Here is a 60,948-nt window from a genome sequence, read left to right as displayed (position 1 = left end):
GGATGTGGCAAGTGGGGGCAGGATGCAGGGACCCTGAAGAACCCGGTGCAAAGCCTAGGTTCAGTATTTTTGTAGGGTCAATAGTCTTGGTCGATTGGAGCTTTAACTGGACTTCCGGTGCCCAACAGCACCAGACTTTGATGCTGCCAACAATGTCCTCCCTTTTCGGTGGGCATCACCTCCAGGAGGTAGCCAGGGTTTTTGCTCTAAAGCAGGGAGAAGAGTCATTCCTGTACATCCCAGATCTCTGAGAGCAGCGGGGGAAGCTTTTTGTCCTGCAGACGCAGTGCAAACACTTGTTCGGAGTGGACGCTGCTCAGGGTTCGGAGGCTCACCAGCTTCATTAGCATTCGTGGGAACATCAGTGGGTCCTGGGGAAAAGAGAGGGGGTGATCCAGCCTTTGTCTCTCCCCCCAGGGAAGGTGGGGACAGGGCAGAGGACTTGTAGAAGAGAGCCTTGTCGATGCATCTTGTGGATGTCTGGAAGACAGGTGTGGACAGGAAGGAGCTTGTGAAGAGGAGGCAAGGGATGGTGTTGGGGAGACTCACATGGGGGTGGTGGATGGAGACGTAGGCATGCAGGGCCTCCACGTATGTGTGTTGTAGTCTCTCTACCTGGAGCTGGTTCTGCACGTTGGGTCGGTCTGTGGGTTACCAACAGAGTTGAGCACCCAACAGAGCTCCGAGGTTACTCCTGGCTCTGCATTCAGAAATCACTCCTGGCAGGCTCGGGGGATCATATCAGATGCTGGGAATCGAACCCAGATCTGTCCTGGGTAGGCCACCCCGTGCAAGGCAAACACCCTACTGCAGTGCTATCTCTCTGACCCTAGCCAGGGTCTTAGTTCCATCCCCAAGATCACCACCCACCTCTTTGGGTCTCAGCCAGCAAGGACCCCACCATGTTCCTGGCCAACCCCAAGGACCTGCAGCCCACTTTGGTGCAAATCTCTTGTTCCAATTCCCACAGGCCCCCTCCTTCGCACCTGCAGAGAAGATGCTGATGGCAATGAGCAAAGCAAACTCAGCATCATTGAGCTGCAGTTCATTCATGGCTCTGGAAAACTCGAAGATGGGGTTGATGAACTCCACCTGCAGCCCTGGGGAGGCAGAAGGGAGGTTGGGGCATGTGGACTGAGCAGGCAGGAATTGTCTTCTCCAGTCCCTAAACTTAGGGGGAATTTTGAGGCATTCTAAACATATCTGCAGCTCTTCTGTTAACCCTGAGCAAGTTTATTTATTTTTCTCTGTTTTTTTGTTTGTTGCATTGGGGCCACACCCAGCCATGGTCAGAGGCTACTCCTAGCTTGGTGCTTAGCGGACCATGTAGTCCCAGAGATCAAAATCAGGTTTCCCAAATGTAAAACGTGCACTCTAGCCCTATGAGTTATCTCCTAGATCCCCCCTTGGACGTATTTCTTAATCTTCTCATCCATCCGTGAGATAGCTCATAGGTAAACATGTAAGTCTATTGCGAGGCAGGGCATTTGGTTCAGTAATAGAGCAAAAGCACAGCAGGTGTAGGACTAATGAGTTCAATCCTAAGTCCCACCAAAGGAGCTGGACATACAGTACAGGAGTTAAATAACTTACTATGCATGTATCTGACCCCTGTGTAATCCCTGCACTGCATATAGTTCCCTGGATACTGCCAGGAGTGGCAAATCACCCCTGAAGGCAAAATAAACAAAAAACCTTTGATGTTTAAATGATAGAGCATGTAGTATTATTAACAGTATAGATTCATAGATATGTATAACACTCATAGATCAACAATTCTGTTGGCCTTTTAAATAGGAGTGGCATCCAGTGATGCTTAAGTAGCCTTGGAGTATCCAACTCAGGGTCTCACATATGCTAGCTATAAGTTCTACCATTTGAGCTCTCTCCCTGACCCCTAATTCTGTTTTTCTTGTGAGAGTTCTTGGACACTGGTTATCACTAGAAATAGAGGCAATCTGGTTTTGTTTATAAAAAAAAAATATGCCTTTCCTGGCAAGTCCTCTTATGGATTTGAATACTGGAGAGAGAACGCAAGTTTCACATCCCGACGTGGTTGAGGGGGTGGACTTTGGTGCCAGACAGCCTGAATATGAATCTTAGCTCTACCTTTCACTGTTGACTTGGGCTAAATTATCTGAACTAAATTATTTTAGCTCTCTAAACTTGGTTTCTCCATCTCAAAAATGGAGATCTTTAATAGGATCTACCAGGAGAAGGGAAAAATAATAGGACTTACCTCAGAAAGAGTCCCTAGAATAACAGGATAGCACAGATAGTACCTGCTTTAGAAGCATTTTTGAAATGCACAAATTAAAATAAAGCAAGAATATGTCTTCTTAGGGAGCAGCTGCTGGCCTAGGGTAGGGCTACCAAAAGCACACTTCTAAAGAATGCTGGCCAAGCCTCCCCAGCCCACACTGTCCCCTAGGCTTTCTCGATTTCTTTTTAGCAACCATCTGCTATCTTTTCCATTCGAGGTTTCTTCATTAGTCACTTCCTGTACTTTCACCCTGATGTTTATCAAGCATTTAATGACCCAGTGAATGCATGGGGCCCTGCTTTAAGATCATTTCTTGGTGTTCCTCTTCATACAGAGGATGAGCTGGTTTCAGAGTTGGGGTCCAGCCCCTGCTCGGGAGGTTAGCTTCTGCTCCCTGAATGATGACACCTCCCCACCCACCTCGAAGTCAGCAGTCAACCACCCAGGAGCAGTGGGTGGCAGGCCCTGGCACAGAGAAAGGGCTCCCAACAGAAGAGAGCCCTGTCCTCCTCCCCAAAACCTCACTGGCACCATGAGAAATTAGAGGCAGACATGATGATGTTGAAGTACTTCTAGAAATACAATAAATCAATAAAGAAGGGCAGACTAAGGACAGGAGAGATAGCACAGCACTAGGGCATTTGCCTGGCAAGCGACCAACCCAGGACCAATGGTGGTTCAAATCCCGTCATCCCATATGGTTTCTCGTGCTTGCCAGGAGTGATTTCTGAGCAGAGAGCCAAGAATAACCCCTGAGCACCACAAGGTGTGCCCCCCCTCAAAAAAAAAAAACAAAGAAAAAAATAATTAAAAATAGAAGGGCAGACTAGAACTCTGTAAAGACTCAGGGCAAACTAGGATGCAGGGAACAGAGAGATGGTATAAGGAGAAAGCCACAGTGAAAATAGACGGGGTCATGCTGCCAGGGAAGGTGTTCTGGTGGATAGAGCAGGCAGAGATAGCTCTTTATTTTTATATATTTGGGTCGGGGAGCTTCCCAAGCAGTGCTAAGGGGTCCCCAGAGGTCCCCTAACATGACACTGTATGGGACTGAAAGTTTGAGGATCAGCCCCTCAATGCAGCACTATTCAGGCTAATGGAGCTGGGAGGTACCAGAAGTTATTTCTTTTTTTGTTTTGTTTTGTTTTGTTTTGGGGTCACACCCAGCGGTCTCAGGGGTTACTCCTGGCTGTCTGCTCAGAAATAGCTCCTGGCAGGCACGGGGAACCATGTGGGACACCGGGATTTGAACCAACCACCTTTGGTCCTGGATCGCTGCTTGCAAGGCAAACGCCACTGTGCTATCTCTCCGGGCCCACCAGAAGTTATTTCTGAGTGTAGAGCCAGTACTAGGGCCACTCTTGGAAGTGCTAGGACACTTATAGTTTTTGTTGTTGTTGTTGTTTTGGTTTTTGGGTCACACCCAGCAGCGCTCAGGGGTTACTCCTGGCTCTACGCTCAGAAATCACTCCTGGCAGACTCGGGGACCATATGGGATGCCAGGATTCAAACCACTGTCCTTCTGCATGCAAGGCAAACACCCTACCTCTATGTTATCTCTCCGGCCCCAGGACACCTATAGTTTTGAGACTGAACTTGAAGCCTCCACATGTAAATTATATGCTCCCCCACTTTGAGCTGTAGCCCTGGTTCCCAGAACTGGGCTTTTTGTTTTGTTTTTGGGCTATACCTGGTGATGCTCAGATATTACTCCTGGCTATGAGCTCAGAAATCGCTTCTGGCTTGGGAGAACCATATGAGATAATGAGAGACTGAATCATGGTCTGTCCTAGGTTAGTGCGGGCAGGGCAGACGCCCTACCGCTTTGCGCCACTGCTTCGCCCTGGAAATGGGCTTTTTGTTTTTTTGGTTATTTTGGTTATTTTTGGGTGGGCCACACCTGGTGACACTCAGGGGTTACTCCTGGCTATGAGTTCAGAAATCTCTCCTGGCTTGGGGGACCATATGGGATGCGGGGGGATCGAACCTCGGTCCGCCCTAGGCTAGCATGGGCAAGGCAGATGCCTTACAGTTTTTCACCACCACTCCGGCCCCTGGAACTGGGCTTCTAAAGCTGAAAAAAGGGGTCTAGAGTGATAGTACAACAGTTAGGACACTTGCTTACATGTGGCCAGTCCAGGTTTGATCCTCACCATCCCATATGGTTCCCTGAGCCCACCAGGAATAAATCCTCTCACAGTCAGGAGTAGCCCCTGAGCACAGCCAGGTGTGGCCCATGAACAAAAAAAGAAAAAAGGAAGATAGAAAAAAAAGTCATGAAAAAAATAAGTCATCAAATTGACCTTTATAGGAGCTTCTACTTTTAGGCAGAAAGCAAGAGAGGCCAGCTCAATCCTGTCAGGTCCTTTAATTTAAAAAATTATTTCGGGACCAGAGAGATAGCATGGAGGTAGGGCATTTGCCTTACATCCAGAAAGACAGTAGTTCAAATCCCGGCATCCCATATGGTCCCCTGTGCCTGCCAGCGGCGATTTCTGAGCCCAGAGCCAGGAGTAACCCCTGAGCGCACTGCCGGGTGTGACCCAAAAAAACAAAACAAAACAAAACAAAACAAAAAACTTATTTATTGGAGGGTGAAAATTATTTCTTGGAATATTTCATTCTGGAGAACTCACATGCCAGCTTTTGAGTGCATAAATTTTTTTTTATTTTATAAATCCTTCTCTCAAGGGGTAAGGTGTCTGCTTTGCCCTAGCTAGCCTAGGCAGGACCATGGTTTGATCCCCCGGCGTCCTATATGGTCCCCCAAGCCAGGAGCGATTTCTGAACTCATAGCCTGAGCATCACCAGGTGTGGCCCAATAACAAAAACAAAACAAAACAAAACAAAAAAAACCTGTAAGATTAAGGGGCTGGAGGGGTGATGCAAGCAGTAGGGCATTTGCTTTGCACATGCTAATCTAGGACAAACCGAGGCTTGATACGCCGGCATCCCATATGGTCCCCCAGGCCAGGAGCGATTTCTGAATGCATAGTTAGGTGCGTCACCGGTGTGGCCCCAAAAATAAATAAATGAATAAATAAATAAGAAAGAAAACCGTAAGATTAAAAATAAAAGGGTCTGGGGCCAGAGCAGTCGCACAAGTGGTAAAGCATCTGCCTTGCCCACGCTAGCCTAGGAAGTACCACGGTTCGATCCCCTGGTGTCCCATATGGTCCCTAGGCCAGGAGCAATTTCTGAGTACATAGCCAAGAGTAACCCCTGAGTGTCACCGGGTGTGACCCAAAAAAAACAAAAATAAATAAATAAATGATAAATAAATAAAAGGGCCTGAGAGCTAGCTCAAAAGGCTAGTGCATATGATTTGCATGTGGGAGGGCTAGGTTCCATTTTGGCACCAGAATAATCCCGAATATGTACAGGAGAAAAAAAGCCCAAACCTTGGGGCCGGCGAGGTGGTGCTAGAGGTAAGGTGTCTGCCTTGCAAGTGCTAGCCAAGGAAGGACCACGGTTCGATCCCCGGGCTTCCCATATAGTCCCCCCAAGCCAGGGGCAATTTCTGAGCCCTTAGCCAGGAGTAACCCCTGAGCATCAAACGGGTGTGACCCGAAAAACAAAACAAAAAAGCCCAAGCCTTGAGCCATGAGTAACACATGAGCAACACTGGGTATGGCCCAGAAGCCAAATATAAAAAGTTAAATTAAAAATGCTTTCCTGGGGGCCGGGCGGTGGCGCTAAAGGTAAGGTGCCTGCCTTGCCTGCGCTAGCCTTGGACGGACCGCGGTTCGATCCCCCGGTGTCCCATATGGTCCCCCAAGCCAGGAGCAACTTCTGAGCACATAGCCAGGAGTAACCCCTGAGCGTTACCGGGTGTGGCCCAAAAACCAAAAACCAAAAAAAAAAAAAAAAAAAAAAATGCTTTCCTGGGGGGCTGGAGAGATAGCATGGAGTAGGTTGTTTGCCTTGTATGCAGAAGTGGTTTGAATCCCGGCATCCGATATGGTCCCCTGAGCCTGCCAGGAGTATTTCTGAGAGTAGAGTCAGGAGTAACCACTGAGCACTGCCAGGTGTGACCCCCCCAAAAAAAATGCTTTTCTGGGGCCAGAGTGATAGTACAGTGGTTAGGGTATTTGCCTTACACTCAGCCGACCTGGGTTTGATCCCTGGCATCTTTTTTTTTTTTTTTTTGGTTTTTCGGGGCACACCCTCAAGGACGAAGCCAAAGCATCTGCTCTATCTCACAGGCCTGCTCCTGAAGGCGACAAACTTCTTGATTTCCCATGGAGCCTCTGTTCCCGTCTTTCCAGCCCTCTTAGTATGCTGTCATCTCCCAACCCCACTCCCATGTCACAAACCTGAACAGTAACTGCCTATAAAGAAACCAGCACCACTGAGCCTGCCAGCAAGCATTGTCCGACAGGCCAACAGGATATGTTTGCCATGTTCCAGTTCTGGGTCAGGGCTCATCAGAAAACACAATTGAACAAGTTTAGGAGAAGGGCCAGGGAAATAACTCCAAAGGTTAGAACATAAACTTTGTATGTGGGGGGCGGCTAGGCTCCCTGCCTGGCACTTCATGGTCCTCTGAGCACCACCTGGAGTGACCTCTGACCACTGAGATGGGTAGCCTTTGAGCATCACTGGGGTATGGCACAAAATCGAATGGGAATGGGGGAACCAGTTCTTGTGATCCTTAAAAAAGCACATATTTAATGTGGTAGTATATAAAAGCTTGACACAAGCTTTATTTCCTAGCTATAAAATCTTTTCCCTCAGGGATAGGGATGAATGAATCTCAGCAATAGATTGCTTGCCTTGGATTTCATCCCTGGCACCACAAGAAATTAAATAAATAAAATTAAATCATAATTCCTTCTCCAGCCAAAGAACTGTCTATAACACAGAACCTGTGCCCTCTTGTTTGTCCTTGAAGGTAACCCTTCAAGGGAACTCCCTCAGGTTCCTTGGAATGTGGTTTGCAAACCACTAGTCTAATGCACCAGAGGAGACGGACTGAAGGGGAACCCCTTCTTTCCTGTCATGTTAACCTTGCCCCTGCAGCTCTGAAACCACCATGGCCCCATGAAGAGTGTCAACCTTGTTCCTTTACCACGCCAGTTCTCACCTGCTTTGGCAAAATCTTCCCGGTTATAGCTGAAATCCTTGAGGAATGTGATGCTCTCACTGCCAGGGTTGTAGCGCCGAGATGTCTCCAGGAGCATCACCTGCACACCACCAGCAGCAGCACTCAGTCAGAGCCGCGGGGAGTGGTTCGTGCAGAGAAGGTCAAGCCCCTCATCCCTACTTCCCAGTGCCTTGGGCTCCCCAGCTAGTAGACTGGGCCCACCACCTCCCTCCACAATCCACCTGGGGTCTCCCTTCCCCGGAGGCCTCTGCTACCACCTCGATCGCTGAAGTCTTCAGCAGAGCAATCTGGTCCTCCCGACTCAGCTGCAGGAAGCCAGGCAACTGTTTGGCAAAATCCACAATCTCCTGCACCGAGACGATGGCCAGCTCGGTGAAGTGGGCAAAGCGCTGCTGCCGGGCCTCCCGGCTTTGGGGGTCGGGTGCCATGGGCCAAGGCTACCATGAAGGGCAGGGGGTGGAGGGAAACAAGATGAATCTGAGTCAGACACAGAGCAGGCTCTCTGGGCACAGCCTCAGGTCCCTGGGGCCCCGCAGCTACCGTGACACGAAGCTGATCAGAGAATGAGCGGCGGTTGCACAGCTGTTGGGCAGCCACCAGCTTCTCAATCATGCCCAGCTGCTCCGGGGTGAGCTGGTGCAACACTTGGGATGGGGAGGAGGAATGGAGGGGTGCGGATGTGGCCTGAGCCTGCTCCTCTTCTTGACGCTTCATTTTTTTCCGGCGGATCTGTTCCTCCGACAAGACACCTGCCATGAGGCCAGAAATGAGGCGGGGAGGCTGGAGCTCCAGCAGAGCAGAGCATGCGAGGTCAAGGAAGATAGAGAAGTAGCCTGATTGATTTATAAATGTTCTTTTGTTGTTGGTTCTTTTCAGGCCATACCTGATGGTGCTTAGGGATTACTCTTGGCTCTACACTTAGGAATCACTCCTGTCTAAATTGGGGACCATATAATCAAAGCTAGGTTGACTGTGTGCATAGCACATACTGTCCACTATATCATCACTCTGGCCACATGGATTTTCTTGATTTGGGGCCACATTTAGAGGTGCTTAGGAATGAGGTGGTGGCAGGTTAAATCCGGGGTTCCTACATGCAAAATATATGCTTGAGCTCTTTAAGCCATTTCCTCATCTTTTTTCCCCAAGCAGAGATATTTTGTTGATTTTTTTTCTTTTGAGTGGGGCATATCTAACTGTTCTCAGGAATTACTCTGCTCTGTAATCGGGGATAATTTCTTCTTCTTCTTTTTTTTTTTTTTTTTTTTTTTTTTTTTGGCTTTTGGGTCACACCGGCAGCGCTCAGGGGTTACTCCTGGCTCCATGCTCAGAAATTGCCCCTGGCAGGCACAGGGATGCCGGGATTTGAACCGCCATCCTTCTGCATGAAAGGCAAACGCCTTACCTCCATGCTATATCTCCGGCCCCGGGGATAATTTCTTGACGGTGTTCATGGCTACTACTCATGATGCCTGGGGGGTCACTCAGAGATACTCAGGGGTCCATGCAGTACTGGACTAATCTCAGGGCTCCTGCCCGCAAAGTGTCAACTCAAGCTCTTAATATTATCTACCTGACAACACATCCATCTCAGACAGAGATGATTGGGGGCAGAGGGGAGTCACACCTGGTGGCACTCGGGTTACTCCTGGCTCTGCACTCAGAAATCACTCCTGGCAGGCATGGAGAACCATTCGGAATGCTAGGATTTGAACCACTGTTCGTCCTGAATCTGCTGCATGAAAGGCAAATGCCTATCACTATGCTAGCCCTCAGACAGAGATTTTTTTGCTTTGTTTTGGTTTTGGTTTTTGGGACACACCCAGTGACACTCAGGGATGACTCCTGGCTATGTGCTCAGAAATCGCTCCTGGCTTGGGGGATCATATGGGATGCCCGGGGATTGAACAGCGGTCCATCCTAGGCTAGCGCACACTAGTGCCTAACGGCTTGTGCCACCACTCCGGCCCCTCAGAGATTTTTAACCCATATGCAGTGTCTGGACAGGAAGACCGGCGGTTTGGCTAGCTGTGTCCCCTGACATACGAATTCCTCCTCGACCTCTATCCCAGCAGCCTTCCCCCAGACTCTGTTGCCCGACACTCACATTCTTTCCGCATGCCAGCCTGGCGGCACTTGCGTAGGCGACACTCCTGGCACTTGCGCCGCATGTAGGTGTCCATGGGACAGTGGCCCCCACTGTGGCACAGGTAGCGAGCCCCCTTGATGACGCTGCGGCGGAAGAAGCCCTTGCAGCCCTCGCAGCTCAGCACGTTGTAGTGAAAGCCGGAGGCCTTGTCCCCACACACGCTGCACAGCTCGTTGCCCAGCATTTTGGGGGCTGGCCCCTTTTTCCGCTTCTGGGGTCGAAACTCTAGATAAAGAAAAGAACCAAATTCTAAGGAACAGGCCTAGTGTCTGGTAAGCCCATGTCCTGGACCCTCCCAGTGACTTCCACTGCTTTGACACACAGGCTGGCCCGTGTGGTGGCCCTCATGGCTAAGGACCACCGTGTCCCAAGGACAGTCTGTCCTCGGGGTTCCTCAGCCCAGTGAGAAGACCTGCTGTCTCCAAACTACAAAAGGGAGAAAGGCTTCATAGCCTCTGGCTCCCTCCCCCAACTTCTCAGATGAAAGCACCCCATACCTTACATCCAGAAGCTACTCACCTGTGGAATCTGGAGGGGTTTCCATCCTGGGGAATGGGGCTGTGGGCCTCAGGGCCTCCAGGCCTACCAGCACGGGGGCCCCCATGGAGGGGTATGCGTTGGCCTCCCTGGGCACACAGCTGCTGCCTCCTCTCACCGGCACACAGTAATCCGGGGTTTCCGATTCCCACAGCGCTGCAGTCGAGTCTGGACCCCCAAAGAAAGGCTTCAGGGTGTCTCAGGGCTCCTCCCGGAAAATTGCAAACTCCTCTCTACCCGCAGAGGGCAGCAGAACCCCAGCTCAGGTCTCAGGCCCTCGGGGGCTGTAGTGGCTCTGGGCTACTTAGTCCTGAGAACCTGGACACCTTGGAAGAAGATGCTGATCTTTGTCCCCCAAGGGTTTGGGGCACAGATCAAGTGACTGTTTCAGAGCCCAGACGGGACTTTCTCCAAGCTGCTGTCTGCCCGTTCTCCCAGCAGCAAGGCAGGAACCAAGGCCCAGGTGGACTGGGTGAAAAACGGAGGTCTGGCCTGAAACCTTGCAAGGGCAGGTAGGGAAGGGGCTGGCTTCGGAGGGAGGAGATGAGCTGGGGCCTAGGCTCAGGGTATGGTGAGGGGGAGCTTACCAGGAGAAAAGGCGGGCACGGGGGCCTGCAGCCACAAGGACATCGCTCCCTCAAACTCTGGACATTCCCCAGGGACTGTCCTGTAGAAACAACCCAGGTCACCCACTCTCAGAACAGGTCTCCTTCCTTCTCCTAACCCTGCCTTCCTCAGCACCCTGATACCCACTAATGTTCACTTGCCAACTGGGCAGTTTCTGTGATGACTGCGTGCCTCCCTCACCGTCACCCTATGGACTGGGGAAACTGAGGCTTAGAGAGTCTTGCCTCCAGCCACACACTTAAGCCATGTCAAGCCAGGCCCCCGACGACTGGTATCAGTGACTTCAGAGTCTCTGCTGAGCTCCCCCTCCCTTCCTATAACCCCTCTCTCTCACGCACATCTGCCCCCCTAGCAGCAGCCCTTCTCTATTTTGGTCCATGTAGACAGGCACAGCTGGTAAGACTGGACACCCCACCCAGAGAGACACTCACGCTGCTTCGTCCCAAGTCCGGCAAAAACCTCCCAAATTGGGTAGGTCCAGGGCACACACCTCCTCCCCAGATCCCAGAGTAGTCTCTCAATCACTGCCTCCCCCATCATTGTCCCTCCCTTCTCCCCAGGGGACCCCTGTCCCCAACAGTGCTGAGGATGGACCCACCCTGGCTGGGCCTGTCAGCAGCCACTGGAGCCCCCTGGCTGGGAGAGAAGAAGGGTGCAGAGCAGGGCCAGCGAGCTGGAGCAGAGCTGAGAGGGGCCCTGGGGAAGGAAGGTGGGGAAGGGATGAGGGGAGGGACTGTCTGTGAAGGGGTCGGGCCACCTCCCCTTCCTGCCTTAGCAGATGGATGGAGCCCTGGCCTCCCGGCCCCCGCCCCCGGAAAGTTTCCCTAGCATGCTGGCTCCTCCCAACTGGTCCCCCTCAGTCTGGCGCCAGCCGGGTTTGGGGGGCCTCCCCCCCCATGGCAGTCATGGTTTCCTGCCTCACCCCTTCCTCTCCTCACCCCTGCTGCTCTTAGCTGGTCTTCCAGAAGGACAGGCTCTGGGGCACCCCCACCTCGATCCCAGCAGCCTCCAGAGGCGGTTCCCTCCCCTCCATAGACACCTCGTAGAGCAAAGGTCCCAGCTCGGCCCATGATTGCGACATTGGCCCTAGCCTGCCTTCCCAGCCTGCCGCCGCCTCCTTCCTGGCCCTGGGCATGGGCCAAGCAGCTCTCCTCGCTAGCTCACCCCAGAGAAGACCCGGGGTGGAGAGGCAGGTGTAGAGCCTTCAGGGGAGTTTCTGAGTGTGGTGTCCTGTAGGAGTGAGGCTGGAGAGGAGCCATGGCAAGCCTTGGATGGGGGTGGGCATAGCCTGGCACCTAGGCTGGGCTGCAGGGGATGGTTCAAGGTGGACTGCCAGTTCAAGTTCAAGGAGCTGGGGTGATCAACAGGTCCCTGCACCAAGGAACCAGGTTCCATCTGAAGCTATGGTCAGGCACAGTCTAGCCAGCACCAGCTGCACCTTTCTCTCAGCTGTGGCCCTATTGCCAAGCACACAAGCTCCACTCCTGAAAGTGGAGACCTTCCTTTTACTCTTTGGTGTTTGGGTCATAATTGGCTGTCCTTGGTGCTTACTCCTGGCTCTGTGCTCAGGGATCACTCCTGGCAGAGCTTGGAGGACCCCATGCAATGCTAGGGGTCGAACCAAAAGTCAGTCACTTGCAAAGCAAGCACTCAGGTTCAATCTCAGGCCCACCAGAGACCTGTTTTCTTGGTTTTCTCTCCCTCCGCTAGAGTCTCTGGAACAAGGCCTGCTAGGAGCCAGCTAAAGGGCTGTGTTCCTGTCTGAGTCAATAAAGAAACAAGGACCCACTGTCAGTTTTGTCACTGTTCTGTCCTACCCACCTGCCGCCCATCAGTTTCAGCTCTGCAGGTAGATTTGGCAACTGGCTTGGGGCTCTCATATTCGGTTCCAATTCTGATCTCACCTCTTATCTGTTGTGATCTTGATTAAAGAAGGTATTTTAAATGTTTCTAAACCTCTGCTTCTCTACTTGAAAACTAGGAATAGGCAGAAGAATGAAACACCTCAGTGCACTTGAAAACCAGGAATAGTCAGAAGAATGAAACACCTCAGTGCTCGGTATGTGGCACCCTGAAGTGTTCTGGGAACAGGAGTTATTACATCTGGACTCTACCTCTATTAGCACACTGGGGCTCAGTTTCCATACACACTCGCCTTGCTCTCTAGTTCCTACCAGAGAACCCCAGAGGGAAGGTTGAGAACACCACCTCCATCATACCAGGAACACAGAGCTCAAGGGAGCTTCCAAGACCACACAGGCAGCCCAAGGGTCCAAGCCCCTTGTGCTTGCTTGTCTCAGTGTCTGAGGGCCTGGTGATGTGCCGAGATGGAAGGTACTGGGGCTGGGCAGCGGGGGACAAGCAGCAACCCGGAGAGGATGCAGGGGTCCAGATGTGAGCAGTGAGGAGCTGAGGTTACTGCTGGTTGTTCACCCCCTGCCCCACTCCCAGCTTCCTGCTCCTCAGCTCTTCCTGTTTTGCTGTGAACTCCAGTTCCCATGGGACCTACATGAAAGCAAGGGGGCCAGGGCAGGCCACCAGAGGGACCAAAACAGATGACCAGTGCACCAGGGAAGAGGAGGGAGGGCGGGAACGGAAAGGAAGGGGGAAGGAGAGGGTGGGGGCATGGTGGGGGGCAAGAAGATCCAGAAAAGAATCTCGGTGAAAGATGGAGGAAGCACAGGGCAGGGCAGGGGAACAGGCGGGGGTGGGAAGTGGGGCTAAAGCAGCAGGCTGAGCTGGATTGCAAAATCGGCTGGCGAAGAGTCCTTGGCACATTTCAGAAAAAAGCCCCTTGCAAGGCACATCCTTCCCACCCTGTCTCAAAGTTCTGCCTCCAGTTTCTGCTCTTGTTCCGTCTCATCACAAGGTCATCTGCACTCAGGGACCCAGCCCGCCTGGACCGCTGAGTCACACACATGTGGCCCCATGTGTTCTTCTTCCGACTTTCACAAGGCCCCCGCTATCCTGGGAAAGTCGAAACTGGAAACACCACGGCCCCAGGAATTCAGTACTGTTCTGTCCCCCCAGAATGTCTCCCCCACCAGGGCCCTCCTCAGATCACCCACACCTCCACTGACAATAGAGGTTGGATGTGAACATGATCCATGGTCCCATTGACTAACTGCAGTTCTGATTCTGAGAATTGGGAGAGCCCTTATTTACCTGGACCCTGACTCCCTCCTCTCCCCACATAAATCTTCCCCGGCCTTAGGGTTCCCATAGAATTTTTCTCTGCAGGGCTGGAGAGATAGCATGGAGGTAGGGCGTTTGACTTACATGCAGAAGAACGATGGTTCGAATCCCGGCAATCTATATGGTCCCCGAGCCTGCCAGGAGTCACCCCTGAGCGCTGCCGAGTGTGACCCAAAATCCAAAAAAAAAAAAAAAAAAAAGAATTTTTCTCTGCAGTCCTAGGTCCCTGAAGAGAAAGCAGATCAGAGGTCTCTCTCTCAGGGACTCAGCCTCATTTTCAGCAGCAGACGATTATCGGTGCTCACTGCCAGAGCAACTCTGCTAGGCTTCAGGGGATCTGCATCCCCTCACAAAGAAGGATGAGAGTGGGGAAAGGGATCTACACTGGAGTAACAGTTCCAGTGTCTAGAGCTAGAGCACAGGGACTTTTTCCTGAGCCCAAGAATGAAGCAGGTGGTCAGCAGCATGACCCTCTCAGCCTATGAGAAGCAAAGCTGCCTGGCCCTTGGCCTTTTCTAGACTCTTGATTCTGAGGCATCAGGTCTTAAGACACCTCCAGAGACCTTAAAGTCACCTTTCTGATCTACAGATTCCAGAAGCTTCTCACTGCATTAAGGGACACCTTGAAACCATTCAAGAAGCATGCCCCAGCCTGCTACCAGGAACTCTCCAGAAAGCATGCACATTCTCAGACTACAAGGCACGGTTTGCAGGAATGCTTGAAATCAGCTGTTTCCTATCTGACAATTTCACAAAGGTCCAAATATATGGTAGGTGGGGTTGGAGAGATAGCATGAAGGTAGGGCGTTTGCCTTGCATGCAGAAGGACAATGGTTGGAATCCCAGCATCCCATCTGGTCCCCCGAGACTGCCAAGAGCAATTTCTGAGCATAGAGCCAGGAGTAACCCCTGAGCGCTGCCAGGTGTGACCCAAAAACAAAAACAAAAATCAAAACAAAATATATGGTAGGTGACCCATAGGCCACTCAAATAACTTGTACTAGCCTTCCCAACCACAAAAAGTGAAGCCGGAATGTTGGCTTCCCAAACCTACAAGCTTAACACTACAGAAAGAAAAGTAGGACCCAGAGAGATAGCACAGCGGCGTTTGCCTTGTAAGCAGCCGATCCAGGACCAAAGGTGGTTGGTTCGAATCCCGGTGTCCCATATGGTCCCCCGTGCCTGCCAGGAACTATTTCTGAGCAGACATCCAGGAGTAACCCCTGAGCACCGCCAGGTGTGCCCCCCCCCAAAAAAAGTAACATTTACTTAGGCATGGGCCTGAGCAACAGTACTGTAGGTAGAGTTCGATCCTTGAGCACTTTCCGGAGTGATTCCTGCCTGCAGAGTCAGGAGCAATCTCTGAGCATTTCGAAGTGTGGCCAAAAAACAAATAAAGAACTATTTACTTAGGCCCAATATATAATTTCCCAATGTATTCCTTTATTTATACTCATATAGGATCCCAGAAGTTCTAAAGGTAACAGCACAGGCCAGATATTAAATGTGAATACAGGGGCCAAAGTGATAGCACAGAGGTTAGGGCATATGCCTTGCACGTGGTTGACCTGGGTTCAATCCCTGATACTCTATACAGTCCCCTGAGCCTGCCAGGAGTAATTTCTAAGCACAGAGCCAGGAGTAACCTCTGAACTCAACTGGGTATGCGAAAAACAGCAACAAAACAAAAGAAAAGAAAGTAAATACAACTATAGTTGACTCAGAAACTCAAAAGAACAAGAAAACCCTACCTATGAAGACCAAACTGCCTCCCCAGATGAAATGAAAAAATAAACTCACCTAAATTCAGGCTTGCTTCTGCTACGAGGGGCGGAATGCCCGGGGTTTACAAACCTGGCCTCAAGTTCAGAAAGTATAATTTATTCCTGTTCCAGGATAATCTCTCTGTCATTTCAATTTGAAGGAGGAAGGCACTAGATGGTATTAGGACAGTGTTTGAGGGACCATGTGGGGGCCCAAGATCAAACTGGGGCTGGTTGTATGCAAGGCAAATACCTTAATTTCTATAACATCTCTCCAGACCCTCTTATTTTTTTTATGATAAATACTGCAATCATATTGCTAGAGTAAGAGGAGAGAGAGTAGAAAGAGTAGGGTGTTTGCCTTGCATAATGACAGTCTAGGTTTGATCCCTAGTACTGCAAATGGCTCCACCTCCAAAAAAGATAAAAAGAGAAGAAATCCTATCTGCTTCTTCTACCTAGGATGCAAGCAGATACCTAGCATAACAGACATACTTATGCAAGTGGGAAGAAAGCATAAGTTAAATTTGATGGGCTTCTTTAGTCTACATGCCAAAATTTAGTAAAACCAAGATTTACATTCTGAAATAATGTGGTCTGGTTGCAAGGTGAGTAAAAACAAAACTAGGTTTGAGAAAATAGCCCAAAAGGCTGGATAGAACACACACTGCTTGCTGGAGCCCCATATGAGATCGCCAGCACCACATGATTCTCTGAGCATTGTACCAAGACTGTGACAGCGATTTCTGAGTGCATAGCCAGGAGTAACTCCTGAGCATCACCGGTGTGATCCAAAAACCAAAAACCAAAGCAAAAATAAAATCGCTCCTGGCTTGGAGGACCATATGGGACACTGGAGATCGGTCCGAGGTCTGTTCTGGGGCAGCAGCCTGCAAGGCTGTGCTATCAATCCAGCCCCTGAAAGATTTTATTTTTTTACAGTCATTGAATAGTTTAGTGATGTAGTTAGTATAGCTTTTGAAAAATATATACCATATTTCCCCATGTATAAGACTCGTGGGTGTATAAGATGACCCCCCCTACTTTTCCTGCTAAAATATAGGGTTTGGGCTATATTCGCAGTATAAGACTACCTCTCTTTTAATGCCCACCAGATGGAAATTAAAAAACGTAGGAGAAAAGGAGTAGAAACCTCAAAGGTTAACAGCATATGTTCAATAAAGCTAGACTTTGGAGTGCCAACAATCATTTTACATTTGTTATTGTACTGAGTGACTGTGATTTTTTTTAATTGTGATCTACATTGAGAGCAGGGAGAGGAGGCTCCTCCAAGAGCAGCTGGCTGGGGTGCAGCGATTAGTATGTCAACTAGAGGGAGACAGAGCACCTCCTCCCCATAAAAGCTGAACAGAGGACTGAGCACTGGAAAGCTGCATACTCGGTGGCTGGATGAGATGCGGCGCTCCAAAATTCAGCTCCTCTGTGTGCCCTGAAAGATTAATCAGGACAAGCAGAGGACTGAGTGATGACGCATGGCAGCTGGATGGGTTGCGGCAGTAAGAGGGGGATGGATCACTCATCCCTGAAGCTCGAGTAAGTTTCAGCATGTTGTATACCAGCCTATAAGACAACCTCCGACTTTTAAAAAGCTTTTTTAAAAAAGTTTTTTTTTTTTTGGGCCACACCCGTTTGACGCTCAGGGGTTACTCCTGGCTATGTGCTCAGAAATCGCCCCTGGCTTGGGGGGACCATATGGGACGCCGGGGGATCGAACCGCGGTCCTGATCCTTGGCTAGCGCTTGCAAGGCAGACACCTTACCTCCAGCGCCACCTCCCCGGCCCCTAAAAAAGTTTTTTTTTAAAGTTTTTTAAAAAGAAGTAGTCTTATATGCTGGAAAATACAGTGTGTGTGTGTGTGTGTGTGTGTGTGTGTGTGTGTGTGTGTGTGTTTGAGACCACACCCATCGATGCACAGGTCTTACTCCTGGCTGTGTTCAGAGATCATTCCTGGTAGACTCATTGGACTATATCGGGTGCCTGGGATTGAACTCAGATTGGTCATGAGGGCCAGAGAGATAGCATGGAGGTAGGGCATTTGCCTTGCATGCAGAAGGACGGTGGTTCGAATCCCAGCATCCCATATGGTCCCCTGAGCCTGCCAGGAGCGATTTCTGAGCATAGAGCCAGGAGTAGCCCCTGAGCGCTGCTGGGTGTGACCCAAACAAAACAAAACAAAACAAAACAAAACAAAAACCAGATTGGTCATGAGCAAGGCAAACACCCTATCTACTATCTAGCCCCATCACTTCCTCTCATCTGCAAATTAAGAGGACTGGGTTATATCTGGGACTCAGAACTGCTTGTTTTTTTTCTTTCGTGGGGACTTAAATATTTGGGGGATGGGGTGGGGTGGAGGACATCCGTGGCACTCAGGGATTCCTCCTGGCTCTGTGCTCAGAAATCACTCTTAGCAGACTCAGGGGACCAGATGAGATGATGGGGATCAAAGCAGGGTTGGCCAAGTGCAAGGCATGCTCTGTACTGTCACTCTAGACTCCACTTGAATCTTTCATTTTTTTTTTATTTGCTTGTTTTTTGGGCCACACCCAGTGACGTTCAGGGATTATTCCTGGCTATGTGCTCAGAAATCACTCCTGGTTTGAGGGACCATATGGGATTGAACCCAGATACAGGGTTGCATATGTCCTGGGTCAGCTGTGTGCAAGGCAAATGCCCTACCACTGGCCCCTATTTTTTTTTTGTTTTTGTTTTTTTGTTTTTTGGGCCACACCCAGCATTGTTCAGGGGTTACTCCTGGCTGTCTGCTCAGAAATAGCTCCTGGCAGGCACGGGGGACCATATGGGACACCGGGATTCGAACCAACCACCTTAGGTCCTGGATTGGCTGCTTGCAAGGCGAACAATGCTGTGCTATCTCTCCGGGTCCATGGCCCCTATTTTTATTTTTATTTTGTGTGTGTGTGTGTGTGTGTGTGTGTGGTTTTTGGGTCACACCCGGCAGTGCTCAGGGGTTACTCCTGGCTCCATGCTCAGAAATTGCTCCTGGCAGGCACGGGGGACCATATGGGACGCCGAGATTCGAACCGATGACCTTCTGCATGAAAGGCAAACGCCTTACCTCCATGCTATCTCTCCGGCCCCATTTTAATTTTTTAATTAAATTCTTTTTTTTTGGGGGGGGTGTTGGCTTTTGGGCCACACCCGGTGACGCTCAGGGGTTATTTCTGGCTATGCACTCAGAAACTGCTCCTGGCTCTGGGGACCATATGGGATGCCAGGGATCAAACCGAGGTCTGTCCTGGGTCAGCCGCATGCATGGCAAACACCCTACTGCTGTGCTATTGCTCCAGCCCAATTACATTCTTTAATGGAATCACAATGAGATACAGGGTTGCACATGTTTTTCAGAATTGGTTCCCAATTCACCAGTGCACGTTTCCCACCACCAATGTATTTCCCTCCTGCCCTCCCTCCTGCCTGTCTCTTTTGACAATATTTTTCTTATATTTCTTCCTTTTAGATATTATGGTTTGCAATATTGTTACTGAAGGGGTATCATGCATATCACTCAGTTCTTGTTCAAAGTTATCATTTTCAACTACCATATTATAGTGGTCCCTTTTCTGCCTGAGAACAGAAAAGTGGATAAACAAACTATGGTACGTCTACACAATGGAAAAATGAAGTCATGAAATTTGTTTATACATGGATGAATATGGAGAGTATTATTCTGAGTGAAATGAGTCATAGGGAGAGAGCTAGAAATAGGATGCTTACGATAATAATTCCTTAAGATAAGAGAGACAGGGTGAGGAGGATCAGTCCATGGTAGTCCATGGTATTTACCACAAATAGGGGGTGAAAACTGTTTATTGAAATTTTGGGGGGCCGGAGAGATAGCATGGAGGTAAGGCATTTGCCTTTCATGCAGGACGTCATCGGTTTGAATCCCGGCGTCCCATATGGTACCCCGTGCGTGCCAGGAGCAACTTCTGAGCCTGGAGCCAGGAGTAACCCCTGAGCACTGCCGGGTGTGATCCCTCCCCCCCCAAAAAAAGTAATTTTTGGTTTTTGAGCCATACCCGGTGGTGTTCAGGGGTTACTCCTGGCTCTACTTTTTAAAATGGCTCTTGGTAGATTTGAGGGACCATATGAAATGCTAGGGATCAAACCTGGGACCGTCAAGGGTCAGCTGCATGCAAGGTAAGTGCCCTACTGATGAGAAAGTACTAACTTTCTGATTCATAAATGGATTTGTGTTAAAGGGGTAAGTTCTAAACTATCGGACTTCAGTTTTCTTTTTATTTATTTATTTATTTATTTATTTATTTATTTATTGGTTTTTGGGCCACACCCGGTGGTGCTCAGGGGTTACTCCTGGCTGTCTGCTCAGAAATAGCTCCTGGCTGGCACAGGGGACCATATGGGACACCGGGATTCGAACCAACCACCTTTGGTCCTGGATTGGCTGCTTGCAAGGCAAACGCCGCTGTGCTATCTCTCCGGGCCCAAGGACTTCAGTTTTCATATGTGAAGTCACTCATCACATTTCTGGAAGCAAGGATCCCAAAAAACCTGCAAATAAATGAATTTGGTCTGCTGGATAAGATAATGGTCCTGAGATTTTTTTTTTTTTTTTTGGCTTACATTCACCATTACTCAGGGGTTACTACTGGTGGGCTCAGGGGACCATGTGGGATGCTGGAGATCGAACTCGGGTTGGCTATGTGCAAAGCAAACTTCCTACCCACTACTATCACTCTGGCCCCTAAATTCTAATCTGCTTTTTTCCCCCATGAAGCTCTCATATCACCTGCTTCAAAAGGGCAGATGAGAATCAAAGCATCCTAAAAACCAGGGATCTAACTTCTGGGAGTTGTCACTCTAAACTCAGAATCACAAAATCCTAGGTCAAACTGGCTGCACTTGAGTCCAGTTGACCAATGCTAGATGATCCTCTGGTTCTGTGATTACCACCCATTCCCTCAGACTCCCCTTTTAGGAAATACTCCTTTTTCTTACTCCTGTCTTCCCCCATGGTCCCTATTCACTCTTCTGGGGAGTCAGTCACTGCTGTGCACTTGCCAAGTCCCAACAGCTTGTGCAATGCAACTCTTGCTGGGAAGAAGGCAGGCAGGTAGTCTTGATACTCATCAAAGTGACACAAAACTTGAACGTGGGCGAGCAGGTAAAGGGCCGGAAGAGGTTGGGGCCTGAGCAAGCGGTAGGTTAGGCTGGGATCCACCTCAAGGACACAGGGAGTCCAAAGGCCTGTTTGCACGCTGTGTGCTCCCTAAACAAGGTAAGGACAGAGCTTGTTTAGGTAGCTAGGGCTCAAATTCCATGCAAAGACAGGGGGACCAGAAAGTAGAGAGGGGGGGGCGCGATCCCCTAATTTTGCACCCGCCCAGGCTCTGGGATCAGAAGATCTGGTCCTGCCACTGAAGAAAACCTTTTGTTTGTTTGTTTTGGTTTTTTTTGGGTCACATCTAGTGCCACTCAGGAGTGACTCCTGGCTCTGTGCTCAGAAGTTGTTCCTGGCAGGCTCAGGGGACCTTATGGGATGCAGGGATTAGAACCCGGCTCTGTCCTGTTCTTGTAACAGACGAGTGGCACCATCAGGAGAAAAGACCTTCCTCCTTCTCCTTCTCTCCCAGGTCCCTCCTGGTCCCACCAGTCCGACCTTGCCACTACCAAGATGGCCGCCAGCGCACTTTGCCTCTACCAAGATGGCCGCCGCAGCACTTCCGGTGTGTGTCGCGCAGGACGCGTCCGGGCGGCTGCTGCAGGTGCTGCCCCGCGAGTTCCGGCCTCCTTGCTGCCAAGAGTCCAGCGGCGATGGCGGGCAAGCAGCCTGGCTGGAGCCGAGTGGCTCTTCTCCAGCTCCTCCTTAGCATGAACCTGATGCTGCTCCAGCACACCCAGGCCCGGAATCTACGCTTTGTCACCTTGGTAATGAGAGATCCGGCTACCTAAAGGAGTGTTCGGGCTGGAAGGCCACAGACAGGCCTGCTTGGTGGATGGAAGGAAGGATCAGGCTTGTGCTGGGGGTCGCAGTGCAGGAGCAGCAGGTTTAAGCAATAGGGGACGACATGCATGGTTGGAGGAGTTGGGGGGGATCCAGGATCAGAACTTGATGTGCAGGCGTGGGCAATTATTTTGTGGAGTAAGGAGGTGTAAAAGGGTCAAGATGAGTTTTGCATCAGCTAAAAAGGGGTTACAGGGTAATTGTATGGTGGTGGGCTGGGTAAAGGGACTGGCCTTTTAGTGATCATTTATTTCTAACCTCTCCACCATCATGCACTCTCCCCCCACATACCTGCACTGCTTTTTCTTCTCTCCCCCCCTCCATGCCCTAGAATAGATCCTTGGCTTTGCCTGTGGTCTGTAATTGCATTGCCTTGCCATGTTAGATAGAATCTTTGGAGCCTGAGAGAAAAGATTGCCAGAATTCTAAGTTTTGCTCTCTTGCATTGCCCACTCGAGGAGGAAAAACACTTCACCCCCCCACCCCACAATAGGCACTTGTTTCCTTTCCTCAGCTCTATAGACATGGAGACCGCTCTCCTGTGAAGACTTATCCCAAGGATCCCTATCAGGAAGACGAATGGCCACAGGGGTTTGGTCAGCTAACTAAGGTGGGTCGGTAGTCAGCCCTTCCCTAACTAAGGTCAGCTCCCTGAGCTAACTACAGAACTGCTCCCCCTCTTCATATCCAAACTGAAATTTGCTCTGGGGTTGCTTCTGTTGAAAGCCAGGTGGGGTTGGACTTTGAACCTGGGCTTTCTGCCTCCAAAAGTACATCCAAAAGTACTCTTCAGCCCTTTCAGCTATCCTCCAGTCCCTGACAAGTTTTCTTAATCTTCTTTTTCTCTGTGTCCCAGCTGGTGCCATGCACAATTTGCAGCTTACTAAATGACTTCTGGGATCAGAGGCTGCTGATTTCCTATTTCCCTGTGGGAGCAAACATTTCTCTCTTTCCCTGTGGGAGTAAAATTGAGTAGCAACGGTGCTTAGATCCTGTTGGGGCCTAAAGGCTGTCCACACCCCCTTGAACTTTCCTAACCCTCAGCTTTGCCCATAGGAGGGGATGCTCCAGCACTGGGAGCTGGGCCAGGCTCTGCGGCAGCGCTACCAAGGTTTTCTCAACTCTTCTTACCAACGGCAGGAGGTAAGGTGGGCAATTCAAGAGGCAAAGGGACCAGGCTTTGAATGTACTCACTGCCCCAATCTTTAGCCTAGTTGTGAAGTAGGAAAACTGAACCAGGAACTAAACTGAAACTTCAGGAAGGTTCTGGTAGAGAAATTTCTTCCAACCATAGTTCTCTGGACCTTAGACTGTTGTGAGAGGCCCAGAGTCCAGCAATAAAGGGAGCTGGGACCTGCCAGTGAAGATTAGCTGTGTCCCCAGGCCTTCCCTGCAGCCTGGAAGGCTGAGCTGTTGTTTGCTTATTGTCTGCACCACTATCTCTGAAGCCTCCCCCAGCTGCTCTTGTGCCCCAAGGGTAGCAGTTTAGAGCCTCTGTCACCTCCCTTGTTTACTTTGCGGCCACCCCCAGCTCTGGGGCTCCTCCCTGCTCCTAGTTATTTTCTCTCTTAGAAGGCTTTGGGGGTAATCATGTGAGACTTCAGCTTTATTTGAGCTCACTCAGGCCCTTTCACACAAGCAGTTGTTTCTGTCTTTGATTTCCTCTTTCTAGTTTTTCAATTCCTTTAAAAATGAGGGTGAACACCAAATCCAAAGTTAATGACAACAGAATCAATACCCAATCTACATCAAGCTAGACACAGAGGGAACCACTTACTTATTCTAGCAGCCCAGGGGGTAAAGGAGGGAGATATGGGATGCATGCTGGGAACAAGGATGGAGGGAGGACAATACTGGTGGTGGGAATGCCCCTGATTCAATATCACTATGTACCTAAAATATTACTGTGTAAGATTTGTAATTCATTTTGGTCAAAATAAAAATTATTTTAAGGTGGCTCTGTGGCGCAATGGATAGCGCATTGGACTTCTAGAGACAAGAGAGCGATTCAAAGGTTGTGGGTTCAGGGCCCGGAGAGATAGCACAGCGGCGTTTGCCTTGCAAGCAGCTGATCCAGGACCAAAGGTGGTTGGTTCGAATCCCGGTGTCCCATATGGTCCCCCGTGCCTGCCAGGAGCTATTTCTGAGCAGACAGCCTGAAGTAACCCCTGAGCACTGCTGGGTGTGGCCCAAAAACAAAAAAAATAAACAAACAAACAAAAAAATTATTTAAAAAAAAATGAGGGTGACGAGGCCAGAGATACTGTAAGAGTGTTTGTTTGTTTTATACACAGCTGACCTAGGTAGGTTTGATCTCACCTAGATCTCACCCCAAATAAGGATTATAGGGAGTCTGGAGTACAGTGTGTATGGTACTTTCCTTTGCATGCACAGACCTGGGTTCCATCCTTGGCACACTGTTGGTCCTCTAAGCATGGAGTTAAGAAAACCCTGATGGGGCCAGAGAGATAGCACAGTAGTAGGGGAGTGGTTTGAATCCTGGCACTCCATATGGTCCTCCTAGCTTGCCAGGGGCAATTTCTGAGCACAGAGCCAGGAATAACCCCTCAGCACCTCGGGGTGTGACCCAAAACAAAAAACCAAAAGAGTAAGTCCTGAGCACAGCCAGATATGGCTCCAAGAAACAAACCCAAAAATATGGGTGACAATTTTTTCTGCCCTGAGGATCCTTGCTTAACCTGGGTGTTAGGTGTGTCTAAACCAGCCAAATGACACTGTGGACTGGGCGGGCCATTCCAGTTAGTGCCTTTCCCACCCCTCCCAGCTGAGTGCTTACTTATGCCTTGGCTGGAGGGAAGGTTGGGGCAGGCCAGAGAGGTCCAAAGGCTAGATTTGCCAGGTAGCCCTGAAGATTCCGTTGTTCCTCTAGGGGTTCTACAGATGGGTGGATGTGTATCTGAGCCCTGTATCCCATACCCCCAGGTTAGATGTATGTACTTTTTTTTTGGGGGGGGGGCACACCCAGTGTTACTCAGGAGTTACTCCTGGCTCTGTGCTCAGAAATTGCTCCTGGCTCTGGGGACCATATGGTACTCAGGGGATGGGGTGGGAGGAGATATGAATAGCTGTTTGTCCTAGATCAGCTGTGTGCAAGGTAAATGCCCACTGTTGTTCCACTGCTCTGGCCCCATAGATGTGTGTTCTACCTCTGCAGGTTTACGTGCGCAGCACTGACTTTGACCGCACACTCATGAGTGCGGAGGCCAACCTGGCTGGGCTCTTTCCTCCACTCGGGATGCAGCGCTTCAACCCCAATATCTCCTGGCAGCCCATCCCCGTGCACACCGTGCCCATTGCTGAGGACAGGGTGAGCCTGACCGGCCTGACCCGGATGGGAGGGTCTGTTCACCCACACATCTGCTTACCCTTTATGTCCTTCTCGTTGTCTGCAGCTGCTCAAGTTCCCCTTGGGCCCCTGTCCCCGCTATGAGCAGCTGCAGAACGAGACCCGGCAGACTCCCGAGTACCAGAACCTGAGTCTCCAGAACACCGTGAGTGGGGCCGAGGTTGAAGGGATCACTCAGGGGTTCCTTCAGCCACCCTGGTGCAGGGCCCATCCCCTGATCCCTCTCCCCTAGCAATTTCTGGAGATGGTGGCCAACGAGACCGGTCTCATGGACCTGACCCTCGAGACCATCTGGAATGTCTATGACACGCTCTTCTGTGAGGTGAGCCCGAGGCCCGGGGGGTGGGGGGGGTGATCTGTGCATAGGAACCCGGATGCTAGGCCTGCAGGAATGGTCTGGGATGCTGTTACTGGTGTAATTTGGGGACTTCCCTCACAGGGAAGAGCAGCCCAAGTGGGAACTGGTCTGCCCAAGGTCAGCAGTTGTGCTCCACTTCCCCAGAGGCGCCCATTGGGGTGGATTCTATGTATCGTGCTGAGTCATACTTTACTTTCCCCTGGGGTGGGGTGGGCCTCCCCAGCAGCACTTGGAGGAACTTAAGGGCTGCTCCACCTGATGCCTAGCCAGATGGTTCAATGCTTAGGGGCTTGGCGGTTCTCTGAGGACCACAGAATATTCAGGAGTCGAACACTCTGAGCTTGCACACTCTAGCCCTTTGAGCTCTTTCCTGCTCTGAATTATGTTTCTGTGCCTGTGGGCAGTGCACTGGGCCTAATCCCTCGGCCTGGGCCCTCGGCCTTGCCACTCACTCCTTCATCGCACGCACACAGGGAAGGGGTTGTGGTGTCGAGGCCCCAGACCTAACCTGCCTGCTGCCACATGCAGCAAACACACGGGCTGGTCCTGCCACCCTGGGCCTCGCCCCAAACCATGCAGCGTCTGAGTCAGCTCAAGGACTTCAGTTTCCGCTTCCTCTTCGGCATCTATGAGCAGACAGAGAAGGCTCGGCTTCAGGGGGGTGAGTGACAGGGCGTCATGGCACCCCTGCTCCCCGGCTTCCCTAGGAGGGTGCTCTCTGTACTTTCAGAGCCAGATCCCCATCACCCTGTGTAGGTAGTAGAGTCTCTAAATACATCACCATAGGATGGCCACAGTCATGTTTGCATGCTGCCAACGGCCATGCAGACCCCTGAGTTTTTCCCGCCTCCAAAGACCCTCTTGTGTCTAGAAGGGGACACCCACTTCTTAGGGCCACCTTTGGGAAGAAAGGTGCAGGGTTATGTGCCAGCCCTGACCTGAGCACCCCAGGAATATCAGGATCTCTGATGCCTGTGTAACTAGGGCAGCACTGTCCTTGTCCTGGACACCTGTGGACTCAGGGGTGTCCCAAGTTGTGGTGCTTCCTCAGACTGGCTGGGTCCTGGGGCTAGTTTTACTGCGGGCATATTTCCTACAGCACCTAGCTAACACGTTCAAGGTCCTGGGTTGGATCCCCAGCATAGCACTCTAGAAGGGGTGTGCCTGGTTGTCATCTTGCTTCCCTCCAAAAATCTTCATGTTCCGAGGACAGGGTGGTACTGGGGTGGTCCTGCTGTGTCCCTAGGCCACACTAGAGTTGCCCGTAGTACTGGGTGATCAGAGGAGCAGGATGTAGGGACCACAGAGGGGCTGATGCGGCGATAGTGCTCCTGGGCTCTCTGGCACTGAGGCCTTTTGCACTGCAGGAGTCCTCCTGGCTCAGATCCGCAAGAACCTGACGCTGATGGCCACCTCCTCCCAGCTCCCGAAGCTGTTGGCTTACTCCGCAGTAAGTGCCCACGGGCTCCCGCCTACTGGCATTGGGTTCATGGCCGCCCTCATGGCTCCCCTTCAGTGGAGAGCAGTGCTGACAGGGGGTGGATCCTCTTCCCCTCACAGCACGATACCACCCTGGTTGCCTTACACATGGCCCTGAACATCTATAACGGCCGACAGGCTCCCTATGCCTCCTGCCACATATTCGAACTCTACCAGGAAGATGACGGGTGAGTGGGGACTCCATTTGGCTCGCTGGATATGGGGAGTGCTCTTATGGATAGCCAGCAAACAGCCCACCCTGTCTTGCGGCCCTCAGGAACTTCTCTGTAGAAATGTACTTCCGGAATGAGAGTGCCAAGGCCCCGTGGCCGGTGCCACTGCCCGACTGCCCTCACCGCTGCCCGCTGCAGGACTTCCTGCGTCTCACTGAGCCTGTGGTGCCCAAGGACTGGCAGCAAGAGTGCCAGCTGGCAAGTGGACCTACAGACACGGGTGAGCCACCCCCAGCCTGAGCCACACTCCTCCCCTCCCAGTGTCTTGGCAGGGTAGGCCCCAGGGCATCCTCTCTCACCTGGAGACCAGCATATGTTTTCCCTACTGTGAACCCCAAGGCCCTCTCCAAGAAAATCAGAGCTTCTGGGGATATCTGCTGAGTGAAGCTAGCCTCTCCACTTGCTGTCTGGACTTGCTCTCTACACTTCCACCTGCACCCTCAAAGTTTATCCCAAAGCTGAGAAAAAGCCTTCCAGACTACTCTTACCTTTCTCAACCTCCCACTCCATGGCTTTGAGCTTTTCAAAGAACTGTCTTAGGCTTTGCATCCTCACTGGCCATTGGCCTCCCGTTCATCCTAGATGGGTCGGTCACGTCTCACCAAAGCCAGTGACCGGGTCCCCACTGCACTGCCGTCACTCCCTCCTTCAGCACTTGCTTGGTTTCTTGGCTTGTCTCCAGCAGGGACAGGGCAGCTTCTTTCCTGGCTCCTCTGCTCACTAAACAGTCAGCAGCACCCAAGGTCATCTTGACATTTCCCAATTCCATGTCTGCTCCCAAAATCTAACATCCATCCTCCTGGCTTCTGGACCCTCTGGTTCGGTTGATAACTCATGAGCTCTTCTCTGAGCTCTGTGTAGACATGCCTGAGACCTAGAGTCCATCCTACTACCATAGCTAAAAAGTAAAAACAAACTGATGGGACTGGAGAGATGGTATAGCGTATAGGACACTTGCCTTCATGTGGCTAACTTGGGTTCAATCACTTATATACCATATGGTCCCCTGAACCCTCAGGAGTGATCCCTGAGTACAGAGCCAGGAGTAAGCCTGGAGCACAACTGGGTATGCTCCCCCCCACCAAACCAAAGTTGCTATACATCTAAAGCCAAACCCTCTCCCCCTGCTAGTCTGCTCTTCCATATGGCAACATTCCTATCACTGTAGGAGGTACTTTGAATACTCAAGTTTTTTTCAGACCCCACAGTCAATCTACTAGTAGATCCCATCAATCTTTAAAATAGATGATTCCAGTTGGAAAGGTGCATGAGAGCTGGAGTTTGTACCATGCTCAGCATTGCAGGCCCAAGCACTAATCTCCAAACTCAGGCAACTCTGCGGGGGTGCAGGGAGAGTTAGGGTAAGTGATGACAGGTCCCATGAGCAATGAGCACTGCTTGGGTGGGGGTGGGGTCTCTCCCCACAAATAAAACAACATTCTTACCTGCCAAGTTTAGTGATACCTTGCTGGAATTACTCAAGTTTTCCGCCATCCTGATTCTTTTTTGTTTGTTTTTGGGCCATACCTGGTGCCGCTCAGTGTTACTCCTGGCTCTGCGCTCAGAAATCACTCCTAGAAGGCTCAGGGGACCATATGGGGCTCCAAAAGTGGGGCTCCCAAGCTGTGTTGTGTGGGGCAGGCACCTGGGACCAGTCCCAGCTGTAGTAGCCAGCCAGACCGAATGAATGGATCAATGCTTCAGTCTGACAGTGTGATGCCTCAGGCCTATCCCTGGTGGGGTTTAAACAATTAGAGGGGTACATTGCTTGCATGCAGCCAAGTCAGGTTCCTTAGCATCCCATCTGGTCTCCCGAGCCTGCCAGGAGTTTATTCTGAGCTGGGTGTGGCCCAATAAGTAAATAAATCATAAATGATCATGATTTAAAAAAAAAACTAGAGAAGCATTATTAGATATTTACCTTTATATTTTATTAAATAAAGTATTAATTTTTGGTCTGGAGACACAGTACAGCGGAGTGGATAGGGCACTTGACTTGAATACAGCTAACATGGGTTTGATCCCCAGTATCCAATCTGGTTCCCTGAGCAACACTAGGACTGGATGCAGAGCCAAGAGTAACTCCTGAGCATCACGAGGTGTGGTCCTCAAGCAAATATGTTTTAATTTTCTACTTTTGTGGGGGCACCACACTAGACAATACTCAGGACTTACCTGGCCCCTCGAGCTAATTTTCAAAAAAAGCACATGTCAAACTTTTTTCCCTCTGGAGAAGCCTAGTTCTATCTTCAACACTTGGCTCTTTCCTCCCCTCCCATTTCTCAATGTGAGATTTCTTTAAACCATCATTTCACTGAAAAATCAAAAGCTTGAGTGAGTTTATGCCATGAACCCTGGCAGAATCTTGCAATGGCTTCCCCTCCCCTCTGGGATCAAACCCAAGTTCTAGACCCTCCTCTGCACACCCCACACTCTGCTCTTATTCCTACAAGTCCCCTCGCTCACCTGCTAGAGGAGATCTTTATTTTGCTTCCTACTCCCCACACCCATCCAACCTCCCCAGGACCCATCAATCTTCGTTCTGTTCTTTGCTCCAGCTTCTGTTCCTACTGTCACTTCCTCAGAGTGGCTGCCCTTCTTTGCCATCATTTCCCTTGCTGGCTTTCACTTTGTCACACTGGTCATTGACCTTTCGTTCCTGTCCCTGGCTTGTTTGGCACATTTTTTCCCTGCAGTGCTAGATCTGCAAGGAGGAAACTGGTCTGTCACCTGTCACAATCCCCATTTGTAACACACATGCACGAACCCTACCTAACCTGTCCTTTTTCTCTCTGGGGCCAGAGGTGATCGTGGCCTTGGCGGTGTGTGGCTCCATCCTCTTCCTCCTCATCGTGCTGCTCCTCACTGTCCTCTTCCGGATGCAGGCCCAGCCTCCTGGCTACCGATATGTGGCAGATGGGGAAGACCATGCCTGAAAACCACTCAGCCCTCTTTCCTCGCCTCCTAAGGGAGGTGGGCCAGGCTCACGTCCCTGACCTGGCTGTTTCATGGCCCATGGACAGAAGACCCCTAGGAGGGCCTCCCTTTGACTACCTACATGGATAAGTGGCACCTGTCATTCTGCATCCACCTGCTGGATGTGCACTAAGTACAGTGTGGCACCTGGCCTTTCTCCAGATAGGCTTGACCCCTTCAGGCTCTAAAGACTGGCAAGTGTGGACAAGGACTCCCAGGACCTGGGATCAAGAACAGAAGGGACTGGTGCTTCGTCTGTCTTGTATTTCCTGTGAGCCCTATTCCCTTCACTTGCCACCCAGATTCTGGCAAACAGCTCCGAGGATACATATTTTACTTAGGGCTGATGTTAATAGGGAAAAAGTCGCATGTATCAGTACAGACATCCAACAAACTGGATTATCCAGCCGCCAGCCAGCTGAGTTCTCTGTACACTGGAGCTTGTTTCAGTTGGACTAGAAGCTTCAGGCATTGGTTCACCCCCCCTGCAGTCTGGACAGGTGGGGAGGGAATCTACGTGGGAGGGGCAGCAGGCAGGGGCTGGACCAGAATATGGCACAGGATCATGAAATTGCCCTTTCAGCTGGGCTGGGTTCCCCAGTGGAAGGGTGTAGCCAGACAGTTCTAGCCAGAAGGCTGGGCTGCATCCAGATAATGAAAGCTTTGGACTCTTGGATGTGGTTTCTGTGCGTTCTTTTGAAGACCTCAAGGAGTCCTTTGGCAGTCTGTGCTGGAGACCACTCAGAAGCCTAGCTAGGGATGGTTTTATTGGCCTTCCCTGCCATGTGCCCACACCATAATCCACTGCCCCATGCATCCAGGGGAAAGCATTTGGCTCCAGGAAAGTTGGGTGCCAGGCTAGACAGCAGGGCCCTCGAGGATGTAGGTGGCCAAGTGCAGAAGTTCTTGGAGCTGAGTCCAGGCTGTCATGTGCCACCATAACTGTTGCAATCCTAGATGTTTATACCTTTGGCCTATTAAGTTTTCTGTCTTGGGGATAGAGATATGGTACCATGGTTAAGATGTTTCCCTAGTATACAGATGACCCTAGCTTGATCTCCATCTCCAATATGGTCCCCAAGTATCACCCAGTGTGGCTATTGGAGGCTCCCAAGTTCCACTAGGGTGGCTTGGGCGATCCTTTGCACAGGGCTCAAGCAGTACTGTTTCCTAAGGCCCTGGCATTGACCTGCGTACCCATTTGGCCAAGAATTACAGGAAGATTCCCAGTGGCCTCTTGAACACTTCCTGGAAGATTTTCCACCCTGAAAACAGACAGAGAAGCCAACAGATAGCTGTGTCTTCATGCATGACTGGTTTTCATGTGGCTCCAAAGACATTGGTCCTCTCCAACAGTGTCTCATTTTTGTGTCCCAGTTTTCTTCTGGTTCCAGACGAGAACATGATAACCTAGAACGAGTGAGACCAGTTTGACTTCTATTTCCCATGGTCAATTGAGAGTATGTGATTGGCCTAGGGCACCTAGGACATGCTAAGGACACACCAGGAAACTGGACAACAGCCAGACACGGCCATCAACAAGACAAAGCGAGAGGAATGGAGAGCCCAGCCCAGGTAGACCACTGTGTCCTACAGCTCTTGGGTGGACATCTGAGGCTAAGCCAAGGTCAGCTACATGGGACCCTGGAGAAGCAGACTTGAGTTTAGCCTGTCTGGAATACAACCAACTTCACTCACCCATCACAGAGGCCAGCGTGTCACCCATGGGGTTGAATTCATTGAGCTGCAAGGAAAAGGGAGAAAATGAGCCTGAGAAGGGCTGAAGATATTGGCAGAGAGGAACACATGCGCAGACTGACTTAATTTTCAGCTCCCAAGATTGATTTGAGCCCATTTCCTCCCATCATTTATTAAAGAGCCCTTTGCCTCACCGAGATGATACCCGAAGATTGTGGGTCACAGATTTGATACATCATCTTCCCTGAGTTTCCATCAAACACATCGATAGTCCTTAACTCGTAAGGGTCAGAGCCTTCAAAATTAGGATCCGGGTATCGGCCCACAACAATGAGGTCATGCCGAGGATGCCAGGTGGCCTAGGAGATGGAGAGGCAGGTCACGGAAGGAGACACAGAACGCTCGAGAAGAACACAGGCATTCTCTTTGCCACTGACAATTAATGTAATTGTCAACAACTTAATGGAGCTAGAACTGTGGAACTGTGAGAATGGTTTTTAGTGTGCAGCACTGACCATTGCAAATGTTTTAAGTTATTTATGCTTTTACTTGTTCCACCCCAACCCAGCCCAGGTGAGTGCTCAACAACTGTGCTCAACAAATAAACCCCAAGTTTATTTTCAATCCCTGGCTGGCCTCCTTGGCTCTCAGGACACCTGCAGGCTTTCTTGTATTTCCTGTGATCACAGCAACAGATACACTTTGACTTATACATTTTTGGGGCCATGCCTAGTAGTGCTCAGGGCTTACTCCTGGCTCTACTACATTCAGGGATCACTTCTGGTAGGACTCTCAGAGGATCATATGCCATGCTGGTGGATTCAACCTGGGCTGGCCACATGCAAAGCAAGAGTCTTGCCTGCTGTATTATTGCTCCAGACCAATCCTTGATTTATTGAGAGCTGGTGGAGAACAGTGGAGACTCTGCAGGCAGGATGTCCAGATTCTATTCCTGTACTGGGGAAGCAGCCACTGAACATGTGTGCATTAAGCATGATGTGCCCTACCCCACCCACTCCCAACCCAGCTAGAAAGGGGCTGCAGAAGTGGCACTGAGAGCAGAGCCCTTGGGGATAAAACCATGCAGTGCTGGGCCATTGGATATGATCCAAAATCCAAAATAAAACATAACAACAAACTGCTGTGTTGGGGCAAGATAAGGGTTTTCAGTTTCTGTTTCTGCCTGCTTCCCTTCCTGCCTCGGCAAGCCCCACCAGCCCCCAGCTCCCTGTTGTTTCCCTTACCTTAATGGGAGTAAGATGTTGGAACTGGCGGTGAGGGTGTGGGATCAGGAGTGGGGGACAGTCCCATTGGGAGGCTGAGTAGACCCGGATCTCATTCTTCTGATCTGTGGTCAGGAGCTGGGCACCACTGGGACTGAAAGAAGCTGAAATATTTGGGGTGAGGGAACACTGAGCTGAAGGTACTTGGTGATCCCTGCCATCTGGTCTCTGCAGCCCTTACCTCCCAGCCTCTCCACTGCAAGGGCCGAGGATAGGCTGGGCTGGGAGTGGAACTGCATTCTAGAGACTCAGCAGCTGCTGGAGGTTGGGCTGTTGTCAGAAAAGTCTAAGCAATGGTTCAACTAGTTGAGGTGAAAGGTGGTTTGTTGATTGGCTTTGGATCACACTCAGTGATGCTCAGGGGTTATTCCTGGCTCTGCAGTTAGGAATCACTTCTGTGGGGCTGGAGTGGTGGCGCAAGCGATAGGGTGTCTGCCTCATCGCGATTACCTAGGACGGACCGCAGTTCAATCCCCCGGCATCCCATATGGTTCCCCAAGCCAGGAGTGATTTCTGAGCACAGAGCCAGGAGTAACCCCTGAGTATCAACGAGTGTGGCCCAAAACCCCCACCTCCAAAAAAAAAAAAAAAAGGAATCACTTCTGGAGGGTTCAGGTGACCCTATGGGATGCCAGGGATTGAACTCAACTCAGCTGTATACAAGGCACTTTACTTGCTGTACCATCTCTCAAGCCTTGGGGTGAAGGTTTGAGCTGGGGAAACAGCCACAGAGAAAGGGGTGGGCAGGGCTGCAGAAGTGAGTGCCCACCTGCATTAACGCCCTGGCAGTGAGGCAGGGAGCAGAGGAAGCTGGAGCTCCCTTTCATCTGGCGCAGGTCCCAGATTTTCACTGTCTGGTCTACGGAGGCTGTGGCGAGGACCCAGTCACAGCAGGGATTCAGGGCCAGGTGGGTCACTTTCTTTTTGTGCATTTTCAGATTCCAAATCTGCAGAGAAAAATGTGGTTCGGCCTGGCAGCAGAGTGGGGTTGTAGGGGAAAACAGGTGGACATGGGCTCAGGGGAGGTAACACACCTCTTTGCCGTCCATGGTTAGCAGGCTCACTTGCCCCCTGTTGTCTCCTGTGACCACCATACGACTTTGGGCGGAAACGTCCAAGCTGCAGAACCAGACGCTGGAGGGAGAGACTATGCTGTGAGGGAGCAGGGCAGTTTGGGGGAACAGCAGCCCATCCCCACCCTCCACTGCCACAGTCCCAGGACCTGAGGTCCGGGAAAGATATATGAACTGTGTGCCCTGCCTTGAGGCACAGATTTAGCGGCCATTCAAAGAGAAGACAGGGCTGATGGGGCGCCTACGTTTTCCCAGTAGCTGTTGGTCTACAATCCTCTCTTGTTCCTGACAAACAGCCAAATCTCCATGAGGCAGATCCACGGGTGCTCCTAAAACCTGGGGTTCTATGGGAGACTACCTCAGAGCTTTCCCTGGTTTTGGTACCCTTAGGGCCAAGGGAAATGACAAAGGAGGTCCATGGCCCAGTGTGGTGACTCAGGGCCACGACAAAGCCTGCGAGAAAGGAGTGTCTGCCCTCTTCTGAGCATTTGGGTAAAAGCACCTCACAGGGAAGCTCCAGACTACTTGAGGTCAGAGGGATTTAAGGGATTAGCTGGGAGTGCTTCACCCTGCACCCAACCGAAAAGAGCTCGGAATTCCAGTTTTCTCTCAGAATCCCAGATCCAGCTGCCACTGTGGTTGGGTCAGGGAGGAAGGGCTCCTGGAGGCACCAGCAGCTAAGTCCTTTCTCTGTGTTTCTCACCCATTGGACAGTCCTGCTCACAGGGGACAGTCAGATCACCTGGCCTCCACCCCCACCTGTTCCTCAGGACACCCAGGAGAAAAATCAGAGTGACAAGCTATTTTTTTTGTTTGTTTGTTTGTGGGGTTGTTTTGTTTCTTGGGCAACACCCAGTGATGATCAGGACTTACTTGTGGCTCTGCGCTCAGAATTCACTCTTGGAGATGCTGGGGACCAGGGTCAGTCACCTGTGGGTTAAGTTCCCTCCCTGCTATATTACCACTCTGGGCCTGTGGCAAGCTTTTATGTACTTTCTCTAGCCTCTTGGTCTTGGGGCACACGAAGTGCGTTATGGGCCTTGTTTTACCCCTTTCAGCTTTCATCAAGGTCACTGCATCCCAATGAACATAGGGAACAAGACTATAACTTTTTTTTGTTTGTTTGTTTTTTGTTTTTGGGCCACACCTGGTGATACTCAGGGGTTACTCCTGGCTATGTGCTCAGAAATCACTCCTGGTTAGGGGGACCAAATGGGATGCTGGGGATCAAACTGAGATCGTCCTGGGTCAGCCGCGTGCAAGGCAAGTGCCCTACTGTTCTGGCCCCAAGACCAAGACCATACTTTCAAACTACACTCATGGGGATGCCATGTTGGCCTGTCCAGTGAGAATGGGGGTTGGATCTGCGGGAGGAAAGGGGTCACAAAAGAGCTGAAACTCTTCCTTCATGGGGCCCGGATAAGGCTCTACAACACCTACTGAGACCATAACCTTATATTTAGACCAGAATAACAGAATAGGAAAGGTGGAAGGAACTGAGAGATAAGACTATGGCTAAAAAGTTTGCATGTGGCAGAACCTGGCTTAACCTGGCACCCCATGATCCCCCAAGCAGTGCAGCCAGGATCAAATATGGAGCACAGAGCTCTGAGCACCACTTGTACGGCCCAGACTTTCCACAATCCACAGAAAAACAGGAAAGGTAGCCATCTTCACAGCAGAAAAACAGCCCAGCCCAGCCCACTACTAAGATCCAAAAGAAAATACTGGCTGCTGGGGCCGGAGATATAGCATGGAGGCATTTGCCTTTCCTGCAGATTGGTTCGAATCCCGGCATCCCATATGGTCCCCTGAGCCTGCCAGGAGCGATTTCTGAGTATAAAGCCAGGAGTAACCCCTGAGCACTGCCGGTGTGACCCAAAAACCAAAAACTTAAAAAAAAAAAAAAAAAGAAAGAAAATATTGTCTATTTCCTAGGTAGTCTAGTCTGGGCTGCTAATCTGTGGAATTCTTAGGGTGGGTAGGGGCAGATTTCCTTTTCTTGCCCTTTTTTTTTTTTTTTTTTTTGGTTTTTGGGTCATACCGGCAGCGCTCAGGGATTACTCCTGGCTCTACACTCAGAAATTGCCCCTGGCAGGCACAGGAGACCATACGGGATGCCGGATTTGAACCGCCGTCCTTCTGCAATGAAAGGCAAACGCCTTACCTCCATGCTATCTCTTTGGCCCCCAGATTCCCTTTTCAGCATGAACTACAGTAGCCCAGTACCACACCCTACACTTTCCAACAGAAACAGCTCAGCTCTGCAACTTAACCTTATCAAATGACCAAGCCACTAAATGTGTTTCAAATTTATAAATCCTGGACTGTGCAGCTGCAAGTAGCCACACGGCACTTCAAAATTTCAAAGTTGTCAGGGCTGGACTGATAGCACAGTGGTAAGGTGTTTGCCTTGCATGTGGCCGAACCAGGACGGACCCAGGTTCGATTCCTGGCATCCCATATGGTCCCCTGAGCCTGCCAGGAGTGATTTATAAGCACAGAGCCAGGAGTAATCCCTAAAAAAAAAAATTTTTCATAGTTGTGTTAGCCTAGTAGTATTATAGGAAATCTGATGGGAAAAATTACATAGTAATCATCAAGCTCAGTGAGCCTAACCAGTAACAGAAGACTTAACTAACACCAACCACAGACCAGTAAGTCTTTAGATACTGATGTTAGTAATAGTAATACCATGAAGAGATAATAATTATTTCAAATTGACCCTTCCTTTGCATTGTAACAAACAATACAAAATAAATCTGTGCCTGTGAGGGGGGAGACTAGGGTGGTGGTGGGAAAACTGGGGACATTGGTGGAGGGATTGATATATGAATATTTAATGCCTAAAACAAATGTATTATGAACAACTAAGTAAAATACGGTGTTATAATAAAAATTAATAATAATGAACAACAAACACAGGAAGGGTAAAAAAATAAATTTTAAAAGTATTAAAATGACAAAAGAAAAAAAAAACAGGAATGGTAGACAGTGACTGAAACCTTTCCTAGTTTCCCCTTGAGAGGTCTGGGGAAAAAAATAAGAAAAAATAAGAGGTCTGGCTTCAATGTCTGCTTGGCATGCGGGAACCCTTTCTTTAACCACATGGAACTCAGAGCAATACAAGGTGACAACCTCTTGCACAGAGCTAGGAATAGGCCTTGATTACCACCAAGTAAGAAAAAGAGAAGGGGGAAAATGGGAAGGGGAGAGGGGAGAGAGGAGGGAAGGGAAGAATAGAGAATAGAACGGAAGGGAACTGTATACCCCAAGGATTAGAAGTCCTTTCCCTTCCAAACTACTCACTTGCAGGAGTTTGAGCTGGTATAAACTCGGATAGTGTTGCCTTTAAAGTCTTGCAGTCTAGTTGTTCCCTCCATTGAGGAGGTGAATAGCTGGTTGGTGTTGAGAGGGTTAAACTTCATGCCAGTAATGCTCCCTCCAGCGCCAATCTAACAGAAGAAGGCAGAGAGAGGTGAGAGGTTGCCAGGAAGAGCACACAGCTTAGTGGCAACATCAGTTAGAGAGAAAGGCCAGATAGACTGGGCCAGGCCAGCTGAGGAACCTACATTCTATGTAGGTTCTATGTAGTGCCTTCCACAGCACTTTTTTTTTTTTTTTTGGGCAACACCCGGCATTGCTCAGGGGTTACTCCTGGCTGCTCAGAAATAGCTCCTGGCAGGCATGGGGGAACCATATGGGACACCGGGATTCGAACCAACCACCTTTGGTCCTGGATCGGCTGCTTGCAAGGCAAACACCGCTGTGGTATCTCTCCGGGCCCTTTTTTTTTTTTTTGGCAACGCGGGGATGACATGGCTCCATGCGGTACGTTTGGTTTTTGGTTTTTTTTTGTTTTTTTTTTTTAGCAATTTATTTCTTAAGACTTTAACTTATTTAATTTAAAATATTCATGTAAGGCACTCAACTTGTATATAGATTACCTGGTTCAATCCCCAGTGGCACTCATGGTGCCCTGAGCACATTCAGGAAGATCCCTTGAGCACAGAGTAAGGAGTAGTTCAAGTACTGCCAATGTGACCCAATTACCTCTACAGCCCCAATTTTTTGTTTTGTTTTGTTTTGGGACCACACCTGGTGGTGTTCAGGAGTTACCACTGGTTTTGCACTCAGGGATCAATCCTGGTACACTGAGGACTATATGTAATGCTGGGGATTGAACCTCGGTCAGCTGCATACAAGGCAAGTCCCCTATCTACTCTACTTCTGCTCCAGCACCTGAGTTTGAGTTTTCATTTTCTTTTTGTTTTTGTTTTTCGGGCCACACTCATTTGATGCTCAGGGGTTACTCCTGGCTAAGCGCTCAGAAATTGCCCCTGGCTTGGGGGGATCATATGGGACGCCGGGGGATCCAACCTCGGTCCTTCCTTGGCTAGCGCTTGCAAGGCAGACACCTTACCTCTAGCGCCACCTCGCCGGCCCCGGGATTTCATTTTCATTTATTTGGTTTTGGAGCCACACCTGGTGGTACTCATGGGTCACTCCTGGTGGTGTGCCATATGGGATACCAGGAATCAAATGCAGGTAGGCATGCAAAGCAAGCACCCTATCTGCTGTACTATCACTCCAGCCCCTGGGATATTGTATTTTGAAGTTATTTTTGTTTGTTTCGGTTTTGTGCTATCCCTCCTGGTTTTCTGGGGTCACTCCCAGCAATGCTTGGTAGACTATGCAGTGAAAGGAATGGAACTTCTGCGGTCTCTGCCTACCAGATATATATACTCTAGCCCTTGAGCTATCTTCCCAACCCTAGATACTGATTTTAAAATAATTATGATTGCCAGGGATGTGGCTGAATTATTGAGTACATGGCTCATATGTGAGAGGCCCTGGGTTCAATTTAAAAAACAAAACAGAGGGGCCGGAGAGACAGTACAGTGGTAAGGTATTTTCCTTGCATGCGGAAGGATGTTGGTTCGAATCCTGGCATCCCAAATGATCCCCCGAGCCTGCCAGGAGTGATTTCTGAGTGTAGAGCAAGGAGTAATCTGAGTGCCACTGGGTGTGACCCAAAATCCAAAAACCAAAAACCAAAAACCCAAAAAAAAAACAAACACAACAGAAACAGAAACAAAAAGACCACCCCCAAGAAATTGTGATTAATATACAATAAAACTAGATCTAATTTGTTTATTTGTGGGGCGCAGTGGCAGCCACACATAGCAGCGCTCAGGGGCTGCTCCTGGCTCTGGGCTCAGAATTTGCTTCTGGCAGGCTTGGAGACCATATGAGACACCATGGGATATCGGGACTCAAATCCAAGTCTGCTGGCTGCATGAAAGGCAAACACCTTATGGCTGTGCTATTGCTCTGGCTCCTAGTAAATTTTGTTGGCTTGTTTTGGTTTTGAGGGGCCACACCCAAGGGTGCTCAGGGGTTACTCCTGGCTCTGCGCTCAGAAAAATCACTCCTGGCAGGCTCAGGGGACCATGTGGGATGCCAGGGATCAAACCTGGTTCTGTCCTGGGCTGGCCACATGCAAGGCAAACATCCTACTGCTGTGCTATCGCACTGGCCCCTCCACCTAATTTTTAAAAAGGGATTGGAGAAGTAGTACAGTAGATAAGGCCTTGCATAGACCTGAGCCGAATTTGATTCCCAGCATGGCATGTGGTCCCCCATCAGGAGTGGCCCCTGAGTACAGAGCTAGGAGTAAATCCTGAGCATCATTGACTATGGCCCAAAAATAAAAACAATAAAAATAGACAAAAGATTAGAATAGACAGTTCTCTATAGAAGATAAATGAACACATGAAAAGGTGCTTAATATCATTACTCATTAGAGAAATGCAAATCAAAACAGTGAGAGATGGATTGATAGTTCAACATGCCAGAGCACATGTTTGCATGCAGGAGGCTGGGATCAAGCCCTGGCACTGCATATTCCCCAAGTGAGCACCAAGTACTGCCTGGAAGGATCCCAGGACCTAGCTGAGAGGAAGCCTGGGGCACCCCTGGGTGTGGCCCAGAAATATTTTCTTTGTTCATTTTTTTGGGCCACACCCATTAATGCTGAGGGCTTACTCCTGGTTCTGCAGTCAGTAATCACTGCTAGAGAGTAGTGGGAGTTTGGGATCAAACCAGGGTTAGTCACACATGAATGGCAAATGCCCCATTGGTGTATTGTACACATACCTGTGTATAGGTATTTTTCCAGCCACAGAAACGCAAACATTTGGGGCTGGAGCTATAGTACAACAGTAAGGCGTTTGCTTTGCTCATGGCGAACACAGGACGGTCCCCAGTTTGAATCCCTGCATCCCATATGGTCCCTCAAGCCTATCAGGAGCGACTTCTGAATGCAGAGCTAGGAGTAAATCCCTTAGCAATACTAGGTATGACCCCCCCCCCCCAAAAAAAAAAGCAAACATTTTTTGGGGGCCATATCTGGTGATACTCAGAGGTTACTCCTGGCTATGCACTCAGAAATCGCTCTTGGCTTGGGGGACCATATGGGATGCCGGGGGATTGAACTGCGGTCTGTCTTAAGTTAGTGCGTGCAAGGCAAACGTCCTACCACCTGTGCCACCGCTCCAGCCCCAAGAAAAGCAAACATTTAAGCCCACAGTGAGATATGCCGTATTTTTCTGGCGTATAAGACGACTTTTTTTTTTTTTTTGCTATCCACCCTCTCCCTTATAAGACGACTTTTTAGCCCATGAAAAACTTCTTAAAAGTCAGAGGTCGTCTTATACGCTGGTAAATGGCATGCTGACACAACAGCTTCAGGGATGAATAATCTGGCCCCCTCTTACCGCAGCATTCCATCTAGCAGCTAGGTGTCATCACTCAATCCTCTGCTTGCCCTGATTAATCTTTCAGGGAGAGAAGCTGAGTTACTGAGAACCGCATCTCATCCAGCCAACGGGTATGCAGCTTTCCAAAGTTCAGTCCTCACTTCAGCTTTTATGGGACACAGAGAAGGTGCTCTGTCTCTTTCTAGCTGTCGTATTAATCACTGCACCCCAGCCAGCTGCTCTTGGAGGAGCCCCCTCTCCCTGCTTTCAATGTAGATCACAATTAAAAAATCACAGTCACTCACTACAAATGACAAATGTAAAATGATTGTTGCACTCCAAAGTCTAGTTTTATTAAACATATACTGTTAACTTTGAGGGTTCCACTCTTTCTCTCTTAACGTTTTTCAATTTCCATTTGGTGTGCATTAAAAGAGAGGTAGTCTTATACTGCGAATATAGCCCAAATCCTGTATTTTAACAGGAAAAGTAGGGGTCATCTTATATGCCCAGTCATCTTATACACCGGAATATGCAGTAAATTCCTACCCATTAGGATGACTATATAAAAGAGGGAAAACAAATGTTGACGAGCACAAAACTCTTGTGTCGCTGGTGGGATCAAAAAATGTGAGAGAGTTTTGGGTCACCTCCAGCAGTACTCAGGAGTTGCTTACCCCTGGCCCTGTGTTGAGAGAGAGAGTCGGGGGTATCTGTCTTCCTGGAACCAGGATTGGCTGAATGCAAGACAGATGCTTTTACCTTTGTGAACTCTCCCTAGCCCCTAGAATTGCATCCTTCACAGTGAGAAATAGGACCCAATCTTTCTTCATTGTGGCATACATGCTACAATGCAGCTCCAGCATGCTGTCTATACCACTGCCACCTCCACCCCCCAGCAGATGTACCCTCTTATCCACTGCCAGCAGACTGCTGCTGACACCTCCCCATGCAGAAGTCACCAGGAGGTTCCAGGACATGACCCCAGGGTTGCTCCTCCTCCTCATCTCCCTTCAGGCTTTCTAATCAACTTAGCCTTTATTTCTCTCCTGGGGCTTGTCTACAAGGATATCCTCTTCACTAGGCCTAGACTGACTATACTAATACTAATCTGTCCCCCACCATCGCTCCAGCCTCTTCGCATCCCTTGTGGAGCCACTGACTCCTTCCTCTGACCTAGTTTCACCCTCTCCAGTGACTTTCAGTGTGAACTGTGGAGGATGGAGGGAAAGATGAACATGAGGGAGAAAAATGAGGATCAATCGGGACTGGAGGGATAGCACAGCGGCAGGGCATTTGCCTTGCATGTGGATGACCCAGGATGGACCTAGGTTTGATCTCCTGTGCCCCATATGGTCCCCCCCAGCCAGGAGTGATTTCTGTGGGCATAGCCAGGACGGTCACTGGGTTTGGCCCAAAACCCAAAACCGTAGACTAGACAAAGAGAATAAATTCAAGGATATGAGATGAATACAGTTATGTACACACACATGTATTATATGTATTTGGCTTTGGGGCCACATCTGAAATGGTTCAACCCCCAGTAATGCTCAGGGTTCACTCTGAACTCAATGCTCATCACATGCAGGCCTATGTTCCAGCCCTCTGAGCCTTCTCTCTGGCCCCTCAAGTAATACATTTTATTGTATAAGCTTTTATCATATTTTTTGTATGTGTGGTTTTGTTTTGTTTTGTTTTGTTTTTGCCACACTCACAGTGCTCAGGGGTTATTCCTGTCTCTGCACTCAGGAATCACTCCTGGCAGGCTCAGGGAAATGGGGATCGAACCAGTGTCTGCAGTATACAAGACAAATGCCCTAGTCCAGGGGTGGCAAACACGAGCCGCATGCAGCTCCCGGCCAAAATGAATGCGGCTTTTGGCCTCTTATCATTATTTTGTATTCTGTGGCTCTTTGCCAAGTTTGGATTTTGTTCTGCAGCTTCTGAGGAGGGACCTCTGAGGAGAGATCTCCGAGCGCTTAGTCCCGCCCCCAGGCTGCGTCCTTCCGTCTCCCATCCCTCAGAAACAACTGCACGGGCCAGCGAGCGGGGGACCCATGTGTCACATGTTGTGTCACAAAATTGTTAAGATGATATGCTTTTGTGTGAGTGTTTGTCTGTTTTGGCAGGACCTCATGGTGTGGCTCTCTGACTCTCACAGTTTAAATTTGGTTCTTTGTGTAGAACTTGTTCGCCACCCCTGCCCTAGTCAAATGGCTATCTCATCAGCCCCTCTCATCACAGATTTTTTTGTTTGTTTTTGGGCCACACCCAGTGATGCTGATTTTACTCCTGACTACACTAAGGAATCACTCAGGGAATCATATGGAGTACTGAGGATTGAACCTGAGTTGCCACATGCAAAGAAAGTGTGCTACCCCACTGTACTATCTCTCTAGCCCCATCTTATCACAATTTGTTGTTTTGAGGTCAACCTGGAACATGGCAGTGACTAAGGCTACTCCTAGGTGTGGCCCACAAACAAAAGTCATATGCTTAATGCATAACAGTTATATTCATACTAGTACAAGGTAGAAACAACATAAATACACATCAATAGATAATATGTGGCATATACATGCAATGGCAATTTTGTTCATTATACAAAGAAATGAGCTACTGATATATGCCCTAAGATGGATGGACCTTGAAATCATCAGCTAAGTGAAAGCAGACAGACACATAAAAGACAAAGATTACATTATTCCATCCACATAATGCACACCCAATAGCAAATGCAGAGAGACAGAAAACAGATTAGTGCCTACCAGGGACTAGAGAAGGTGATCAGAGAGTTGTTGTAGAATGGTTCTAGTTTTCTCTGGAATAATAAAAAGATAGCAGCTATGGTTGCACAACAATGTAAATATACTGTATGGCATAGAGCCAGACACACCAAAAAATAGTTGAAATGGCAAATTTTGTTATGTACATTTTATTTTAAAAAATCATACTTTAGGATAAAACAAAAAATTTCCCATGGGAGCCGAGAGACAGTACAGTGAGTAAGGCATGTAGCCAACACAGGCTGACTCCCTGGCACTACCACATATTATCCCCCAAGCCATGCCACAAGTGGTCCCTGAGCACAGAGCCAGGAGAAGTAGGAGTCCTGAGCATTGCTGGGTAGCACCCCCAAAAAGAAATAAAAATTAAAAAAAATTTCCTATGGACAAGTCAAGGATATGTGCAACAGCCAATATTCAATTGTCAATGAACTGACATCAAAAGAAGAGCAAGATTGGTGAAAGAATCAAACTTCCATGATTTGAACATGATCAAATGTTGTAGGAAAAAACTCAAGTCCTCAAACACACTTGGATATAAGTAAATGCTGGGCTGGGATATGGCCAGAGAGACAGAACAGAAGGTGAAGATACCATTCTAGCACATTGCTGAGCCCAGTTCAATCCCTGACACCAAATCGTGCCTGAAGCACTCACTGCCAGGACTGAGCACAGAACTAGGAGCAATCCTCAAGCAAGTAAGAGATACTTTTTTGTTTGTTTTTGGGTCACACCCAGTGGTGCTTCAGGGGTTACTCCTGACTCTGAGCTCAGAAATCATCCTTAGCAGGCTCAGGGAACCATATGGGATGCCGGGATTCGAACCACCATCTGTTCTGGATCGGCTGCATGCAAGGCAAACGTCCTACCACTATGCTATATCTCCAGCCCCAAGAAATCTTTATGTTTAGAGATATACAGTTCAGCACAGAATGCTTGCCTTGCACTTATGAGACCTTGGGTTTAATCTGTGGCATCACAAAAAGGAAAAAAAGAGGGGGGCAGAAAAGATGGTCCAGGAGTAAAAGCACTTGTCTTGTATACTGGAATTTATTTATGGCTGGACCCTGCCTGGTTTGATCTCTGGCACTGCCTATGATTGCCAGAGCACCACCAGGAATGATCCCTGAGCACAAAGTCGAAAGTAATCTCTGAGCATAGCTGGGTATAGCCTCAAGCCTACTCTTTTCCCCCTCCCACCCCCCAAAAATAAAAAGATCTTTTTTGGGGGTAAGAAAGGGCCCGTACCCAGCAGTACTCAAGGATCATTCTTGGCTCTGTGCTCAAGGATCATTCCTGATGGTACTTGGAGTGCCCTGTGCAGTGCCAGATCAGACCTAGGTTGGCTGCATGCAAAGCAAACACCTTTCCCGCTATGCTATCTCGCTAGACCCAAGAAATCATCTTTCAAGTAGTGAAAGAAAAATAAAATTAGGTCTTCCAACACCAAGTGCATCCTTGCCAGTCTCCAGCCTCCCTGTACTGTCAAAAGGACCCCAAGTGTTCCTGCAGCATTGGCAGTTCCTCTACCTGAACGGGTACCTGAAAGTGCAAAGACAGCAAATGTGCTTCCTCCAAGAATAGGTGCTACACCTTCTGCCCTCTGGATTGTGCCAAATGAGCCCAAGGCTGTATTGAATAACTGTAGCTAATGTATCTGAAGCTGGGAAACCAGAGTTTGAACATCTTCTCAAGTCTAAATACATTCATTTGCAGACAACTACTATCCCTGTGGGGTCGTGCTCAGCTGTTCCCATCTCTGTTCTATGAAATAGGAATGGAAGTCAAAGTTACTGGTTTAATTAAAAAAGAAGAGGTCAGACTGATAGCACAGCAGTAGGGCGTTTGCCTTGAACAAAGCAGACCCAGGATGGACCTGGGTTCAATCCCTGACATCTCATATGGTCCCCTGAGCCAGGAGTGATTTCTGAGTGCATAGCCAGGAGTAACCCCTGAGCATCACTGAGAAAGAAAGGAAAGAAAAAGAAAGAGAAAGAAAGAAAGAAAGAAAGAAAGAAAGAAAGAAAGAAAGAAAGAAAGAAAGAAAGAAAGAAAGAAAGAAAGAAAGAAAGAAAGAAAGAAAGAAAGAAAGAAAGAAAGAAAGAAAGAAGAAAGAAAGAAAGAAAGAAAGAGAGAGAGAGAGAGAGAAAGAAAGAAAGAAAGAAAGAAAGAGAAAAAGAGAAAGAAAGAGAGAAAAAGAAAGAGAAAGAGAAAGAGAGAGAGAAAGAAAAAGAAAACTAACATTGTGAGCCCAGAATTTTATGTGTAGCAAAAGTATGCCCAATTAATAACAGTAAAATAAAGACCTTTTTAAAGTGTAAAAAATAGATTATTGGGGCCATAGCACAGCAGTAGGGCATTTGCCAACCTGGGTTCAATCTCTGGCATCCCATATTAATTTCTGAGCAAAAAGCCAGGAGTGGGCTGGAGAGATAGCATGGAGATACAGCGTTTGCCTTGCATGCAGAAGGACAGTGGTTTGAATCTCGGCATCCCATATGGTCTCCCAGAGCCTGCCAGGAGCGATTTCTGAGCACAGAGCCAGGAGTAACCCGAGTGCTGCCAGGTGTGACCCCCCCCCCCCACAAAGAAAAAGTAACTCCTGAGCACTACTGAGTATGGCCCAAAGTCACACACACTGCCCCCTTTCCCCACCGCCAAAAAAATCGAGCATCACCAACCAACCTCCATTATAAGAAATGTTAGGGCTGGAGAGATAGTACACCATAGGGTGCTTGCCTTGCATGTGGGAGATCTGGGTTCAATCCCCAGAATCTCATATGGTCCCCCAAGAGCTGCCAGGAATGATTCCTGAGTGCAGAGCACGGAGTAACCACTGAGCATTGCTGTGTGCCCCCCCCTCAATATTAAAAAATTTCTTCAGGCAGAAGAAAAATGTTACCAAAAGAAGCCTAGATCAATGTAATGAAAAGCATGTTAAATATATAAATATGACATACATTAGACTTCTATTCAGCCTCACGAAGAGGAAATTCTGATGTTTTCTACGATATAGATGAGCACTGAGGATACCAAGTAAAAGAAGGCAGTCACAGAAGCCAATCACAAGTCAAAGAAGAAATGCTTTAAGATTCCACTAACCCAAAAGACTTGAGAAACAAAGTAGAATGGTTGTTGCCAGGAGTTGGGAGAGAGGGAGCAAAAGGAATAGTTCACTTTTGCAAGATGAAAAAGTTTTGAAGAGGGGCCAGAGAGTTAGTCCAGTGTGTAGGACATTTGTCTTGCATTTGGCCGACCTGAGTTTGATCCCTGACTCCTCAGAAAGTCACCTATCTCCCTCAGCCCCTGGACTGATCCCTGAGCACAGAGCAGGAGTAAGCCCTGCACATAGCTAGTTGTGGCCCAACCTCCACGAGCCACCCTGAAAAAAAAATCCGAAGACTGATTATACTTAAGGCCACTGAACTGTAAACTTAAAAATTATCAGGATGCTAACTTTTATGTGTTTCCCCATAATTTAAAAGAAAAATCAGTTCACAGAGCCAGAGACTGAATGATTTCTCTCTACCTGTAGGAGGCACTGCCTATGGCCCTTGCACTACTTGCTTCTCCAAACACACAGCCTGGAACAACCCCTGATCAAACACACAGCCAGGAGAAGCCCGAGCACACCCTCACAGCCTAAATTAATAGTTCATGGGCTGGAGTACAATGGATAAGACACTTGCCTTGCGTGTGGTTGACTCCAATTTAATCCACAGCACCCTATATGGTCCCCAGAGCACCATCACAAATGATTCCTGAGCATGGAATTAGGGGTTAAGTCCTGAGCACCACTGAGTCTACTCCACAAAAATAAAATGGCTTCTTGTAGAAAAAAATATACTGCATGTTTCTTCTGGGGAGAAGTATTCAGATCCAAGGGCCAGAGAGATAGCCCAATGGTCTGAGTGCAGGCTTTGTGTGTGGGAGGCCCAGTTCTATCCCTGGAACCCCAATATCCCCGAGTACAACTGAGGATGCCCCTGAGCACCACCCAATCCATCACTCCCAAATTAGTTCTGATATCAACCATCTCCATTTTCCAGACCTTACCATATCACATACGTGGCCTCTCTAGCCACCTACACTATTCTTTACTGTTATCTGTTTGGTTTCTTCTGTGATTCCACTTCAAATACAGTGTCCTTCTTTACAATACTTTCATCATCAAGCCCAACTGGGCTGCCAATAACACCCCCCCCCCCCCAATCCAACAAGTATGATAAGCTGGAGCGCAATTAAGATGCCCGCTAAGGGGCCGGAGCAATAGTGCAGCGGTAGGGCATTTGCTTTCACGTGGCTGATCTAGGACAAACCTGGGGTCAATCCTCAGTGTCCCATATGCTCCCCCAAAGCCAGGAGTGATTTCTGAGCACATAGTTAGGAGTAACCTCTGAGCGTCACTGGGTGTGAGCCCCCCAAAAATCATGCCTGCTAAGAAGAGTAATGTCACATTGAGGTTTTCTTTCCTCTCCATTTATCTAGTCACTCCTTCCTCATAAAGCCTTCTCCGTCAATTTTGGGGGGAGGCAAGTGACCAACCACTAAGCCACACTGTGGCCACTCCATCAACTCTAACTCATAAGAGATTCTTTCTCCTCTTGTGTTCTTTTGCACTTAGCATCTGTATTTCTAGTTGTTTGCAAACATACCCTCTATTTATACTCCAATTCCCCCTCATTCATTAAACTAATGGAAATCAGCTATTATTCTAGGCCAAATATTATTCTAAGTCCTAGGACTAAATGATGAAGCAGAAAGACAAAGCCACTGAAATAATTATGGGTAAAGAGACATGAATAATTTTTTTAAGGTAAGAGAGGTAGTATCGGGGCCGGGCGGTGGCGCTCGAGGTAAGGTGCCTGCCTTACCTGCGCTAGCCTAGGAGACGGACCACGGTTCGATCCCCCGGCGTCCCATATGGTCCCCCAAGCCAGGAGCGACTTCTGAGCACATAGCCAGGAGTAACCCCTGAGCGTCACCGGGTGTGGCCCAAAAACCAAAAAAAAAAAAAAAAAAAAAGAGAGGTAGTATCGGGGTTAAGGTGCTTGCCTGCCTTGCAAATGGTTAACACCAGTTTGAGTCTCAGCACAGCAAAGAATGACTCTGGGTGCCACAGATGAGAGCTCAGAAAATCAACAACAGGGGCCAGAGAGATAGCATGGAGGTAGGGCATTTGCCTTGCATGCAGAAGGATGGTGGTTCTAATCCTGGCATCCTATATCGTCCCCTGAGCCTGCCAGGAGTGATTTCTGAGCACAGAACAAGGAGGAACCCTTGGGAGTGCTGGAGTGATAACATGGTGGTAGGGTGTTTGCTTTGCACGTGGCCAACCTAGGTTTGATCCTTGGTATCCCATATGACCCTGAGCCTGCCAAGAGCAATTTCTGAGCACAGAACCAGGAGTAAAAACACTGGGTGTGGCCCTGAAAACCAAATAAAAAATGGAAACCATTTCAGACAGTGCTAAACATTGTGGGAAGGTCAGCACAGGTAATGAGACTGGTGAGTTTAGAGGTGGTGATCCTTTAGGCCAGGGGTCACAAACTCAATTTATCTGGGGACCGCAGGAGGCAAAGTCAGGGTGATCCTTGAGTGCAAAGTCAGTAGTAAGCCTTGAACATTGGGGGGTGTGACCCAAACAACTAAAACAAAACAAAACAAAAAAAGATTCCTCTAGGGCAGGGCCACAAAATGTTGTATTGAGGGCCTCGAGTTTGAGACCCCTGCTTTAGATAGAGGGTTTAGTGTAAGCTTTGTGGAAGTTAACAAGACTGAAGAAGAGTAAGAGGGAGCTCTGAACCACCATGGGATAGAACATACTGGTCAATGGGAGCAGAAAGTGCAAAACCCTATTGCAGGGAAAGAAACAACTAAAGCAGTTAAAGCGCAGAAGTGAGAAAAGGTAGTTCAGGGACCAGGAAATATTACATGAGCTGGAATACATGCTACTCCTAGTCCTGGGGCCCCACAGGCCCCTGAGCATGACCAGGAATGGCGCCCAGAACACCAAGTAAACAGAAGCCTCCGGACACCACTTCAGGGTGTGGCAAAAAAATACAAAAGCAAATAGACAGTAAGTAGTACAAAATGATCTCAGGTGATGACTGATTAAGCGATGATTAATATTTATACTTTCTCTCTTTTTTTGTTTTTGTTTTGGGGCCACACCCAGCAATGCTCAAGGCTTATTCCTGGCACTAACCACACCATATGGTCATATGTGGTACCAGGATCTAAACTAGGGTTGGCTGTGTGCAAGGTAAGCAAGCCTCTGCAGCATCTCTCAGCCTCACCGCCTCTATCTTCAGGAAAGATATTCAATAAGTATTTGTTTGAAAATATGCCCACAGTTAATTTGGATCCCAACCCTTTCCTTGTGAAGAGATGACTTCTCATTTATTCAGTAAACAATCTTCAGCATGCAGAGTGGCTTACCCCTTTCAGGAAGATGGGTTCGTCCTTGAGGCTGACGTTCCAGAGCAGGATATCGCCTCCTTTGGAACCCACAGCAAGGATGCTGGAGTGAGTTGGGTGCCAGGCCAAGGATGTGGCTCTCCGGTCAAAGGGGGCAGCCCTTTGGAATATCCGGAAAGAAGCGAGAGACTGCAAAAAGGACTGTTGGAGAGCCTAAAGCAAAGAGAAAGAAGAGGAATTAAAACCCAGTTTGAGGGCTAGATAGTACAGCAGGTAAGGAGCTCACCTAGCACACTGCTGATCTGGTTTAATTCCTGGCTCCTCAGGAGTGATCCCTGAGCAAAAGACACAGGAATAAGTCCAGAGCACTGCCAGTTGTGCCCCTAAAACAAAAAAATAAAGTAACAGGGGCCAAAGAGATAGCATAGTGGTAAGGCGTTTTTCTTGCAAGTGGCCGACCCAGGACCGACAGTGGTTCGAACCCTGGCATCCCATATGGTCTCCCGTGCCTGCCAGGAGCAACCTGAGCGCAGCTGGGTGTGACCCCCACCCCCCCAAAAAAAACCCAATTCTAGTTAAAATCTTATTTGCTGGGTCTGGAGTAATAATACAGCAGATAGAGTGTTTGCTTTGCATGCAGCAACGCAGGTTTGATCCTTGGCATCCCATATGGTCCCCTGAGTTTGCCAGGAGTAATTCCTAACTCAGAGTCAGGAGTGTGCTAAGCCAGTCTCTAAGCACTGCAGGATATGGTCCAAAAACAAAAAATAAACAAAAAAAAATCTCTATTGAAGGCATTCAAGCAACAGTAAGCAGGGAAGGCAAATGCGTTTAATCTATGGCACCAAAAAATGAATAAAGACGTAAAATCAAAAAGCCCTATTGACGTCAGGTTTAGTGGTAAAAAGCATTCCTGGCACGTCTGGGTTCAATCCTCAAGACCACCAAGAACAAGATAAAAAAAAAACCAAAAATCCCTAAATTCTGCCTCTTCCATGGATAAGCCCTAGGGCCAAGACTTCTTACCAAAGAAAAATATTTCATTGCCGAGCTCCAGGCATGAAAGGTTGCAAAGAACCAGAACTTATCTTGGAAGACGGAAGAGGCAGAAATACTCCAGCCAGGGATCTTTCCAGAATAAACCTTCTTCCTGGGCCAGATGCCCAGGAGACCAGGCACCAAGGCAGGATCTGAGGTGACTGACCCCTCAGACAACTTGCTGAGCCAAGCCAGCATCTCATTTGGAAGCATCCAAGAGGAAAAGCTGGGGGAAGAGGAGGCATGCAAAGGCTTAAATTCCTCAGCCAGGAATCACCTCACCTGCTGCAGTGTCGGCTTGGCAGTCTGGCCCAATTTATGCTGGTGAAGAGCCTTGATGATACTTCTAGTTGGCGGGGGTACTTGCTGGCTGGCCAAGCCCGCCCCAAAGCAGCCTGAGTCAAACGTCCTGCTGGAACCTGCCAGGCAAAGAACACACAGATTTTTCCCCTCCCATCTCAGCAGAGCTTTACTGCTGAATTTGTTCCTTGGGCAGAGCCAGGAATCTCAGCACCTCCCAACATTTTCCCCTGCTTTTACCTCTCAACACAATAACTACAAAGTCAGCCCCATCCCCGAAAAAAACTCCCCTTGTAGTAATTTATTTTTCTTTTCAGTTTTGAGCCCATAGCTGGCTGTGCTCAGAGATCAGGGATCATTCCTGGTGGGGACCAGGGGCCTAAATGCAGTGAGGATCAATCAGGGCCAGTCACACAGGAATAAAGTTACACTGCTCAACTTTTCCAAGTGTACAGTGGAAAATTGATGACTGGGGAGACCAGAGTTACAGTACAGCGAGTAGTGCACTTGCCTTGCATGTGGCCAACCCTGGTTTGATCCCCAGCATCCCATAACCCCTGAGCACTGCCAATTGTGTTCCAAAAACCAAAATAAATAAATAAATAAAATAAAATTGGTGATTGGGGTTAGCTTGTTTTTTCTTTTTTCTTTTAAACTTAATATGTATTAATTGATTGGTTTGTGGACCACACTCAGCAGTGCTTAGGGGTCACTCCTGGCTCTGCACTCAGAAATCGCCCGTGGCAGGCTGGGGGACCATATGGGATGCTGGGAATCTAGCTGGGTCCCTCCCAGGTCCGCCGAATGCAAGGCAAATGCCCTACCACTGTGCTATCTCTCGGGCCCCTTACTGGTTTTTTAAAGTCATGAAAATGCTTAATAAAGACCATCTTAGGACAGCATAGTAGACATGACTGTTTGACAAGGGGCAATGGCAGAGTCTTTTGGATTCTATGATAAAATAATGAAAAGGAGGAGGTAGGAGAGAGTATAGGGGTTAAGGTTCACTGGGCATGACCCAGAGTCAGGTGAAAACCCCAAAAGTCCAAATAAAATGAACATAGGAAAATAATGTAGAGGCAACCAGTTGTTGGTCCCAAGTGTGAATTGTTCTGGAAAGGAACAACATCTGTAGATCCTCTCATTTAAATAGGAGGCTCTAGGGAAGGAAATGCACTTACAATGGGAATCAAATAAAGCAAACTCTGGATTGTCAGGATACAGCTGAGGATCTGCTCTGAAACGCTGCTCTCTTGACAGCCACCCTTTTCCCGGACAAAAGCTACATTATCAGGACTGGAGAGTAGTACAGAGGGTAGGGGGCTTGCCTTGCATGCAGCTGGCCCAGGTTCAATTCCTGGCACCCCACAGAATCCCTCAAATCTGGCCAGGAGTAAATCCTTAATTCCCCAGGGTTGTGATCCAAAAACAAAAGCAAAGCAAACACAAAGCTACTTTAGCCACAAATAAGTCATATACTCCACTCTTTCAAGTGCCCCCTCTTCATTTAAACTCAGTTTCAAGCCCCCATAAGGCTAGATAAACAGGTTTTCGTTTTTTAAGGAAGCTAGGACATTGGGGGGCCTCTCACAGCTGATACCCAGGACGTTTGCTGTTGAGTGGAAATGCAGGGTACCCACACCCCCAGGTGCGGGTGCTTTAAGCCCTCTCGATGGGGGAAGAAGTCCTGGTACAAAGAGGGAATTTTTAAAGTTTTCAGGGTGCATTGAGGCATGTGCTCATCCCCATTCCTTGCCACTTAAGAGGGGCTGGAAAATTAAACCCCAAGTCTACAGTGTCCCAAGAACCTAGAGAGAATAGTATGAAGCACCCCAAATTGGGGGGGGATGCCTTGGTACACCCATTCATTCCCCCACTCCGGTCTAGGGGGGGTTGTAAAGAGCCCTCCAAAGTGATGAGATCATGAAAGCTGCAGGTGTGGGCAATACCGGGGCGCTTCACACGACGCTGTTTGGCCTCGGGTTCCAGCTCCCGGGGACTCCTGCTCCGCTTGCTCTTGGGGCGCACAACCATCTCGAAGAGCTTCTGGGTCTCGGGGCGTTTCCTGGGAGCCATCTGGGTCCTCTGGGCGTCGTAGGGGCAGGCGAAGCTCTAGCTCAGGAACTTAGGAGGAGGCTCGAGAAGCTGCTGGGGGTTCAGAAAGCAAAACAAACCCAGGCGGGGACCCCGAGACACCCGCTGGTCCTCGGGGAGGTTCACTTTGCCAACTTCCCGCCAAACAGGCTCCCGGGGAGCGAATTGGCTTCGAGCTCGGGCCCCGCCTCTCATGCCAGGCCGCGCCCCTCCCGGGATGGACGGGGCGCGCTTGGAGAACTGGGAAGCGGGGTGCGAAGGGGTTCCCCCCGCTCCTTGGAGAGCTTGGAGTTTAGAGGGGTTTTTGTTTTCCTTTGCTTTTTCGGGGTCCCGACACACTGGGACAGCTACACCTACGTTAGCGGCCGGCTCCCGTGCTTCTGCCGGCTTGCCAGAAAGGAAGATGGCCGCCAGCGCACGGCTGCCCAACACGAGTCGCACGCGACGCGGCGCCGGCTGAGGTAGCCAATGAGATGCCGATTCAAACTTAGGCCCCGCCTTACCTGCCTTCTGATTGGTGGTGACTTTGAGATTGACTGCTGGGAGCAGTCGAAAAATCCCTACTATTAGGCGCTCTGTTGCACGCGCCTTATGCAATCAGTCTTGTGCTGATTTATCACCAGCTCCCTTCCACCTGATTTTCTTTTGCTCTTTCTTTCTTTCTTTTTCTTTCTTTCTTTCTTTCTTTCTTTCTTTCTTTCTTTCTTTCTTTCTTTCTTTCTTTCTTTCTTTCTTTCTTTCTTTCTTTCTTTCTTTCTTTCTTTCTTCTTTCTTTCTCTCTCTTTCTTACTCTTTCTTTTCTTCTTTCATTTTTTTCTTCTTTCTTTCTTTCTTTCTTTCTTTCTTTTCTTCCTTCCTTCCTTCTTTCTTTCTTTCTTTCTTTCTTTCTTCTTTCCTTCCTTCCTTCCTTCCTTCCTTCTTTCTTTCTTTCTTTCTTTCTTTCTTTCTTTCTTTCTTTTTTTCCTTTCTTTTCTTCCTTCCTTCCTTTCTTTCTCTTTCTTCTTTCTTTTTTCTTTCTTTCTCCTTTATCTTTCTTTCCTTTTCTTTCTTCCTTTCTTTTTTTTCTTTTTCTTCTTTCTCTTTCTTTCTTTCTTCTTTCTTTCCTTTCCTTTTCTTTCTTTCTTCCTTTTTTCTTTTTCTTCTTTCTCTTTCTTCTTTCTTTCTTTCTTTCTTTCTCTCTCTCTCTTTTCTTTCTTTCTTTCTTTCTTTCTTTCTTTCTTTCTTTCTTTCTCTCTCTTTTCTTTCTTTCTTTCTTTCTTTCTTTCTTTCTTTCTTTCTTTCTTTCTTTCTTTCTTTCTTTCTTTCTTTCTTTCTTTCTTTCTTTCTTTTTTCTTTTAATTTATTTTGGGTCACACCTGGCGGGGCTCTGCACTCAAGAATCACTTCTGGTGGGCTCAGGGCACCATATAGGATACCTGGGGGATCAAACCTGGATCAGCCGCATGCAAGGCAAGTGTCCTACCCGCTGTGCTATTGCTCAGGTCCCCAACTTGAGTTTCTTAGTGTGTTATGAAAGGGGTGAAACTTTGCAGCTTTTTTTTTTTTTTTTTGGGGGTCACACCCGGCAGCGCTCAGGGGTTACTCCTGGCTCTATGCTCAGTATCGCTCCTGGCAGGCTCAGGAGATCATATGGAATGCCAGGATTTAAGCCGTTGTCCTTCTGTATGCAAAGCAAATGCCTTACCTCCATGCTATCTATCCGCGCCCCCCCCCTTTTTTTTGCAGCTTTTAATTAAGGTTTTCCCAAACCTACTAAGTGATGCCCCATGGAGCAACCCAAGGTTGCTAAGGGTGAACATGCAGCCAAGGGGACTTAGTGGTCTTGAGACTTGACTTATACCAAGGGCCAAGGCCAGGGGCTTCATGGATGAAGTCGCTCCCCTCAGCTTGATCTGAAAAGGCAAGATACACCCCCTTCTGCTCTGAACTAAACAAAAGTTGGGATTAGCAGGGGTGGGTGATGCTGGAGCTGTGGCAGTGGGTTTCTTTGTGTGTGTGTGTGTGTGTGTGTGTGTGTTTGGGTCACACCCGGCAGTGCTGAGGGGTTATTCCTGGCTCCAGGCTCAGAAATTGCTCCTGGCAGGCACGGCGGACCATATGGGATGCCAGGATTCGAACTGATGTCCTCCTGCATGAAAGGCAAACGCCTTACCTCCATGCTATCTCTCCAGCCCCTGCAGTGGGTTTCTTGCTTGTCCACAGTTCAAGGTTCTTCTATATTTTTAAGGACTATATATATATGTTTTTTGGGCCACACCCGGCGGTGCTCAGGGGTTACTCCTGGCTGTCTGCTCAGAAATAGCTCCTGGCAGGCACGGGGGACCATATGAGACACTGGGATTCGAACCAACCACCTTTGGTCCTGGATTGGCTGCTTGCAAGGCAAACGCCGCTGTGCTATCTCTCCGGGCCCAAGAACTATATTTTGTTTGCTTTGCTTTTGGACCACACCCGGTGGTGCTCAGGGTTTACTCCTGGCTCTGCACTTGGGAATTACTGGCTGACTCCAGATGCTGGGGATTGAACCTGCGTAGCCTGGGTAGTGTTGCAAAAGCCTTACTATTGGTTCAGCCCCAAAAATGATTATATTGCCTAATAAAAATGTTAGAAGATTTAGACTTAGTCAGTGATTCGAATCCCGGCATCCCATATGGTCCCCTGAGCCTGCCAGGAGTGATTTCTGAGCATAGAGCCAGGAGTAACCCCTGAGCGCTGCCGAGTGTGACCCCCCTCCCCCCCCCCAAAAAAAAAAAAGATTTAGACTTAGAAAAGTTTATTGAAGAGGAGAAGAGAAAGAAACTCTCCAGCAGGGGAAGAATTTAGCATCGTGCTATGTAAGGCTTGTTTTGTGGGTTTTTATAGGAAAACTGGGTCTTTGTGTTACTTATCAAAGTATCAGAGGCTTCTGATATTTATTTCCCAGAGAAGTCTTGTTAATTTAGGTCCTGTCTTTGTTGCTAAAGTGAGATAAACATCTTGCATTTGCATTTAGGATTGGTGGGGACTCTAAAACCTTTCAGGGGCTGGTGCGGTGGCACAAGCGGTGGGATGTTTGCCTTGCACAGGCGTTAACCTAGCATGGACTGCAATTGGATTGCCCAGCGTTCCATATGGTCTCCCAAGCCAGGAGCAACTTCTGAGTGCATAGCCAGGAGTAACCCCTGAGCGTCATCGAGTGTGGCCCAAAAACCAAAAAGAAAAAAGACCTTTCAGGTTCTATATTTTACCCAGTATTGCCAGTATTGCCCAGTATTGCCCCTTTGTCTCTTAGTCTCCTGTGAGGTCAAAGTCAAGGGCAGAGTTTATGGTCTTGGGCAATTTTAAGTTTTCCCAGTCTCAGACAGAGCCCAGGAATTTGCAAGAATGTCTAAAATGTGTCAGCAGTCAAGAAGAAACTGAGGCTTCCTTTTTCAGCGAGATTTCTGGGTGTTTACACTGGCTAATTCTCATTCTCATTCCAGGCACTTTGGAGGGTGAGAGAGATGACCCAAAAAGTGAATTGTGGATCCGGTCCCCAAGGAACTTTCAGACAGAAAGCAATAGAAAACTTTGCTCAAAAGAACTTTTGGAAAAGAAAGGAGAAAAGGAGGAAGGGAGAAAAGGAGGAAAGACCAATCTGAAAAATGTGCTTTTGATGGGACCAGTTCAGAGGGTGAGAAATGACAGGAGGATATCCAGAGTGATAGTATAGGAGAGGTAGGGGCTTGCCTTGCATGCAGTTAGTACTAAATGGTTCATTTAGTACTTTTAGTACTTCAGTACATTTAGACTTTTAGATGCTTGGGGCTGCAGAGATAGGATAGTGGGTAGGGTACTTGTCTTGCATGCAGCCAACCTGGGTTCAATCCCCCAGCATCCCATATGAGAACTATATAGTTCTCCGAACTTCATCAGGAATAATTCTTGAGTGCAGATCCAGGAGTAACACCTGAGCACTGCCAGGTATGGTTGAAGACAAAAACTAAATTAAAGAAATAAAATTTAGGGCCAGAGAGATAGCATGGAGATAAGGTGTTTGCCTTGCATGCAGAAGGACAGTAGTTCGAATCTCAACATCCCATATGGTCCCCTGGGCCTGCCAAGAGCAATTTCTGAGCATAGAGCCAGGAGTAACCCCTGAGAGTTGCCAGGTGTGACCCCCCAAAATTTTTAGATGCTTTCTCAAAAGATAGTCAAATCATGGGGCTGGAGTGATAGCACAGCAGTCGGGCATTTGCCTTGCACACGGCCAATCCAGAACGGCCCTCAATTCTATACCCAGCGTCCCATATGGTCCCCTGAGTCAGGAGTGATTTCTGAGCACGTAGCCAGTAGTAACACCTAAGCATCACAAAGCATGGCCCAAAAAGCAAAGAAACAAAAAGATAGTGAAATCAAGAGGCACATTCACATTAGGTCCATGGAAAAATGAAATGTGTTTTGTTTTATTTTGGGGCCACACCTGGTGAAATTCAGGGGTTACTCCTGGCTCTGCACTCAGGAATCACTCCTGGCAGTGCTTTGAGAATCATATGGGATGCCAGGGATCGAACCTGGGTTGGCTGTGTGCAAGGTAAATACTCTACCCATTGTACTATCCCTGCCGTCCCAAAATTGATTGTGTGTGTGTGTGTTGTGTGTGTGTGTGTGTGTGTGTGTGTGTGTGTGTGTGTGTGTGATTGACTGCAGGATTGGAATAATCCTTAAGCCTCAGAAGGAAGTAATAGCTTCTAGAAAAGGTTCTGGGATACGAAAGAGAAAAGCAGCCATTGCCTTGTGGGAACTGACTACCATAAGCAAGGCCTTGGGATTCTATTGAAATAAACAATTTAGAAAATATCAGCAGCAGACAAGGCCACTTGTCACAATGATAAATTAAAACAAAAATATGATCCCTCTTGTCGGAACACGCCAAAAAGTGGAACATTGTCCAAACCACAAAAATGACCAAACATACCAGTATGATTTGAGTCAATATGACAAGTTGCAGCTTTTGTAAAAAAGCAGTTTGTTTATTAATTGATTGGTTTTTGGGCCACACCCAGTGGCGCTCAGGGGTCACTCCTGGCTCTGTGCTCAGAAATTGCTCCTGGCAGGCTCGGGGGACCACATGGGATTCTGGGAATCGAATACGTGTCCATCCTGGTTTGGCCGAATACAAAGCAAATGCCCTACTGCTGTGCTATCTCTTCGGCCCCCAAGTTGCAGCTTTTTGGTCAATCACAATTTAAGGTTTACTTTTTCCTCCTACATTACAGATATGTAAATTTTAGATTAAAAAATGGCGCCTGGGATGGGTTGGATAGTACACCAGGTAGAGCCTTTGCTGTGTATGCAGATAACCTGGGTTCAGTCTCTGACATCCTATGTGGTCTCTGAGCCCTTTCAGGAATGATCCCTGAGTGCAGAGCCAGGAGTAAGGACCGTCTGTGTGACCTAAAAAACTTTTTTTAAAGGTCTTTTATTTATTTATTTATTATTTATTTATTTATTTATTTATTTAACCAACCCCTAAAAAAGGTCTTTTAAAAAAACACTCCCCCCCCTTTTTTTTGTCTCTGGGCCACACCCACAGTGTTCAGGGGTTACTCCTGGCTCTGTACTCAGAAATTGCTCCTGGCAGATTTGGGGGACCATATGGGATGCTAGGAATCGAACCCGGGTCTATCCCAGGTTGGCAGTATGGAAGTTAAAAGCTCTACCACTGTGCTTTTGCTCTGGCTCCAACACTCCTATTTACTGATAGTCTTCCATGCAGAGTATAGTCCTAGCACCTGAACCCTTGGCTACATCATCCAACACATATCAAACTCTGCAATGTAGTGGAAGACTACATATATAAAATTTATACTTTTATAGTTGACTTCTCTGTAGTGCAAAAATTCTCAAAAAACAAAAACAAAAACAAAAACTTTAACTAAGCACCCACAGGGAATGAACGCCCTAATGGCGGGAGTCCTATATACAATCTCTTATCTGTGACCCTTCCCTAGAAGAAAACCTTCAGAAATCATACCTTAATCTCCTCATTCTTCACAGTCCCTTATGAAATGTAAAGCCCCCCCCCCAATTAGGCTTAGTTAGCATTAATTAAGAATCTGTTTGTTTTCTGTCTTTCTTTCTGTAACCAATTATTGATGACTAATGAAAGTCTTACATGGAGGACAGTCAAGGCTCCCACTCTCAGACCACCAGGCAGTAACCTGACCCCCTGGCTCTCTAAAATTTGTCTTTTTTTTTCTGGAGCCCCTGCTTTAAGCCTGCTCACCTGGGGCTAGATTTAGGCATGCAAATCTTTCTAACCCCTTAAGAGGTGTCTCCTGGGAGCCAGAATGCTAGCACAGCAGTAGGGTGCTTGCCTTGCCTGTGGATGACCTGGTACAGACCAGGTTTGATCCCTGCCATCCCATATGGTCCCCAACCCTGCCAGGAGCGATTTCTGAATGCAGACAGGATTAACCCCTGAGCGACGCCGTGTGTGGCCCAAAAACCAAAACAAAAATGAGATGTTTTCCTTTCCCCAAGTACACTTCCTTGCTGCAATGAGCAATAAACCAAAACTTCAACTGTAGTTGTGTTTCTGATGGCAATGAAGTTGGACACAGTGATATTTATGACCAGGAGTGATTCTGAAAAGGAGAAAATTGAGCAGATTAAATCTATGCAAAGGAACAGAGGCTAGGCAAAGGGGAAGATTGAATGGCAGGCACAAGAAATCAAATTTCATTCCTTCTACCAACATTTATCAAAAACCTATTCGGTTCCCGGCACTATTCCAGTCAGAAAGAATACTGAAATGAAAAACCCTCTTTGTCCCTTGAGTGTGACTTTTAAAGCCAGGTAGACCTACAGCTACAATAGAGAGTGATAAGCATGGTAAGTGAGAAAGCATTGGATTCAGGTGGGATGCACAGAAAAAGGCCACTTTAAGTCAGCTAGAGTGGTCAAGTAAAGAGGGATAGTGTCAAGAAAGTTAAAGTGGGCCAGAGCAATAGCACAATGGGTAGGGCCAGGAGTAACCTCTGAGTGTCGCTGGGTGTGGCTCAAAAACCAAAAAGAAAAAAGAGAGTTAAAGTGAGGTTTAGGAAAAAAATAATAAAGTGAGGTTTAGAAATTTTCCTATATATATGGATGGACATGGAAACTATTATGCTGAGTAAAATAAGTCAGAGAGCGAGAGAGAGAGACACACACACAGAATAGTCTCATCTATGGGTGGTTTTTTGTTTTGTTTTGTTTTTGTTTTTTTGGGTCACACCTGCCAGTGCTCAGGGGTTACTCCTGGCTCCATGCTCAGAAATCGCTCCTGCCAGGCTCGGAGGACCATATGAGACACCGGGATTCGAACCAATGTCCTTCTGCATCTTTCCGGCCCCTCATCTATGTTTTGTTTTGTTGTTTTTTTTTTGAGGGCCACACCCACGGTGTTCAGAGGTTACTCCTGGCTATCTG

The 60,948-nt window shown here is 48.6% G+C and overlaps 3 protein-coding genes across 3 annotated transcripts; 1 reads left to right on the top strand and 2 right to left on the bottom strand.

Moving 5' to 3' along the window:
* Positions 1 to 224: 224 nt before the first annotated feature.
* Positions 225 to 10,718, bottom strand: NR1H3 (nuclear receptor subfamily 1 group H member 3). Its single transcript, XM_049779991.1, has 9 exons — positions 10,644 to 10,718; positions 10,039 to 10,224; positions 9,478 to 9,744; positions 7,911 to 8,119; positions 7,628 to 7,807; positions 7,350 to 7,449; positions 987 to 1,100; positions 550 to 644; positions 225 to 371 (listed from the first exon to the last, which is right to left on the bottom strand). Exons 1-9 carry the CDS (start codon positions 10,684 to 10,686, stop codon positions 225 to 227), a joined length of 1,341 nt encoding a protein of 446 aa, XP_049635948.1. The 5' UTR covers positions 10,687 to 10,718.
* A 10,717-nt stretch (positions 10,719 to 21,435) lies between these two features.
* Positions 21,436 to 30,737, top strand: ACP2 (acid phosphatase 2, lysosomal). Its single transcript, XM_049779700.1, has 11 exons — positions 21,436 to 21,575; positions 22,166 to 22,261; positions 22,708 to 22,794; positions 24,827 to 24,979; positions 25,065 to 25,163; positions 25,251 to 25,340; positions 25,905 to 26,037; positions 26,744 to 26,826; positions 26,937 to 27,043; positions 27,133 to 27,308; positions 29,891 to 30,737. Exons 1-11 carry the CDS (start codon positions 21,462 to 21,464, stop codon positions 30,022 to 30,024), a joined length of 1,272 nt encoding a protein of 423 aa, XP_049635657.1. The 5' UTR covers positions 21,436 to 21,461; the 3' UTR covers positions 30,025 to 30,737.
* Positions 30,738 to 30,791: 54 nt separating this feature from the next.
* Positions 30,792 to 53,548, bottom strand: DDB2 (damage specific DNA binding protein 2). Its single transcript, XM_049779695.1, has 10 exons — positions 53,373 to 53,548; positions 51,406 to 51,542; positions 50,107 to 50,298; positions 37,428 to 37,573; positions 34,080 to 34,179; positions 33,815 to 33,992; positions 33,007 to 33,149; positions 31,957 to 32,121; positions 31,763 to 31,808; positions 30,792 to 31,474 (listed from the first exon to the last, which is right to left on the bottom strand). Exons 1-10 carry the CDS (start codon positions 53,497 to 53,499, stop codon positions 31,425 to 31,427), a joined length of 1,284 nt encoding a protein of 427 aa, XP_049635652.1. The 5' UTR covers positions 53,500 to 53,548; the 3' UTR covers positions 30,792 to 31,424.
* Between the last annotated feature and the right edge of the window lie 7,400 nt (positions 53,549 to 60,948).

Source organism: Suncus etruscus, chromosome 9 (genome assembly GCF_024139225.1).
Source record: "Suncus etruscus isolate mSunEtr1 chromosome 9, mSunEtr1.pri.cur, whole genome shotgun sequence".
Lineage (NCBI taxonomy): Eukaryota > Metazoa > Chordata > Mammalia > Eulipotyphla > Soricidae > Suncus > Suncus etruscus.
The sequence above is the reverse complement of the archived record's forward strand: the minus strand, read 5'-3'. Positions and strand labels throughout refer to the sequence as shown.

Coding starts and splice junctions, on each gene's coding strand:
- NR1H3 (XM_049779991.1), bottom strand. CDS start 10,686: ATGTCCTTGTGGCTGCAGGCCCCCGTGCCCGCCTTTTCTCCTG. Junction 7,450..7,627: donor TGAAGACTTCAGCGATCGAG/GTGGTAGCAGAG, acceptor GGTGGTGTGCAG/GTGATGCTCCTGGAGACATC. Junction 372..549: donor TCTCCATCCACCACCCCCAT/GTGAGTCTCCCC, acceptor TCTTTTCCCCAG/GACCCACTGATGTTCCCACG.
- ACP2 (XM_049779700.1), top strand. CDS start 21,462: ATGGCGGGCAAGCAGCCTGGCTGGAGCCGAGTGGCTCTTCTCCAGCTC. Junction 21,576..22,165: donor ATCTACGCTTTGTCACCTTG/GTAATGAGAGAT, acceptor TCCTTTCCTCAG/CTCTATAGACATGGAGACCG. Junction 22,795..24,826: donor CTTCTTACCAACGGCAGGAG/GTAAGGTGGGCA, acceptor CTACCTCTGCAG/GTTTACGTGCGCAGCACTGA.
- DDB2 (XM_049779695.1), bottom strand. CDS start 53,499: ATGGCTCCCAGGAAACGCCCCGAGACCCAGAAGCTCTTCGAGATGGTT. Junction 33,993..34,079: donor TAACCATGGACGGCAAAGAG/GTGTGTTACCTC, acceptor TTTTCTCTGCAG/ATTTGGAATCTGAAAATGCA. Junction 33,150..33,814: donor CTGCCAGGGCGTTAATGCAG/GTGGGCACTCAC, acceptor CAAATATTTCAG/CTTCTTTCAGTCCCAGTGGT.